This window comes from Sturnira hondurensis, unplaced genomic scaffold (genome assembly GCF_014824575.4).
Source record: "Sturnira hondurensis isolate 20B ecotype Veracruz unplaced genomic scaffold, ASM1482457v3 Scaffold0008860, whole genome shotgun sequence".
NCBI lineage: Eukaryota > Metazoa > Chordata > Mammalia > Chiroptera > Phyllostomidae > Sturnira > Sturnira hondurensis.
In genome coordinates, this window is record NW_028081491.1 from 3,996,090 (window position 1) to 4,068,178 (window position 72,089).

General features: G+C 38.8%; 1 protein-coding gene across 1 annotated transcript; it reads left to right on the forward strand.

Moving 5' to 3' along the window:
• Window positions 1-34,757: 34,757 nt before the first annotated feature.
• On the forward strand, window positions 34,758-45,795 carry ZNF658 (zinc finger protein 658). Its single transcript, XM_037056233.1, has 3 exons — window positions 34,758-34,774; window positions 36,070-36,139; window positions 40,289-45,795. Exon 3 carries the CDS (start codon window positions 40,447-40,449, stop codon window positions 43,129-43,131), a length of 2,685 nt encoding a protein of 894 aa, XP_036912128.1. The 5' UTR covers window positions 34,758-34,774; window positions 36,070-36,139; window positions 40,289-40,446; the 3' UTR covers window positions 43,132-45,795.
• The last annotated feature ends 26,294 nt before the right edge of the window (window positions 45,796-72,089 follow it).

Sequence of the window (72,089 nt, forward strand, 5' to 3'; positions counted from 1 at the left end):
AATGTAACTGGTCCAACCACTTTTGCCCTTTTCATTTGCAAATATCGCTCTTCTGTGATGTGATTAGTGACATTGGCTTCTTTGTCTTCTATAAAAGGTAACCACCTAAAGCAACCTGTGCATAGTAAATGAGGACCATCATGTAATGTTCGGAGAAATCCAATAAAGGCCGGTCATGGCAAGGGCCACAGCTTTTGATCCCCTTGAAAGAAAAGCCATGCTCGCCCTTTTCCTCCACTGGACTCGGTGTGAATATCTCGTTTCATCCATAATGACACAGACACTGCAGGCCAGTGTCCACATCAAAGTACCATTAAAGCCATGACATTGCATGAGGTCAATAAGGGGATGAGTTTTTGAGAAAGAAAATTGTTTGAAGAAAAATAGAAATCAGGGTGTAGGCAGAAATGCTTTGCTTTCTCACGTAACCAAAAAGAAGGATAACAACCAATTTGAAAAAAAGAACAACCAGAACTGCCAGAAAATCATTTGCATGAAAGTCCAACAACTAAGGAGTTAAAGAAACATTCATCCAGATTCGTAGGAGGGGCAAGATGGGCAGCCAGGGCAGAGAGGACTCGAGGCAACACAAGGTGGCAGAATGCCCAGGGCATCCTACATTCCTGCACAGATAAGCCAGGAGGAATAATGGGGGAGAAAAACATACCTCACAATCCAGGATTCCAGAGAGGGAGACTGAAGACTCAAAACCCTTGGTTATAAAAAAATCTGTGGGGATTCTGGTGGTGGCAGGAGAAATTCCTAGCCTCACAGGAGAGCTCACTGAAGAGAGCCACAGAATCCTAAAACATACACAAACACACCCATTTGTGAATTAGCACCTGAAAGGACACAATTCACTTGTGGGAAGCAGTGAAAGTGATGGAAAGTGGGATGAGAGCCAAGCAAGCACCATCATTCCCTCTCTGACCCCTCCCCCACAGACAGTGCCATAGGCAGCAAAGAGGGTTGCCCTGCCATAGTGGATAGCTAAGGCCCGCCCCCTTACAACGTAATAGGTGTGCTGAGACAAAGAAATATGGCCCAAATGAAAGAACAGATCAAAACTCCAGAAAAAGAACTAAGTAACAAAGAGATAGACAACCTAGCTGATACACAGTTCAAAACACTGGTAATCAGGATGCTCACAGAATTGATTGAACTTGGTCACAAAATGAAAGCTACACAAAGTGAAATAAAGAAAAATATACAGGGGAACACACAGTGAAGGGAAGGAAAACTGGGACTCAAATCAATGATTTGGAGCAAAAGGAAGAAATAAGCATCTAACCAGAACAGAATAAAGAAACAAGAATGAAAAAAAAAAGAAAATGAGGAGAGGCGTAGGAACCTGTGGGATGACTTTAACCCTTTCAACATCTGATTCATAGGGTTGCCAGAAAGAAAAGAGGAAGAGCAAGAAATGCAAAATGTCCCCAATCTGGTGAAGGAAATAGACTTCCAGAAAGTCCAGGAAGCTCTGAGAGTCCAAAAGAGCTTGGACCTAAGGAAGCACACACCAAGGCACATCATAATTACATTACCCGAGATTAAAGATAGGAGAGAATCTTAAAAGCAGCAAGAGAAAAGGAGACAATTACCTACAAAGGAGTTCCCACAAGCCTATCAGTTGATTTCTAAAAAGAAACCTTACAGGCAAGAAGGGGCTGGAAAGAAGTATTCAACATCAGGAAAGGCAAGGACCTACATCCAAGAATACTCTATCCAGCAAAGCTATCATTTAGAATGGAAGGGCAGATAAAGTGCTTCCCAGATAAGGTCAAGTTAAAGGAGTTCATCATCATCAAGCCCTATTGTATGAATGTTAAAGGGACTTATCTAAGAAAAAGAAGAAGATCAAAACCATGAACAGTAAAATGACAACAAACTCACAACTATCAACAACCAAACCTAAAAACAAACTAACTGACTAAGCAAACAACTAGAATAGGAACAGAATCACAGAAATGGAGATCACATGGAGAGTTATTAGCAGGAAGTGGGTGGGGTGAGAATGGGGAAAAGGTACAGGGAATCAGAAGCATAAATGCTAGGTACAAAATAGACAGGGTGAGGTTAAGAATAGCATAGGGAGTGTAGAAGCCAAGGAACTTATATGTAAGACCCATGGGCATGAACTAAGGGGATGGGGAATACTGGTGGGAGGGGGGATGCCAGGGCAAGGGGATAAAAGGGAGAAAAAATAGAACAACTGTAATGGCATAATCAATAAAATATACTTAAAAATAATCAAATTAACAGAGACAAATTAACAAGGGAAAAATCAAATGTTAATACATGCACATGGGGAATTCAGATAGGCTGAGAATTCCAAAGACAGCAATACAAAATTGGGTATATAAGACATTTTTGGGCAAAGGAGAAGAAAAGAGAGGCAACAGGGTATTAGATTTCAGAGAATGGGCGATTTACAGGTACTCGAAGAAGGAACATACATAGCAGGAAAATTCTTTCTAGACAACTCAGAAACGATGGGACACACAGCAGTATCTAGCTAGCAGGCACGTGCCTGAAGCCCTCTTATTTACCATATCTCATTCAAATTAGGTTAAGGTGAATATCCAAAAATCTTTTTCCTATAGTAGTTTTCTCTGTCTGAATCTCTTGGACAGGAAAGGGGTGAGGGTCAAAGGCTCCCTCTAAGTCTTATTTCTTAATAAACAGCTTGAAATCAGTATCCCCAAAAGGAAGCCATACAGTGGCAAAACTTTGGTTCCCTTCACTAGAAACACAGAGAAGCAGCTTTCTGTCGTGCCATGCTGTCACGACAACAGCTCTGGCTCTTAATATTGAAGTCCTCTGGGGTGATTTCAATGTGCGCTGATCTCCATTGTCAACAAAGTAGTGGGTCTCACTTTAGTACAGCAAAGGGCGCTGGGTAGGATTAACGACCTCTGGATAGACTCTCAGCATCACAGACAGGCAAGGGCTATATAAATCCTTTATTATGGCATGCCTGTTTTCAAACTCTTGACAGTAGAACAAAGAAAAAACATAGCATATCTCTCTTCTCTGCTTTTCTCTCTCTTTTTTCTGTTGTTTATTTTATTTATTTTTTTAAAATTATTTATTTATTTATCTTTTTAGAGCGGAAGGGAAGGAGAGAGGAAGAGAAACATCAATGTATGGTTGCTTTCTCGTGCATCCCCTGCTAGGAACTGGCCCCTGCCGGGAACTGGCCTGCAACCCAAGCATGTACCCTGACTGGGAATCGAACCGCGATCATCTGGTTCGCAGGCCCGTGCTCAATCCACTGAGCTACACCAGTCAGGGCTTCCTTTTTCTGTTGTTTACAATGAAATATTTATATTTACATTTAAAATTTTAAAATTGGTTTAAATTCTTTTCAGCTTTTTTTCCCAATGGTTATATATTACATAACTTTAGAACAATAATAATGATAGGAAATTGGGTTCAGTACTTGTGTGTAATTCTCTCTGGTATTTTATCACAGGTTCATGTACCTACCACTATGATTAAATACAGAACCATTCCATCACCGCAAAGATCTCCCTCATGCTACCCCTCCCTTTTCCCCACCATCCCTAACTCCTGAAAACCACTAACTTGTTTTCCATCACTGTAACTTTGCCATATCAAGAATGTTATATAAGTGGACTCATACAATATGTGGTCTCCAGAGATGCTCTTTACACTCACCAGTACACTTTCAAGATCCATCCAAGTTTTTGCATGTATCAAAAGTTTGCTTGCTTGTGGCTGGGTAGTATCCCATTGAATCCTACTGTATACCACAGTTTGTTTAACCACTCACCTACTGAAAGACATTTTGGTCCTTTCCAATTTCAGGAAAATGAAAATAAACTTACTATATATAAGTTTTGTATGAATATTGTTAGGGTAGGCAGGGATAGGAGGAAGCTCCGGCTGGACTTTGCCAAGACAGACATCCTCACAGTAACCTGAGTCTGAGGAAGAGACCACCAATGCTGTATTGCTTCTTTGTTCAGAGGGCACCAATCCCCAGCTCCCACGGGGAGCCAACAAAAATAAAACCCCACTACATTCCCTGCTTGGGTGTGACTTCCACGGCCTCATTCTGCAGACTGTGGAATCTCACCCGGGTGCACAAACCCCAATAAAGCTCTTTATTGCCTATTTTATGGCTGATTGGCATTTCTTTCTCAGAGGAGCCTAAGAAAACCTCTCAAATATAACTTCATTTCTCTAGGATAAATGCCCTTGAGTGCAAGAACTGAGTCATATGATAAATGTATGTTTCGTTTTCTGAGAAACTGTGAAAACAAGTTTTTAGAGTGGTTATACCATTTTACACTTCCACCAGCAATGTGTGAGAGACCCAGATTCTTTGCATCACTGTGGGGGTGACTTCCCTCGCAAGTCCCCCCAGTTGCCACGGATGAGAGTGAATATGGCCAAGACATGATGTGATCTGCTTAGGGAGGAGAAATGGCCATCTTCCCAGAGGGAAGAGACTGTGGGCTGGTGGCCAGTTTCTCAGGGGAGACAAAGGCCAGCAGTGGCCAGTTTCTCCAAGGAGAAAAAGGCCTCGAGCCCCCTCATCCATAGCCTTTTATTGGGTTGTAATACACAGGAATACAAGGATCAAACAGTAGATAACATTTCAAAGAAATCTGAGGGCTTACTATGAGTCAGAGTCTGTCAGAAACAGAGTTTTAGGATTTCCGCTTGAACCCTTAACATATGAATGAAAGCACTCTTAGCAGAGCAGATTTCACAGGTTTATCAGGAAGCCTTTGTAATGACAGATTTTTCCCCAGGACATACTCTTGCAAGGCAAGGAGCTGCACCTCTCCCCAACAGGTATTCAGGCTTAAGAGGATTAGAGCCAGGAAGAGCTTCTCCCAGAGAACATGGGGACTCAGGCTCTGTCAAAGCCAGGGGGCAAGGGTCCATTGCTCTTTGTTGCAGCCCCCCAAGTCCTTCCATGAAGGCCTCCCAAGTGATTGAGTCTGGCTTAGGTTGCCCCTGCTGTGAGGGGTCTTACCCATCATTGACTTCCAACCAAGCTTTTCGGGCAGGGAGAGGAAACTGAGGCAGCAATTGCTACCAGAGACAAGCTTTGTCTCCTATGGCTCCCATTCCAAAGGTCGTCCCTCGCCCTTAGCCATAAGGGGTAGAGATAGAATTCCTAAAACCAGGCAGAGCGGACTACAGGACATCACCGCCACTATTTGTGTTGTCATCATTACTGATTTTAGCCCTTCCTGTAGGTGTGTAGTGAGCTACACTATGGGATACACTATGGTCTTAATTTGCATTTTCCTAATAGCTACTGATATAAATCCTCTTTCTATGTGTTCATTTATTTGCCTCCCATATATCTTCCTCAGAGAAATGTATGTTTATGTCCATTGTCCATTTTCTTTATCTTAGACGGGAAGAGAAAGAGAAAGAGAGAGAAATATCAATGTATGGTTGCCTCTCGTGCGTCCCCTCCTGGGAACCAGGAACTGGCCTGCAACCCAGGCATGTGCCCTGACTGGGAAACAAACTGCTATCGTGTGGTTTGCAGGCCCGCACTCAATCCACTGAGCCACACCAGCCAGGGCCACTGTCCATTTTCTAATTGGATTATTTGTGTTTTTACTGTTGAGTTTTGAGTTTCCCTTTGTCAAATATGTGATTTGTAAATATATTTTCTAGTTGAGACTTTATACTTTCATTCTCTTTATTTTCCCCCTTTATTCCCCTCTGCCTTGCACCACCTCTCCCACCCACATTCTGCCCCTTAGTTCATGTCCATGGGTCTTACATATAAGTTCCTTGGCTTCTACACTCCCTATGCTATTCTTAACCTCACCCTGTCTATTTTGTACCTAGCATTTATGCTTCTGATTCCCTGTACCTTTTCCCCATTCTCACCCCACCCACTTCCTGCTAATAACCCTCCATGTGATCTCCATTTCTGTGATTCTGTTCCTATTCTAGTTGTTTGCTTAGTCAGTTAGTTTGTTTTTAGGTTTGGTTGTTGATAGTTGTGAGTTTGTTGTCATTTTACTGTTCATGGTTTTGATCTTCTTCTTTTTCTTAGATAAGTCCCTTTAACATTCATACAATAGGGCTTGATGATGATGAACTCCTTTAACTTGACCTTATCTGGGAAGCACTTTATCTGCCCTTCCATTCTAAATGATAGCTTTGCTGGATAGAGTATTCTTGGATGTAGATCCTTGCCTTTCCTGATGTTGAATACTTCTTTCCAGCCCCTTCTTGCCTGTAAGGTTTCTTTTTAGAAATCAACTGAGGGGGACTTCCGCCAAGATGGAGGCATAGGTGGAAACACTGTGCCTCTTCCCACAACCAAGTTTGAATACAACAAAGGTTTAGTAAACAAAGACACAGGCAAAGAACAGAAAATTGAACTATATGAAGTCCAACAACAACGAACTGTTGAACTGGGACCAGTAAGAGGGGCGGAGCCAGCAGTGGAGCAGGGTCAGGCAGGAAAGATCCCCCGAACCAGGTGCACAGGCAGCTGGGGTAGCAGCGCAGACCTAGTGAGGGTGCTGGGCAGGCTGACCTCGGTCACACATTCGCGCGCAGATAAACCAGCACAGGAGTGAGCAGTGAGATGGACCCCGCAGGCCCCAGTGGGCGAACGCAGTGAGCGCGCACATTCACGCGCAGTGGGACAGACCTCACTGCCCAAGAGGCAGCAGGAGGTGGCAGAGGGGACCGCCATTGCTTTCCTTTGGCCCCACCACCACATACAGCATTACAACCCAGCAACTGAGTGGCCCCACCCTGGTGAACACCTAGGGCTCCGCTCCTCATACATAACAGGCATGAACAGTCCAAAATATGGCTCAAGAACAACTCAAAGCCCCAGAGCCGATAACTCTAAGCGAAAAAGAAATAGCAAACCTCTCAGATACACAGTTCAAAATACTGGTGATCAGGATGCGCACAGAACTGATTGATTATAGTTACAAATTAGAGGCACATATGAAGGCTAAACTAATTGAAATGAAGGGAGATGCACAGGAAATCAATAGTGATGGAAAGGAAACTGGGACTCAAATCAATGGAGTGGACCAAAAGGAAGAAAGAAACATCCAACCAGAAAAGAATGAAGAAACAAGAATTCAAAAAATGAGGAGAGGCTTAGGAACCTCCAGGACATCTTTAAACATTTCAACATCTGAATTATAGGGGTACCAGAGGGGAAAAGAAACAGCCACGAGTGGAACACTTATTGGAACAAATAATAAAGGAGAACTTCCCCAGTCTGGCAAAGGAAATAGACTTCCAGGAAATCCAGGAAGCTCAGAGAGTCCCAAAGAAGTTGGACCCAAGAAGGAACACACCAAGGCACATCATAATTACATTAGCCAAGATTAAAATGAAGGAGAGAATCCTAGAAGCAGTAAGAGATAAGGAGACAGTCACCTACAAAGGAGTTTCCATCAGACTGTCAGCGGACTTCTCAAGAGACCTTACAGACAAGAAGGGGCTGGAAAGAAGTATTCCAAGTCATGAAATCCAAAGACCTACAGCCAAGATTGCTCTATCTAGCAAAGCTTTCATTTAGAATGGAAGGACAGATAAAGTGCTTCTCAGATAAAATCAAATTCAAGGAGTTCATCATCACGAAGCCCTTATTATATGAAATGTTAAAGGGACTTATCTAAGAAAAAGAAGATAAAAAATATGAACAGGACAGCAAACTCACAGTTATTAACAACCACACCTAAAACAAAAGCAAACCAAGAGGACCGCTAGATCAGAAGTGGGACCATAGAAATAAAGAACACCTGGAGGGTTAGCAACAGGGGAGTGGGAGGAGGAGAAGGGGGGAGAAGGTACAGAAAATATCATAGACAGTAGATATAAAATAGATAGGGGGAGGGCAAGAATAGTAGGGGAAATATAGAATCTAATGAACTTGAGACACGTGGTCATAAACTAAAGGGGGGCATGGTGGGGGAGGGGGTGTGCAGGGTGGAGGGGAATAAGGGGGGAATAGAACAACTGTAACGGTATAACCAATAAAATATGTTTAAAAAAAGAAATAAAAAAATCAACTGATAGACTTGTGGGAACTCCTTTGTAGTTCCTTTGTAGGTAATTGTCTCCTTTTCTCTTGCTGCTTTTAAGATTCTCTCCTATCTTTAATCTCGGGTAATGTAATTATGATGTGCCTTGGTGTGTGCTTCCTTAGGTCCAAACTCTTTTGGACTCTCAGAGCTTCCTGGACTTTCTGGAAGTCTATTTCCTTCACCAGATTGGGGACATTTTGCATTTCTTGCTCTTCCTCTTTCCTTTCTGGCAACCCTATGAATCAGATGTTGGAAGGGTTAAAGTCATCCCATAGGTTCCTACGCCTCTCCTCATTTTCTTTTTTTTTCATTCTTGTTTCTTTATTCTGTTCTGGTTAGATGCTTATTTCTTCCTTTTGCTCCAAATCATTGATTTGAATCCTGGTTTCCTTCCCTTCACTGTTGGTTCCCTGTACATTTTCCTTTATTTCATTTTGTATTGCCTTCTCTTTTTCCTGTATTTTGTGACCATAGTCAGTCATTTCTGTGAGCATCTTGATTACCAGTGTTTTGAACTCTGCATCTCATAGGTTGGCTATCTCTTCATTGCTTCATTCTAGTTTTGGAGCTTTGATCTGTTCTTTCATTTAAGCCATATTTCTTTGTCTCAGAGCACCTGTTACATTGCAAGGGGCTGAGTCTTAGGTATTTACCAGGATGAGGTGGCCCATGCTGCTGCCTTGTAGTGATATATGTTGGGGAGGAGTCTGAGAGGAAACAATGCTGCTTGCTTGGCTCTCAGCTAATTTTCAGTCATTTTCTCTGCTACGCACAAGCAAATTGGGCCCTTCTGGTACTGATTCCCAAGTAGATGAGTTTGTGTGCACTTTAGTACCCCGTTGGTCTCTCTAATGAATTCTTCTGTGCTACTGTGAGGCTGTGAGTCTCTCCTGCTGATGCAACCCCCACAGGCTTTTACATCTAGAGGTTTTGAGGCATTATTTCCCTGCACTGGAACCCTGGGTTGTGCCATCTGTCTTCATCCCCAGCTGTCCCTTCTGGTTTGTCCACATGCAAGTGTGGGACCACCAGCCGCCACTTTGCCCTCTCAGTCCTCCAGCTACTGCCTTGTCATGGGTCCTCTCTGTACTGGCTGCCCATCTCCACCCTCCTACCAATCTGGAAGAATGTTTCTTCTTTAACTCCTTGGTTGTTGAACTTTTATACTGTAGTGTATATTGAGGCAATCTGGCTTCCTTACCCAGGTGTCTGGGCGACTCAGGGAAGCAGTTTCCCATAACCTTGAGAATGGGCCTGAGAAGTAGAGTTCTCATAGCCTTGAGACTGGGTCTGATAAACTGTTCCTATAGCCTTGAGTGGGCTGGCATGAGTAGTATGAAGCTCTATTGCATAATATCTGTTGGCTTCCTTCTGACTTTGTGTTTGGTATTTAAGTGTGCAAGAGCTCCCTGCTGGGTGACATGTGGGGGGACAGATGACATGCAAAGACACACAGAAACATGCAGGGGGACATGCAGGTTGCAGCGTGCATGGATTACCCGCCCTTAAATAAAGGCATGTTAGACATCCCTATGGCTCTGTGATACTTCTGTCTGCCCAAATCTCATGAAACCATCAGGCTTTGAATGGTTGCAACACACATACAGTTTAATTTTCTGGCAGTTCTGGTTGTTTTTTGTTTTTAAATTTGTTATCATTTTTTTGTTATGCAAGGAGGCATAGTGTATCTACCTATGCCTCCATCTTGGCCAGAGGTTGTGTTAATTTGATTATTAACCCAGCTAGAAGACTTAGAAGGTGGAAAGAAAAGCATTAATTAACTCATTTATTTATTTATTTTAAATGATTTTGTTTACTTATTTTTAGAGAAACAAGAAGGGAGGGAGAAAGAGAGGGAGAGAAACATGGACTGGTTGCCTCTTGTTTGCCCCTAAGTATGGAGGGACTAGGCCGGCCACTCAGGCATGTGCCCTGGCAGGGGATTTAAGCTGTGACTTTTCAGTTCATAAGCCAGCACTCAATCTACTGGGTCATACCATCCTGGGCTAGTATTAATTCTTTTGGACCCTACACTAGAAAATTGAGAAAAGGACTTCCAAAACAAAGCAGAACATTGTAAGAAGATAATGTCTGAACATAAGGTAGTATTCCCAACCTGTTGCACAAGTATATTATTGAATAGTACACACATTTCACAAACATGAATGTTAAATGTTTCAGCTAGACTTAATAGTAGGTATCAAGAACAAAAATGTCAGAAATCTGTGAATAAGATGCTGCATTGAAGCTGCTGTTAATGGATAATTCCCAAGGAAGTTTAGACTAAGAAGTGAAAAAGTAAAAATAGATACTTGAGAGTACATAATAAATATTGTTGTATGTTATTTTGTAAATAGACCTCTCTTACAATAACCAAACCATATTCTAGAAACTATCCTGAACCAGAATATAATCATCACTCTTATAATAGTGCATTCTAATTAGGATGCTTGCACATCCGAGTTTTGATGAGGCAATCCTGGTTCATGTGTTACATCCTGTCATATTTATTAACAATGGCCCATTTCACTCTCTTAAGTGTGCTTCTCTAAATTTTTAAAAATTTATTGATGAGAGAGTGAGGGGTTTGTTGTTACACTTATTTTAGCATTCATTGGTTGATTCTTATATGTACCCTGACCAGGAATCAAACTTGCAACCTTGGTGTGTTGGGATGACACTCTAACCAATTGAACTACCCGCCAAAGGTAAAGTGTGCTGCTTTTATCACAATTATGTCTTTACTGTACTAGTTATCAATTTATTACCACTCAGCTCCAAATGTACCTGTACATTATCTATTTTGTGATAATGGACTGGATTCTTTAAGCAAGCACGATGCTGAACTTATCAGTAGAGGAACATTGCTGTAGGGAGACTACAAATAGAAGAAACTTCTCCTTCTGGTGTTGGTAGTTTCATTTTGTTTTCTTCCTGATTCTATTACATAACTTCCAGAGGTGTTCTTCCCCAGTTGTTCCAGAGTACAGAATCCCTCAGCAAGCTCCCAGATTCTGTTGCAACCCAGTGTCCACATCATTGTGACCCACTTAGACTTTACCTGATGAGTGGGCTACTGATGCAATAACTTTCTCTGTGTGCCACCTACCATTCTCAGAATGTGAAATGGGTATTTTCTGCTTGTCTGACAACTATAGATGAGCTCTGGCCTAAGACAACTTATGACATGTATCTTATAGCATTATTTAACTATTAATATAGTTGGAAAGCTTTTCCTTGTCTTTTATGCAAAACTATATCTTTACTTCTTAACATTAGCAAAGAAAACTGAATATAATTTCATCTAACAGGAATTTAATGACTAGCTCTGAGCTAGTCATGATGATACAACAGTGAACAAGAACCTTCCCTGGTTTCATGCTAGCCAGATCTTCTTCTTTCCACCTAGCAACATTTGTCTCAAGTTCACCTACACCCAAAACTTTTTTTTACTTATCTTGATTATGCAAACTTTATCCCAAGCATGTTTCTTAAAGTACAGGTATAACTTAATCTATGTAAAACATATATTTTTGCTTGTCTGGAAAAGAAGTCAGGTAGCTAGTTTGGGTGATCTGGCTTTTATTCCTAAATCTTCAGAAAAGTTATTTCTCAACACATTATGACAGATTTCATCTTTCAGGAGTGAACTCATATTGACAAAGCTCATAAGACTGACACATTTACCAGAATGACATCTTAGGTGATATATAAAATAGGAGTGAATGCTCCAAGTGTTGGAACAGCTACTCCTGAGACTGTGAATGAGACTGTGAAGACACAAGTTACATGGGCATGACCTTTTCATAAGACTCATACATTTGCTTGCCCTTGTGCTCAAGCTCTGTTTTCCCTTCTGTTAGACTATACATATTGTGTGTGTGTGAAAGACACTGTGTTGTAAAACAATAATAGCAGAATTCTTCTGTTTCTTTATTAGAGTTTTCTATCAATTCAAAATGTCACCCTGTCACTTTTCCATACAATTATTCCAAAGATTAAGGAAGGCCATCATCTGTAGATGTTAATCACATACTTTGTATCCAAGTACAAACGATTTCATTGTACAAATGAAAGCAGTGGTTATTGTCAAGTGATGGTCATTAGCGCCAATTCAACACCAACAAGAATCCCCAATTTGTGGTGAGGTGAAGACGAAAACTTTATTCAGTGCAAAACAGCTCAATTATGGTACAGCACAGCTGTGAAAACAGCACAGCTCTAGAACAGCTCTGGGGCCAGGCCCCTCTCCAGCTAGACAGTTCTGCTCTGCTCTAGTGAGACATATTTCAGCCAAGGAGTCCTAGTCTCCACTCTTCTATGGACAGAGAAAGTGTGGTCTCCAGTCAGAGGGGAGCTGGCTTGTATGAACAGAAGTCCCCACCTGTGGTCGCTGAGGCAGATAAGCGCTCTGAATCCTCTTACTTTGGCCCAAAGGCACTGCCTAATTGGTCAGAGCTGCACAACTCTGGTTGGGTGGGGAAAGCCTCACCCAATTACTGGTTGAAATAAAGTTCAGGATGCCTTTTGCAAAGGCTGGCTCAAGTGGCAGAAATACAGCAGTCAGTTTAGTGCAGAGGCAGCGGTTCAGCACAGTCTTCTCCATGAAGTGCAGTTTGCTTGAGAGGACCCTGTGCAGAAATGGCTATTAGGGTGTGTTTTTAAAAAAATTTTAGCCCAGTTAGCCACCAGAAACCCCTCTTAGTGGTATCTTTTTAATCTTTTCCCTCACAGTTCACAGTATGAATTGAAACAAATTAAAATAATGTAAGAACATACTTTTTATAAATATTTATTTTCTTGCTTTGAATTTATTTTTTATTCTTGTTTGTAGAGCGTTTAAGGGTTTAAAATTAAACTTTAAAATTTTCTTACTTAAGAATAGTTGTTGGTTTATAAAATCACTCATTCTTTTGAATGTGCGTTTTTTTAAAAAGATTTTATTTATTTATCTTTAGAGGGGAAGGGAAGGAGAGAAGGAGAGAACTATCAGTGTACGGTTGCCTCTCTTGAGTTCCCTGCTGGGAACTGGCCTGCAACCCAGGCATGTGCCCTGACTAGGAATCAAACTGTGATCATGTGTGAATGTGCTTTTATGCTAATTATTTTAAGTCAGCAAAGGGTTAATTTCTGTAAAATTTGCAAATGTTTTACAGCATAATTATTAGATAATAATATCATTTAGGGAGGTTAAATTAGTATATTTCAAATGATTAGTTTTTTAGAGCTGATACTGATAAAAGTTTCTAATTTAATTTTTTAATGTAATTTTTTAAATTTTATTTATTTTTAGAGAGAGGAGAAGGGTGGGAGAAAGAGACGGAGAGAAACATCAATGTGTGTTTGCCTCTCACATGGCCCCCACTGGGGACCTGGCCTGCAACCCAGGCATGTGCCCTGACTGGGAATTGAACTGGTGACCTCTTGATTTACAGCCTGTGCTCAATCCACTGAGCTACACCAGCCAGGGCCTAATTTAATTTTATATTTTAATTCTGAAGCTCAGATGTTTTAGTTTTAAAGAAAATTATATATTTCTGTAGCAAGTAGGATTCAGATCTCATTTCCTTGTTTTACTTCTTGAGATAATTTACTCTGTAAATTATTACTCTGTAAATTCTGTAACTTCAGAATGCTCTTGTCTCTGATATATTTACCCAAAGAAAATATAATACAAAGTACTGCAAAATTAATGTCATTGGGCAAAAGAATCACATTATTCTTGTAATGATGCCTTCACATTTAAATACTGCAACACTGCCTTTTTCCTCATACTATTAAAGTGAGCCGCATTTGATTTGACTAGGTAATTTCATTTTCCTTCAGTGATAAAAATAAAGTTTCATAAAAATGTGTTATTTTTTCTTCTAGACAATGTAATCTAATTTCATGCACATTAACAAAAATTGAGTTTTATGTTTTAAGTTATGTTCAGGAATTCTTTTAGTAGGTAATATGTATTATTACTTACTAGTAATTCACAATTTAGATATTTCACCACTAATTGAAAATATTGATGAATTTATTCTATTTTCCCCCTTTCTGATGGATGGTGTTCTTCTATAGGTCCCTATTAGCAATATTGAGAAGACCACATGCACAGAGGGAATTTTTCAGTGCTTTACTTATATCCATGTAGGTGTAAGTAACCGTGAAACCATTTTCTGTATATTACAGTATGACAGCTACATTAATAACTTTTAAAAAAGATTTTGTTTACTTATTTTTAGAGAGATAGGAAGGGAAGGAGGAAGAGAGGGAGAGAAACATTGATGTGAGAGAGAAACATCAATTGGCTGCCTCTTGTATGTTCCTGGACTGGGGACTGAATCCTCAACCCAGGCATGTGCCCAACCCATGTGCCCTGGCTGGGAATTAAACTGGCAACATTTTGCCCTGTAGGATGACACCCAACCAACTGAGCCACACTGGTCAAGGCAAGTTTTTATATATCTACTCTTTATACACATGATCATAATAAAGCAAGAGCAATTTACATAATTGAAGATGTGATTGTGATTTTAAAACTGATAATTCAAAATTATGCCATTATTAACTGTTGTATTGTATTTGTGGAGTAGCTAATAGAAGCTTTGCATAATCTTCTGAAACAAAAAGAAAACTTAATTTTCTCTGATCAGTTCAATAAATGTGACAGTCTTAGACTAACATTTAATTTTAAGTACATGAAAACATTCATTTTTGGAAATCTTTAATTATATACATTTATATGGAGAATAAAATATGTTTGATGAATATGTACCCTTCTTTGTGTAGTAAATATGCTCTTGCACAGTTGTGAATTTTTGGTAAGTCAAATCATTTTATTTTTTTTGGAAAATTGGTACTTAATATTTAAAATAATTATAGAGGGATTGAGCCAAAAGGAAAAAGGACTCATGGACATGGACAACAGTGTGGTGACTGAGGGGGAGAGAAAGGTATAGTGGGAATAAATGGTAATGAAAAAAATACAATAAAAAATTAAAAATAAAATAAAAATAGTTATGTGGGCACACATATATTTGGAAACAAAATGTAGGTACTATAGTGCTGAGAAATTACTTTAACATTCCTGCTTTTTTCTTTTTTCAAATATATAAGGCTTAATAAGATTGGTGTATCTTATTAATGTCTCTGTTAGTCTATATATCTGTATCTATTGATTTGATGAAAACTCATAATTGTATGTATATCTACATATCACTACAATACTTATGTGCATCTCTTTCATGCTGAGATATTTTAACAATCACAAAATGTAAATTTTCTTTTATGAAGCTGCTTCTATATTGTACAAGTAGAGTAAAAATCATGCATTATTTCAGTGTTTCTTTTTTTTCAAGAGTATTTATTGAGTACTTGCAATGGGTTATATATGCTATATAACTTTTGACCTTACATTAAATTTGCTTAAAAACTCTAATAGTAGTTCTTACACATCTTTTTTAAAAAAAAATTTATTTTTTTAAAAAAGAACATCTCTGTTCTTCAAGTACAGTTTTCTGTCTTTTACTCCCATCCTAGCCCACCCATCCAGCCCTCCCCAGTTCCCTCTCATTTCCATCCCCCCTAGTTTTTGTCCATGTGTTTTTTTATACTTGTTCCTGTAAACCCTTCCCCTTCTCTCCTGAAACTCCCCTGAAATTCCCTCCCTTCCCCCTCTGGTCACTGTCAGCCTGTTCTCTATTTCAGTGTCTTTGGTTATATTTTGCTTGTTTGTTTTGTTGTTTAGGTTCAGGTTAAAGGTGAGATCATATGGTATTTGTCTTTCACCATCTGGCTTATTTCACTCAGCATAATGCTTTCTAGTTCAATCCATGCTGTTGCAAAGGGTAGGAGCTCCTTTTTTCTTTCTGCTGCATAGACTTCCACTGCATAAATGTACCTCAGGGTTTCTTTTATTGTTCATGCTGTCACTTACCACAATCTTCTTACTCATAATACTCTTGTATTACTCATAATACTCATAATACTCATAATACTCTCTGTTTGTAACAGTTGTGACAAACTGTTACACAAGTGAGTGTTTTTCAAATATTCCCATGGTAATCAATTTTAGTTTCTTAGTAAATTATGTCCCTAAGCCACACATTCAATTTACATTGTTTTAGAAAACATTCTATAGAATACATGTCAGTAGACCATGGTACCATGGCTTTTTACTTCGTACTTTATATAGATTTATTTTTATTTTAAGTCTATTTTTCTAGTTTTCCTGTGCCTGCTTATTCAGGAAGTTACATTTTCATTCATTCATTCAATGCATGCAAATGTTACTTTATTCAGTTTCAGTTATCCACTTAGTCATTTTTATTCGCATAAGTATTTTATTCTTTACAAAGTGCCAAGTTATATTGATAAACAGACACTTTACTTTTACACACAGATTATGACAGAAAAAATAACACATTATTATGTGGTCACAAAAATATGAATTTTAAATTTGTTCTTTTAGACAAATAAGTAACTTGGTTAGAAATGTACGTACGATAAAGAAAAGCAAAAAGACTCCAGGTGCAGCAGAGGAAAACACTCTTATAAGCACATTACATTTAAATGGGTAGTTTGTGAGATGTATCCTTTCATTGCTCAGATAAACAGTAGTTCAAAATTAAATTATTCTCTCCTCCCTTTGAAAACATGAGATGGTCAATATATGTGGCACCTGCATATTTATGTTTTGTGGCCATTTCCATTAGGATATACTTGTTTACAGAAAAATAACATAATTTTGAAAGTCAGAATGTCTTAGGAAAGGCATATATGACCTACACCTACTACTCTTTGGTCATTGTCGGACATGATTCTCTCTTTTCAGAAAAAGTTTCTCCTCCTTATTATGGACATTGCTCTGGTTTAGGTTTTTATAGATTTTAGGAGAAAATAAGGCCTACAGCTTGTATGATTTGGGGTAGGGGATGCATAGTGAATCAAAATTCTTATTGATTTTTTCAAAAAGGAAAACATATAAATGCTTGGAGCAGGTTTATTGCACTGCTCTTTCATAGAATGTCTTAAGCTCTTCCCCAGATGATATCTTTTTTGCCACTAATCAAAGTGAATAGTTTTGCTGAAAATAAAAACAGATTTCAGTAAAAATTTAGGATAATAGCTGTTCCTGGATATTGTCTGTAAAAATCTAAAAGCCAAGATTAAACTGGCTGGAATAATAAACTGTCAGTCTTTAAGTATCACCTAGACCAGTTTCCGCACTAACCAAATATGGAAAATGTAACTCAAAAAATCTAAGTAACTTTGCTGCATTTACTGAGATGGGCTAGGACTATAACCCTTGTTTCTGAGAAAATTATTTTATTGTGCTATGTAGCAAGATGAAATGAAAGGGGAAATAAAATTTTATATGTTTATATTTGTAATATTTAGTAACAGGGACAATGCTAAGCACTTCGAATATATTATCACAAGAGAATGCAATTGATCTGCAGTAAGATTACATCTCTGTTCAATTATAAATTACCAAATTTTTGAATAAGCAGATATACAAAAATATTGTAATAAGACATGTTAAGTGAAGAGTGTGTGGCTACTTGGGATATTTTATTACAATTCTAATAGGAATAGAAATATATGGCAAAGGAAAATCATGAAATAATTGCAAAATAGGCATTGTATTTATATTCTGCTGAGAAATGGGAATATTTGATGATAGTTTAAGGCATTTTCTTGAGTTAAAAATATTAAAGCAAATACATAAACATAGACACAGACCTTACATGTCTTACACATCTTAATTCAAAATTGTCACAACAAACTTAGAAATAGAATCCAAAAGTATAAAACTTCTCAAAGATAACATAGAAGAAAACCTAGGTGACCTTGAATTTGGCACTGAGTTTCTAGATAACATCAGAAGTGTAATTCATGAATGAGCAAATTGATCAATTTGATTTTAGTAAAAATAAAAACTTTTGCTCTGTGCAAGAAAGAGGAGGGGGGGAGGGCTAATCAGGGATAACGGAGGGAGGGCGATCAAGGAACATGTAAAAAGGATGCATAGATAAAGCCAAAGGGGGTAGGTTTGAGGGTGGGAGGTGGGGATGGTTGGAGCAAGGGGGCACTATGGGGTAAAAATGAAGCCAACTCACTTGAACAACAATAAAAAATGCTAAAAAAAAAGAATGTGAAGAGAACAAAAAGACAATCACCTACTGAGAGAAACTATTTGCAGAAGACATCTCTGGTAAAGGAAATTTATCCAAAAGATGGGAAAAAAATCTTAAAACTCAACAATAAGAAATTGAAGAACCCAATAAAACTAGTGAAAGAGTTAAACAGAAAGATACCTCACAAAAGCAGGTATACAACTACTTATGGCAAAGAGGCATATGAAAAGAAGCCCAGCATAAGATGTTACTACAGAGTTGCAAACTATAGATAACACACCTTTTAGAATGGCCAAAATCCAAAACACTACTAATACTTTATCAGGTGAGGATATGGAGCAAGAGAATCCTGTTTCACTGTGGTGAGATGGTAAAACAATATATCCACTTTTGGAAGACAGAGTTTCTTATAAAGAAAAACCCTATCTCCACTGTACAACTCAGCAATTGCACTTTTTGGTCTCTACTGATTTGAAAACTTATGTTCACACAAAAAGCCTGCATGAAATATACCAATTTTATTCTTAGTTTCAAACACTTGGAAGCAACCAAGATGTCCATTAACAGGTGACTGAATAAACAAACTGTACATCTATACAATGGAATAGTATTCATTGATAAAAAATGATCTATCAAGCCAAGAAAATATATGAAGAAAATTTAAATGCATATTCAAGTGAAAGAAGCCAGTCTAAAAAAGACACTTACTATATGATTTTAACTCTATGACATTCTGGAAAAGGTAAAATTATTGAGACAGTAAGATGAGTAGCTACCAAGAGCACAGGAAAATTTTAGGGCAGTAAAACTGTTCTGTGTGATAATGTAATGCTGGATATTACTCCAGATATTACATGCTTTGTAAAACCCATAAAACTCTACAACACAAAAAGTGATTGCTAATGTAAACTATGGGATTTAGTTATCAATAATGTATTAATTGTACAAAAATATACCATACTAATGTAAGATGTTAGTGATAGGATGAACTGTTTTGGGGATAATGAGAGGGGGTATATGGAAACTCTCTGTGCTCTCTGCTGAATTACTCTGTAAACCTAAAACTGCTCTAAAAAATCTACTGGAGATAAAAATTATGTTATTGTGTCCATATGTAGGCACACATTAAGCTTCAATTTAGGTTTACTTATGGAAATGAAAAATCGATACATTAATCATTTTTAGTTGGGGTTGTATGAGATTTGTCCAGAAGGTATCCAGCCATGTAATATGAAAAATTTTGACATTTATTGAAGATATAAGATACAAGAAACACTGTACAATGTTTTGTACAATGATACCTCATAAGACAATGAACTCTTTAGTCCTCTTCAAAGTAGGCACCTTGGGACCTCACACAATTCTACCAATCACCATCAGCTGTCCTGTTGTATTTTCCTGAATCTCATTCATGGTCTGAAGTCTCTTCCCTTTCAAACGTGATTTTAGTTTTGGGAAAAGCCAGAAGTTGCAAGGCACCAAATCTGGGCTATGAGGGGTCTGAGTCACCTGGATGATTTGATGTTTTGCCAAAAAAACTGCACAAGACATGATTCATGTGCGGGCATGTTGTTGTGATGAAGGGGCCAATCACCAGTTGTCCATGGCTGTGGCCTCCTGAATCATCTTAATAATTTCTGAAGAGGAATGCTCAAGCTTAATGCAAAATGTGATGCAAATTCGTTGCTCTACTCGCTCATTTTGAATGCAATAGCCCCTCAGTACACATGCTCACTCATTGGCATCTACCACCCCCAGTGACTAGTACAGTGAAATTGTCATTGTTCAGGCATGTACATTCCAGTCCACTCACCTTGGCCGCCAGGTTCCATCGATGTTGCACAAACCTTTAACAATGGTAGGACTTTGTTGGGACAGACTTTGTACTATTTTCTTGTATTTGAACAGCTAGATTATTGCCTCCTCCTTCACCCCAATCCTACTGGTCACAGACGTTACTCTTTTATGTTAATGCTGGCTCAATTTTCTGGTTTTGATCTATTTCACAACTGTGAAAGAGATTCTTATGTGTACCTTTACTTCTCTTGGCAGCTCGATTAGTGTCTGTCTCTTGGCAGTAAACTTCTTAATCTGCCTTAATCCCATCCCATGCCAGGTCTGTTACTGTGTAAAATAAATTCAAACACTCTGAACAGCAGGAATAGTAAAATAAATATCATATACACACTATAAAGGTTTAATGATTCTGAACCTTTTGCCATATTTGCTTTCTCTAATTATTTTTCTTAATTTTTAAAAAGTAAATTATAAATACATTACTTTATAATTGTAAATATATTAGTACGTATCTTTAAAAAAATAACAATTTCTTACATCATCCAAATACAAGGGTGAGCAAAAATAGGTTTATAGTTGCGAGTATGGGAAACACAGATTTTATTCTTGTATCGTTACTTATTTATTATTTGCTATTATTAATCTGTTCTTGCCCACTCCGTATAATCACACCAACCAAGGTAACGGTAATTTTCCTCAGTACTTCTAATATCTAGTTCATATTCGTGTTTCCCAAATCGTCTCTTGCACCTATTGTCTTTCCGATCCGGAACAGATCAAAGGAACCACGCTTCTCAATGTGTCGTCAGGACGTAACGCTAACCCCAAAACTCTGTGAATTCCGGAAGTTTCCAGGGGTCAGGTCCAATTGGGTAATGAAGCGGAAACCCTTCAAAAATTATTTTCTTTGGTCTCAAGATTCCATGGGAACTGTAGTCTTGAATGTGTAGACCTACCGCTTAGCCTCTGAGAACGGGGTCACTCTGCGCATGTGTGCGTCAATCCTGCCCGACCCTCCGCCTTCTGGGCCCTGAAAGGGATTTGCTGTCCTGGTCTCAGGGTCTGTGTGGAAGCAGAGACTGTGAACCCGGGGTGAAAGCACTGGGTCCTTGTGGGTCCTTGCAGGTCAGGTAGGCGCTTGTCTGGGGAGCGGGAGTGGGCAGTCCTCTTTCCTGGACGCTGGTGCGTGCGAAGTTCCCCACGTCGGCTCCCGCGGCTCCAATTTAGAAGGTTTTCCGTGAGGCCCGGTGTGGGGCTGTGGGCGACTAGAGGGGAATGCACCTTCGTGACGTTCACGGTGAACTTGAGGCTACTAATAGTACGTGCAGTTTTTCTGAGGATTAAATAAGGTGTCATCTGCAAAAGATTTTGTCAAATGTTTGTATTAATCACTGTGTAAGCTACTATCAAAAGACACTTTGTTCCCTTTGTTTATTTCATTTAACCAACAAGCCTACTTGTCGGTATAAACAGGCTATTTTAAAAAGTGAAAGGACTTTCATGGGGGCGGACTAATACATTCCAGCTCACAAGCTGGTCTTAGATGAGAGGGGTAGGACTCAAATATAGATTTTACTCCCTATCTCTTGCTCTTTCTAATAATTATCCCGGCCCCAAACCTGGGGTTGCAACCTTTGGTGCACTTAGCAAAGGGGGCTGTCCCCAAATTCCCAGAGTTATGGTAGTGAAGTGAATTGAGGACAGAATCTCACCATTTGGCAACTATATGTGGGACTTGCAGGTTTTCTTCAGAGCTCCTGTGTCAGACTGAGGTTCTTGTGCCTTCCTGCACTATCCAGGCTGTCTCCATGCTCAAAGGCCTAGTCCGATAATCTAAGGCAGTGCTGGCTGATAGAAAGATAATGCAAATAGAATATAAAAATAAAATTTAGAAAAATTTCAGTAGTAACAGTAAAAAGAAAAGGAGGTAATGTTAATTAATTAATTAATTTTTAATTGTTGTTCAAATACAGTTTTCTGCCTTTTACCCCCATCCCAGCCCACCCCCATCCTTCCCCACCTCCCTCCTGTTTCCAACCCCCACCCCCCACCCTTGTTTTTGTCCATGTGTCCTTTATACTTGTTCCTGCAAACCCTCCCCCCTTTCCCCTGAAATTGCTTCTCCTCTCCCATCTGGCCACTGTCAGTCCATTTTCAATTTCAGTATCTTTGGTCATATTTTGCTTGCTTGTTTGTTTTGTTGATTAGGTTCCTGTTAAGGGTGAGATCATATGGTATTTGTCTTTCACCGCTTGGCTTATTTCGCTTAGCATAATGTTTTCCAGTTCCATCTATGCTGTTGTGAAGGGTAGGAGCTCCTTTCTTTCTGAGGCATAGAATTCCATTGTGTAAATGTATCATAGTTTTTTATCCATTTATTTACTGATGGGCACCCAGGTTGCTTCCAAAACTTGGTTATTGTAAATTGTTCTGCTATGAACGTTGGGGTACATAGGTTTGTTTGGATTGGTGTTTCAGCATTCTTAGGATATAAACCTAGAGGAGAAATTGCTGGGTCAAAACGCAGATCCATTTTTAGTTTCCTGAGAAAATTCCATACTGTTTTCAATAGTGGTTTGAGTGGGCCCCGGCTTGTGGGGTCCGCCACATTGTGGATGAGATGCAAGAAATTCACACAGACTACTGAGTCCTGTGGAGGAAATGGGCAAGCATGGCTTTTCTCTCAAGGGGAGAAAAAACTGCGGGCCTTGCTGTGACCAGCCTTTATTGGGTTTCTCAAGCACATTACATGATGGTCCTCATTTACTATGCATAGGTTTGCTCTAGGTGGTTACCTTTTATAGAAAGCAAAGGAGCCAATGCCACCAATCGCATCACCGAAGAGGGATATTTGCAAATGAAAAGGGAAAAGTAGTTGAACCGGTTACACACATCCTTGGAAGGTTTAGCATGGATTTTAGGAAGTTACTTTGCAGTAAATGTTTTCTGCCTCAATTCAGGGTGAGGGAGTTTTAGCAGAAGCAAGTTTCAAAGCAGCCTAGGTACATTGCAGGCCTGATTCCCCACAGGAGAACCTATCCGTGGGCGTGGGTCCTGTACATCAGACCTTGCTTTCTACTGGGAGCTGGGCCCATGCCACCCAGAATGGTCTCCTACAGTGGTTGTACCAGTCTGCAATCCCAGCAACAGTGCACTAGGGTCCCTTTTCTCCAAAACTTGTTGTTTGTTGATTTGTTTATAATGGCCATTCTGACAGGTATGAAGTGGTATCTCATTGTGGTTTTAAATTTAATCTCTCTGATAGCTATCAATACTGAACATCTTTTCACGTGTCTCTGGACCCTCTGTAAGTCCTCCTTGGGAAAGTATCTGTTGAAATCCTTTGCCCATTTTTTAGTTGTCTTTTTAGAGTGGAGTTATATGAGTTTTTTATATGTTTTGGAGATTAAACCCTGGTCTGAGGTATCATTGGCAAATATGTTTTCCCATACAGTTGGTTCTCTTTTTATTTTAATAATGTTTTCTTTAGCCATGCAGAAGCTTTTTATTTTGATGAGATCCCATTTGTTTATTCTTTCCTTGGTGTCCCTTGCTCTAGGGGAGATATCAGTGAAAATATTGCTGCATAGACTATCTGAGATTTTCCTGCCACTGTTCTCCTCTAGGACTTTAATGGTGTCCCAACTTATATTTAAATCTTTTATCCACCTTGAATTTATTTTTGTGTATGGTGTAAGTTGGTGCTTGAGTTTCATTTTTTTGCACGTAGCTGTCCAGTTCTCCCAACACCATTTGTTGAAGAGCCTATTTTTACTCCATTTTATGTTGCTGCCCCCTTTGTTGAATATTAATTGACCATAGAGACTTGGGTTTGTTTCTGGACGCACTGTTCTGTTCCACTGGTCCATGTGTCTGTTTTTATGCCAATACCAGGCTGTTTTGATTACAGTGGCCTTGTAATACAGTTTGGTATCAGGTATTGTGGTCCCTCCTACTTTGTTCTTCTTTCTCAAAATTGCAGCTGCTATTTGGGGTCATTTATGGTTCCATATACATTTTTGAAGTGTTTGTTCTATGTCTGTGAAATATGCCATTGGTACTTTAATAGGTATTGCATTAAATCTGTAAATTGCTTTGGGTAGTATGGACATTTTGATGATGTTAATTCTTCTGATCCATGAACACGGTATATGTTTCCATTTTTTTTGTGTGTCTTCCTTGATTTCTTTCTTCAGTGTTGTGTAGTTTTCTGAGTACAGCTCTTTTGGAGTAAAGTTAATTTTAACGATGCATTTAATTTAATACAGTAGCCACACTTCAGGTGCAGTAGTTGCATGCAGAAGGGTCAGGTTTCTAATGTTAGATGAAAGTTTCAAATAATGTGAACTTGTTTCTCAAGCTCAGGTCCCAGTCCCTCTGGAAGAAAGTAACTCTTCGAAGTCCGGAAAGAGGGAGCCCTAGGAACAATTGCCACTGGGAAGAACCACCTTTCTGACAGATCCCTCACCAGAGCTTCAGTGCAGAGGCAGAAGTTTCTAGAAAGGAACAGATCTTGATTTGCCTCACTAAAAGAAATTCTTGATCCCTGTGTGGCATGAGTCAGACTTGGTGATGTTGTCACATCCAGAAGCCATCACAGATTGTGTGACAGTAGAAACCTGCAGAAGGGAACTTGGGGTTGAGAGGGATGGGTCACTGTTAGGAAAAGGCACTACACAGGAAAAGGCACTTCAGTGGATGGCTAGTGAGTACAGCCATCCGGGAAAGGTGTAACGAGCCAGAGCTGAGAAAATCCTAAACAATGTGTTGGTTTTTTTATTCTGCCTTCCAGATTCTGAGCTGCTTTAACACCTTGTTCATCCCCACATATGGCATCTAGAGTTATGCCGATGTTCCCTCTTTCCTGAACATAGGGATACCAAAATGATAGTAGAAGTGTTTTCTATATTGGACATCTTTGGAAGCCTAAAAATGTTGGGCCAAAAATGAATGGTTTTTGGACACCCAGGGCAGAACCAAACAGCAGCAGTGCAGTACTGTTTACTCACACAGATAAGTTCTATAAACATCTTATAAAAAGGTCTTTTTTAGAAACTGCAACCAGTTAAGAACAAGTACTCAAACAAATATATTTCTTACATAAAGTGTTCCATCTTTATGCAGAATTTTCTGTGGAAACTAACTCAAGATGTAAATACAAGAACTTGATTCAGCCCAAGTATTTTTTTGACAGTAGTGTTTTGTTTCTTTTTTAAATATATTTTATTGATTATGCCATTACAGTTGCCCCATTATCCCCCCTTAATTCCCTTCCACCCTGCACATCCCCTCCTCTCCAATATTCCCCTCCTTTAGTTCGTGTCTATGTATCATAAGTTCTTTAGCTTCTACATTTCCCACACAATTCTTGCCCCCCCCGTCTATTTTCTCCCCACCATCTATGCTACTTATTCTCTGTGCCTTCTCCCCCTCTCTCCTCCTCCCACTCCCCTGTTGATAACCCTCCATGTGATCTCCATTTCCGTGGCTCTGCTCCTGATCTAGCTGTTGGTTTGGTTTGCTTTTGTTTTAGGTGTGGCTGTCAATAACTATGAGTTTGCTGTCCTTTCACTGTTCATATTTCTTTTAAATATATTTTATTGATTATAACACAACTGTTGTTCTATTCCCCCCTTCATTCCTCTCCACCCTGCACACCCCCTCCCCCACCATTCCCCCCCTTTAGTTTATGACCATGTGTCTCAAGTTCTTTAGATTCTATATTTCCCCTACTATTCTTGCCCTCCCCCCTATTTTCTCCTTACCATCTACCCCTTCTTTCTGGGCTCTCTACTTATTTTCTGTACCTTCTCCCCTCTTCTCCTCCTCCCACTCCCCTGCTGCTAACCCTCCATGTGTTCTTCATTTCTGTGGTTCCGCTCCTGATCTAGCTGCCCTCTTGGTTTGCTTTTGTTTTAGGTGTGGTTGTTAATAACTGTGAGTTTGCTGTCCTGTTCATATTTTTTATCTTCTTTTTCTTAGATAAGTCCCTTTAGCATTTCATATAATAAGGGCTTGGTGATGATGAACTCCTTGAATTTGATCTTACCTGAGAAGCACTTTATCTGTCCTTCCATTCTAAATGAAAGCTTTACTGGATAGAGTATTCTTGGATGTAGGTCCTTGCATTTCATGACTTGGCATATTTCTTTCCAGCCCCTTCTTGCCTGTAAGGTCTCTTCTGAGAAATCAACTGACAGTCTGATGGGAACTCCTTTGTAGGTAACTGTGTCCTTTTCTCTTGCTGCTTCTAGGATTCTCTCCTTCATTTTAATCTTGGGTAATGTAATTACGATATGCCTTGGTGTGTTCCTTCTTGGGTCCACCTTCTTTGGGACTCTCTGAGCTTCCTGAACTTCCTGGAAGTCTATTTCCTTTGCTAGATTGAGGAAGTTCTCCTTAATTATTTGTTCCAATAAGTTTTCCACTTGTTGCTCTTCCTCTTCCCCTTCTGGTACCCCTATAATTCAGACGTTGGAATGTTTAAAGATGTCCTGGAGGTTCTTAAGCCTCTCCTCATGTTTTTGAATTCTTGTTTATTCATTCTATTCTGTTTGGTTGTTTCTTTCTTCCTTCTGGTCCACTCCATTGATTAGAGTTTGTTTTCTCTCCATCACTATTGGTTCCCTGTGCATTTTCCTTCATTTCACTTAGCATAGCCTTCATTTTTCCATCTGATTTGCAACCAAAATCAACCAGTTCTGTGAGCATCCTGATCACCAGTACTTTGAGCTGTGCATCTGATAGGTTGGCTATCTCTTGGTCACTTAAAAGTACTGGCTCTGGGGCTTTGATTTGTTCTTCTGTTTGAGCCATAATTTTTTGGTCAGGTTGTGCCTGTTATGTAGTAAGGGGCGGAGCCTTAGGTGTTCACCAGGGCAGGACAACCCAGTAGCTGGGTCATGATGCTGTTTGTGGAGGTGGGGTCAGAGAGGGAACAATGGGGCTTGCTCTGCTCTCTCTTGGATTTCAGTCCCCTCTGCCACTTCCTATAAGCAAATTGGGTCCTTCTGGTGCTGGTTCCCAGGTGCTGGGCTTGTGTACATTGTAGCACCCTTTGGGTCTCTCCAACAAACTCTCCTGTGAGGCTGGCAGTCTCTCCTGGCACCTCAACCCCCGCAAGTTTTTTCAATTGGTGCTTTTAGGCTTTATTTCCTGGTGCTGGGGCCCTGGGTTGCTCGGTCTGTCTCACTGCCCATTTTTTGCCTAGTTTATCTGTGTGTGAATGTGTGACCTCGGTCAGCCAACCACCCTGCCACTGACCCCACCCCTCTTACCGGTCTGGATGAATGGTTCATTGTTGGACTTCCATACAGTTCAATTTTCTCTCTGTTCTGGTTGTGTTTTTGTTTGTAAATCTTTGTTGTCCTTAAATTTGGTTGTGCAAGGAGGCACAGTATTTCCACTTACACCTCCATCTTGGCTGGAAGTCCTTGACATTAGTTTTAACGAAGGTAGAGGGTCTCACCTCTGATGTACCTGAATTTATTTAACAAATCCTGTGTTTTATTTACTTATTAAATTTTTTTTTGTTTTGTCAGAAGGGAACGTAAATTGTTAATTCATTGACAGAAAGCAATTTACCTTAGTGAAAATGCAAGGTTAAGCCCACATGATCATATTAGAGATGCATGTCTTCAGGTTGTGCTACCTCTGTGTGGTTCTTCCTTTTCCTTCTCAAAAATGTCAAAGGGCCATTCTTCCATAAGGAAGCCTTTTCTCCACTTGGTGTTTTGAAGTTTTTAAGCAAATGAATATAGAATGTGTAAGGCAGACCAGGTTTCTTTCTCATGACCCAATTTCTCTTACCCCCTCCCCAGCTGGAGCTTCACATTTTTTTTTCCTTTTTGTAGGAACAGCAGAAAATGAACATAGCTCAGGTGAGTTTGTTTTTTAGTAAACTGTTTATTTTACAATGGATTTTATAACGGCTTAAGTGTGTTTCTGTTAACATGGAAAAATAGAAATATAAATGGATCAGATACATTCAGAGAAGATACAGAAATACAAATGAATAGCAGAGTTGACATGTGGATATATGCAGATTTTCTGGTACTACAAATTTACCAAATTTATTTCTCAGGTTTTCAGTATCTATGTCACAGTGTCAGAAAATGCTTCTTTAAAGGCTGACATTGGTGAGAAGATAAAGCAAACTAGTTCATTAGAGAATTTAAAGACAATTGAAGGTAAAAATAACCTTTGTTGTTTCCTAGTAGGTGATTTAGTTAGCAATATTTCCAGTAATAACCCTAAAGTAATATAGAGTATCGCCTCTACTCATTCTTCAATAAAAGTAGAAGACTTAATGCTATATGTAAATTCAGTCATTACTATTTTTCAGAAACTCAAACACAGAGGTTAAGCTATTTTGCTGATGAATCAACTGAATATCCTTAAAATTACTCTGCATTGATATATATTTTGATTACCTATGCATGTATGTAGCCTTCTAGATTCTCAGGAATATATTGAAGCTTTTCAGAATCTTTGACATTTCATTCCCCAGCATTTCCTTTTAAGGTTCTTTATTGACCATTGTTTGCCCCAGCTATTATCCATTACCTCAGGTAGCCACCAAGTTAAACCAGTGTTTTTAAATGTTTTGACAAATGCCTCTGAGTATAGGCTGTTTGCACTATGTAAGCTCCAAGTCAACTATAGTTCAAATAAAGACATCCTTGTAAGTCGCGTCTTTTAGAGAACCTCCAAGTGGACCAAATGATAACAGTTTTCTGGGAATGAGGTAGGGTTTTTTTAAAATCCTAATCTGAGGACATGCTTATTGATTTTAGAGAGATGGGAAGGGAGGGAGAGCAACATCAGTGTTAGAGAGAAACATTTATTGGTTGCCTCTCCTTTGTGCCCTGACCAGGGACTGAATCCACAACCCAGGCATGTGCCCTGACCAGATACTGAACCTGCGACATTTCAGTTTACAGCACAATGCACCAACCAAGTGAGCCACACTGGCCGCAGTATGGGAATGAGGTTTCGATGGAACTCCAGCCCTCTTGTAGTTGCCAGGCTGCTGGTTGCAGGCTGTTGGTTATTAAACTACTACAGAGCTGGAGAGGGAGGGATAGGAATAGGGTAAATTATGCAGAGACAATATAGCTGTTTTTCCTGTATATTTCCACAGGGGGCATTTGATAACTTGTATAATGTTTGCTAGTTTTTTCTTTGCTTTTGTCCAGCTTTTTTTTTTAAGATTTTATTTATTTATCTTTAGAGGGGAAGGGAAGGAGAGAAGGAGAGAAATATCAGCGTATGGTTGCCTCTCGTGAGTGCCCTGCTGGTAACTGGCCTGCAACCCAGGCATGTGCCCTGACTGGGAATCCAACCATGATTGTGTGGTTCCTAGGCCCACGCTCAATCCACTGAGCTACACCAGCCAGGGCCAGCTGATTTTTATTAAATCAGATATTAAAGAGATTGGCCAAAAAATGGGGGGAAAAGCCACTTTTCTCAGTAATGTTTTAGTTTTGCAAAATATAGTTAAATTTTATTTATAATTTTTAGATTAAAATAAATGTAATGAGAGGTTTTTCTGTTCTTTTATTTATTTGTTTTAATTCCCCAGTAATAGTACTGAGCTTCACACAGAGGTGGTATTCACTCAGTAATGCTGAAGACATGAATGAACATATAATTGGATACAAAATAGTGGGAGAAAACTTGTTTCTGTCCTGTTACCTCTTAATCTACTTCAGACTCTATTTTTTAATTGTGATAAGAACACAACATGAGATCCACTCTTTTAACGAGTTTTTGTGTGTACATTCAATATTGTTAACTAGAGGGACAATATTGTACAGCAGATCTCTAGAGCTTAATATTTCTCACAACACAAGTGAAACTTTATACTCCTTGAATAGCAACTCTCCACTTCTCCTTCCCAGTCCCTTTGAGGTCCTTTGTTGTGGAAACTTTCCCTTTTTTTAATGAAATATTTTCATTACCAACTTTATTTTATTTTTTTTTTAAGATTTTTATTTATTTATTTATTTATCTTTAGAGGGGAAGGAGAGGGAGAGAAACATCAATGTATGGTTGCCTTTCGTGCATCCCCTGCTGGGAGTTGGCCTGCAGGGAACCAGCCTGCAACCCAGGCATGTGCCCTGACTGGGAATCGAACCACAATCCTCTGGTTCTCAGGCCCACACTCAATCCACTGAGCTACACCAGCCAGGGCTTATTTATTTATCTTTAGAGGGGAAGGAGAGAGGGAGAGAAACATCAATGTACGGTTGCCTTTTGTGCGTCCCCTGCTGGGAGTTAGCCTGCAAGGAACTGGCCTGCAACCCAGGCATGTGCCCTGAACTGGGAATCGAACCACAATCGTCTGGTTCGTGGGCCCGCGCTCAATCCACTGAGCTATGCCAGCCAGGGCTTATTATTACTTTTTTAAAAAGTTCCCTGGCTTTGTGGCCAGTACTTTTATTGCTATCCTGTTTAGTGTTCATGATTTCTCAAATGCTGTTTTTACTACTTGCTCAATTTCTGCGTGCTCAAATTGCCGTCTGACTGCCTCTGAAACTTCCGTTAACCTCCTAAATTGTTAGTAATTCCTTAGTGTTGTCTTCATCCTAGAGCTCCTTTTGTGTTTTAATACTATGTGTGTATTAGTTAAAGTTCTACATTCCGTAGAACTTTCAGTAGTAATATGAACAGATCTGTCACACTAGAAATTCTAATATATTTTTTTCCTTTTTTGTCCCAAATATCAGTGTTTGGCACCAGCATTTGAGAAACAGCCAAATGTTGCTAGACAGGATAGCTATATAATAAAGTAGTTATTAAGCTGGTTGCTGCTTCTGCTCTGTGATTATACCCCTATCATTGTAGCCATTGTTGTCACTTTAGTGTAGGTAGCATTCTCTTATACCAGTCTCTCTGATTCCAGCTCCTTGGTAAGTTGTTCTTTGCATGAGTTCCAGATTTATCTGTCTGATACATTTATTTATATGTAAGTTTGCAGCTTACATGTATTCTTCCTTGCTACCATTATTTATGGTAATAATGTCCAGGGAGAGATTGAACATCCTAGAACTCTAGAATAATCAGAACAATTTCTTGGGTATAGAAGAAGAATTGTAGGAAGTGTCTTTACACTGAATTCTTTTGTCTTAAAAACTATAATTCATAGATATAAATGAATTATGGCACATTAAAAACCTTTTAAACTATTTATATAACTCCAAAGTTGAAGATAAATTAGGTCAAAATATGACATCCTTTATATCTGTTTTAAAGCCTTAAGAGTATATAGAAAAAGCCCTGGCTGGCATGGCTCAGTGGATTGAGCGTGGGCCTGTGAACCTAAGGATGATGGTTTGATTCCCAGTAGGGGCACATGCCTGGGTTGCGGGCCAGTTCCCAGTGGGGGACACATGAGAGGCAACCATACATCGATGTTTCTTTCCCTTTCTCCTTCCCTTCCCCTCTAAAGATAAATAAATAAAATCTTTAAAAAAGAGTATATAGAAAAAGAGTTGTTCTCCAAGATATTTTATTTGTCGCATAATTCTGAACTTTTGAACAAAATATGTTATTACAGGGACCAGTGTCATTCAAGGACGTGACTGTGGAGGTCACCCAGGAGGAGTGGCGACAGATGGACTCTGCCCAGAGGACCCTGTACAGAGAAGTGATGCTGGAGAACTACAGCCACCTCATCTCCGTGAGTGAGCAGAACTTACCCTGTGAGACCTTATCCTGTGTCTCCCTCTGGAATACATTTCCTTTTTAAAAAATTATGATAACACCTAGACCCTTTATAGAAGTTAATGTTTAGGCTTTTGATCAAGAGTCCTCAGTAATTGAAACCTTTAGAGAAATAGAAATGTTTGTATCATTACTTTCCCATTAAAAACTGCAAACGGGTACTTTTTGCTCTTGCTAGTGTATCTTTCTCTACTTTCAGAAACTAAAAAGCCCATTAATCTGGTCCATATGTACCTTCAATTGTTATGTCCACAGGGTATCGTGTTACCAAACCCCAGGTGATCTTCAAGTTGGAGCAAGGTGAAGATCCCTAGTCGTTAGACGAAGAATTCCTAAACCAGAGAAACCCAGGTGAGTGAGCTCGGACAGAAGGAAGCTCCTTAGCCCACAGAGAGAAGTACTCTGATAGTTGTTTTTCCTTTTAAACAGCTTTATTGGGATATAATTCACATAACATATATTTCACCCATTTAAAGTATACAATTCAGTGGCTCTTATTATATTTATATATATGTAAACACCACAGTCAGTTTTCTTTAACTCAGAGAGAAACCCTATACTGTTTAGGGTTAAAACATATATTACCTGTTATTACCTCCCTATCTTCTGGCCCGTCCATTCCCAACAACCACTAATTTACTTTCTGTCTCCGTAGATTGGGCTGTTCTGGACATTTCATATGAATGGAATCACACATTATATGTTTTTTTGTGATTATAATGTTAATATTGTAGCATATATTAGCATTTCATACTTTTTATGGAAAAAATAATATTTCATTGTCTGGATGGACCACATTTTGTTCATTCATCATTCAGTGGACATATGGGATTCTACCTTTTGGCTGTTACTGAGTAATGCTGATATAATCACTCATTTACAGTTTTGTGGGTTTTTTTAGGATTTTATTTTTGATTTTTAGGGAGAGGGGGAGAGAGGGAGAAACAGAGGGAGAGAAACATGGGTGTGTGAGAGAAGCATTGATCAGCTGCCTCTCATGTGCCCCCACCTGGGGACCTGGCCTGCAACCCAGGCATGTGTCCTGGGTTGAACTGATGGCCTTTGGGTTCATAGGCTGGCACTCAGTCCACCGAGCCTCACAAGCCAGGACCATTTACAAGTTTTCATAGGGATATATGTTTTTATTTCTCTTGAGTTTATAGATAGGAGTGGAGCTACTGGGTTTTATGGTAGATCTGTGAAATTGCCAGACTGTTTTTCAAAGTTGCTGTACCATATTATATTCCTAGTGGTAACACTTGAGGACTCTTGATTTCTCCACATCTTCACCAGCACTTAATATCTGACTTTTTGATTGCAGCCATTCTAGTGAATTTGAAGTGCTTAATCATTGAGGCTTTGATATGCATTTCTATATTAGCTAGGCTGGCATAACAAAATAGCATAGCCTAGGTGGCTTAAGTAATAGAAATGTATTCCTTACTGTTGTTTTTTTAATCCTTACCTGAGGGTATGTTTATTGATACTAGAGCAAGAGGAAGGGGGAATGAGAGAGAGAGAAACATTGATGTGAGAGAGAAACATCCATTGGTTACCTTCCTGTATGTGCCCCAAATGGTGATCAAACCTGCAACCTAGGTATGTGCCCAGACTGGGGATCAAACCTGCCAATTTTTGGTGCATGGGACAGTACTTCAACCAACTGAGCCACCTGGCCAGCTACTTCTCACAGTTCTGGAGGCTGAAAGTTCAAGATCAGGGTGCCAGCAAGGTTGATTTCTGGTGACACCCCTCTTCCTGACTTATATATGAAAACCTTCTCACATGGCCCTTCTTCTGTGCTCCCATGGAGAGAGAAAGAGCTATGATGTCTCTTCCTATTTTTATAAGGATACTAGTTCTGTAGAATTAGGGCCCGCCTTTATGACTTCATTTAATCTTAATTACCATTTTAAGGGGCTTATCTCTAAATACAGTTACATTGGGGATTAAGACTTCAAAATACAAATTTTTAGGCGGGGGTGCAATTTAGTCCGTAAAGAGTTTCTCTGATGACTAATAATACCAAGCATTTTTTCATGTGCTTATTGGCCTTTGTCTAAATTAATAAACAATTCCAGGAATTTCTTATTTATTTATTTATTTATTTATTTATCTTTAGAGGGGAAGGAGAGCGGGAGAGAAATATCAATGTATGGTTGCCTTTAGTGCGTCCCCTGCTGGGAGTTGGCCTGCAGGGAACCTGCCTGCAACCCAGGCATGTGCTCTGACTGGGAATCGAACCGTGATCGTGTGGTTCACAGGCCCGTGCTCAATCCACTGAGCTACACCAGCCAGGGCCAATTCCAGGAATTTCAGAAGTCATAGTTTCAGTATAATTCCTCAAGTAAAAAAGTAAAATCATCTTAAGTGTTTTCACTGAAAGTTTTTGTTGTGAATTCATTTACACAGGTAGTTTAACATAAAGGTTGACATAATTTAGATCAAGCATATTTCCCAATCACTAAATGTAAACAGTTTGATCATACTGATTGGCTAAAATACTGATTGGCTAAAACAGATATCCCTAAATAAGTATCTTAGAAAAATTATAATAATAGAATGGTAAAGTTATTAATGCAATAAAAATAAAATAATTTAGGGTTTAATCTTCTATTATTCAGGTTTGAATGTAGATAATAACTTAAAAGAAGGCCCTCTTGTGCGAGAGCACAGGTTGATGTAAACCTTTAAGCATTTGAGTGACTGATCATAAAACCCCAAATAGACATCTAAAAACATAAAATTCACTTGGGTTAGGAGATCATGTTGTACAGTAAGTCTTTATTAACATTGTTGGTAGGTTTTTGGAAACTGGTTTTAAGTGTAATGACCTGAAATGAAACCACCTTTATTATAGGCTAATTGATATAAACAAGAGTTAAATTCCTACAGCAAAAACATTACCAAACTCTAAATAAAGTTCTAAAATACTTCCTGTATTAAACATTGATATGTGAGCTGTACATACATTTAAGAAAAATTAATTATTGTTTTTCAGCCTGTTTATTCCAGTTCACTGTTGCAGGTGGCTGAAACTTAACCAGGCAGCTTAAGGTGAGATGCCATCGTAGGGTGTACTCACACACCACACTAACTGGGGGCAGTGTAGACACTTCAGTTCACCTAATATGCACATCTTAGGATGTGAAAGAAAACCAGAATACCCTGAGAAAACTGCACAGATGGAGGAGAATATACCAACTGCTCACAACAGTGGCCCTGGCCCAGAATCGATTTTTTTCTCATTAGTTTATAATGAAATGACATTTAATGAAAGGAAGTTATTTGAGGACCTTCTGTACCTCATCTGATAAAATAATAAACACTGTAGACATTAAATAACTATGCCAGTATTGGATATAAATGATATATGTATTAAAGTGAACCATCTATTTGTGTGTAAGTATGCTGAAATCAAAGGACATGCCTTTCAGGTTCCCATCAAATAATCATAAGGTAGTATAAATATAGTTTTAGTCTAAAAAGAAAGCACCAATAAATTCACCAAGTTAGAATCATCACAAATAATATTCTCTCAACATAGTTTATTTAATAAATGTAGATGTTAATGGTAAAATGAGTAAACAAAAACATTGATATGGAAATTTTAAAAAGTGTTTCTTCTAAGTAATGTATAAAAAGAAATGAAATCCAAAATTGCATGACACTTATAAAATACTAAAAGTAAATGCACATATTAGAAACCTTAGGATACAGGTAAGTTAGTGAACAGAGGTAAATATTCTATTAATTAATTACCTAAGAACAATAATAAGAATATAGTAATGAAAGTAGTAATAAACTGGAAAACTGAGAAATAAAACAATAAAGTGGATGAAACTTTAGCTAATCCTAACAAAGACAAAGGAAAAGATAGTGAAATTTTATGTAAAAGTTCAAGTGGAAATTTTTAATAAAGATTTAATATCAAACCCAAATCCCATTCATAGAGTGATGTGGGAGGACTTGCTCTACCAGATGTCAAGGATATGTGTAAAGCTCTGAGTAGTTAAGTGATACGCAGTGGGAGGGGTTGGGGTGGGCTTTGACATAGTTTAATAAATTAGTGAAAGAGAGCTCAAGGAAAAACATGCTTTATAGACAATTGGTTTTTGGCAGATGGCACTGTCCCCACAGAACAGTGGGGAAAGGATCCTGAAGTAAGCATATGGATCAAAACAAAAAGTAGGATTTAGATGGCTTAAACCTGATTTTCAAAGCAAAAGTAGAAATACTCTAAATGATGACAAGGAAAATATGTTCATGACTGTGCTTAGGGAAGGAGTTAATAAGTTATAAAAAGCATTAACCAGAGGAATGTTGTAGTAAATATGTTCCTTCCTTCTTACTCACTAAGTACAGATGGAAAGAAGAATGAAGATGAACTACGTACACTGGCACCTGATAAAGCACAGGGCGGTTAGTATTACAGAAGGCTGGTGGGAGCCTGATCTCTTTTACCCCTGGCCAGTATTAATGTGGCCAGTATAGGTTCCTAAGCCTCTCCTCATTTTTTTGAATTCTTATTTCTTCATTCTGTTCTGGTTGACTGTTTATTTCTTCCCTCTGGTCCAAATCATTGATTTGAGTTGCGGTTTCCTCCCCATCACTCTTGGTTCCCTGTACCTTTTCCTTTATTTCAATTTTCATAGCTTTCACTTTTTCCTCTGTTTTGCAACCATACTGAACTATTCTGTGAGCATCCTGATTACCAGTGTTTTGAACTGTGCATCTGACAGGTTGGCTGTCTCTGTGTCATGTAGTTGTATTTTTTATGGAACTTCGATCTGGTCTTTCATTTTTTTGTCTCCACGTGTGTATTTCAAAGTAAGGGACGGAGCCTTAGGTGGTCACCAGGACAGGGTAACCATGTCACTTTGTTGTGGCACCATATGTGGTGAAGGGGTCAGAGAGGGGACAATGCTGCTTGGTCAGCTCTCTGTTGGCTTTTGGTCACTTATGTTGCTACCTGCAAGCACATTGGGCCCTTCTAGTGCTGATTCCCAGGTGGGTGGTTTTGTGTATGTTCTAGGACCCTGTGGGTCTCTCCATCGAAATTTCCTGTGAGGCTGGGAGTTTCTCCTGCCACCTCAACCCTCATGTGTTTTTCCAGTCAGAGGTTTTGAGGCTTTATTTCCCCACACTGGAACCCTGGGTTGTGTGGTCTGTCTCCCTCCATAGTTGTTCCTCCCTGTTTATCTGCACACAAATGTGGGACCACCCACTTTCCCAGCTGCTGCCTTATCTAGTTCACCAGTTACCTTGCCCTCCCCAGTCCTCCAGCCACTGCCTTGCTGCAAGTCCCCTCTGCCCAGCTGCCTCTTTCCTCCTCTCCTCCCGGTCTGGATGAATGTTTCTTCTTCAACTCCTTGATTGTTGGACTTCCATTCAGTTTGATTTTCTGGAAGTTGTGGTTGTTTTGTGTTTAAATTTGTTGTTGTCCTGCTTTTGGATGTGAGGAGGCAGTGTGTCTACCTATGCCTCCATCTTGGCCAGAAGTCCACTTCTTGATATCTTTAAAAAAGCATGCTGGCATTTCAGCTTGGATTGCATTAAATCTCTAGATCAATTTAAAGAGAATTGACATGTATATGATACAGAGTATTCTAATCTATAAATAACATTTACATCTCTATTTAGGATTTATTTCATTAGTTTTCAGCCCACAGATACCAGTTTGTGTGTGTATGTGGGGGGGGGGGTATTAGTACAATGGTAAATTATGTTGTGTATCTGATTTCAAATTCTAGTTAAGTATTATTTGTGTATTACCAGCTTTTGTATATTGGCTTTGTATTTTGCATTTGCTGAAAACACCTATTATCTCAAGGAGATTTTTTTAAAGCTCTTTTTGTAATTTTCCTGTGTAGACTTACTCTGTATCTTTTATTTTCATTCAAGCCTCATGCATTGATTGGAACTTCCTTTACAATCTTGAGTAGAAGCCAATACCTTTTTCTACTTCCAAAGCTGTTGACTTTTGAGAGTAAATACCTTTTCCCCACCCCTAATCTTAGGATGAAAGCATTCAGTCTTTATTAAGTATGATGTTAACTATATACTTTTTAAATAGATTCCTCTTATATTAGGTTAATGAGTGGATTTTGAATTTAGTGAAATATTTTACTTTAATTGATGTGGTTGTGTGATATTGATTATTTAGACAATATGATTTTTGAATATTGCAACAGTTTGTGTTCTTGGGAGAAATTTTACTTGGTCTTGATTTATTAGCTACTATTTTTCAGTGTTTTTACATTTATGACATAAGAAATATTGGTCTGTAGGTTTCTTTTCTTGAAAGTCTTTGCTTGGTTTTGCTATGAGGATGACACAGACCTCATAAAATGATTTAGGAAATATTTCCATATCTTGTATTTTCTTGAAGAGATTATGTTAACTTGGTATTATTTCTTTAAATATTTGGTAGAATTCACTAGTTAATACCATCAGTTCCTGGAACTGTTTTTTCGAGCTACATGTTTTTTCACCATGTATTAGATTTCTTAAATAGATTTATTTAGGTTTTTTATTTCTTCATGGTGAGTTTGGTAGTTTTTGTTTTCAAGAAATTGGTCCATTTTTCCCTGGCTGGTGTGGCTCAGTGGACTGAGTGCTGGCTTATGAACAGAAAGGTCACGGTTTGATTCCTGGTTAGGGCAAATGCCTGGGTTGTAGGCTAGGTTCCTGGTTGGGGGTGTGTGAGAGGCAACAGAGCCATGTATCTCACACACTGCTGTTTCTCTCCCTTTCTTTCTCCCTCCCATTCCTTCTCTCTAAAAGTAAATAAATAAAATCTTTTTTAAAAGGAAGAAATTGATCCATTTTATGTAGATTGTCAAATTTATGGGCATACAAGTTCAGTACTTTTGTATTATCTTTAATGTCTGCTGTATCTGTAGTTATATCTTCTCTTGCACTTATTTTTGATATCAATAATGTGTCTTGTTTTCCTCAGTTGGTTTTTATCGTTAAAAATCTTTTCAAAGAATTAAGCTTTGGTTTGATTGATTTTTTTTTGTTATTTTCAATTTCATTGTATTTTCTAACTTTTATTATTTTATTCTTTTTTAGATTTACCTTCTCTTTGTATAGTTTCTTTTTTTAAAAAAAAGGTTATTTTAATTGTTATTCAAGTACAGTTTTCTGTCTTTTACTCCCATCCTAGCCCACCCACCCATCCTTCCCCCTCCCATTTCCACCCCCCTCATGTATAGTTTCTTAAAGTGGGAGTTTAGGTAACTGATTGGTGGGTTTAAAATTTTTTTGTAATATAAAAATTTTAAGCTATGAATTTATCTCTTAGTACTACTATAACTATATCCTACAAATATCCATGTTTTGAACTGTCTTCCTTTTCATTCACTTCAAAATACCTTAATTTTCTGTGAGACATCCTCTTTGACCCATGGTCTAATTATAAGCATATTAATTTATAAATATACTTTTCAAAATAATATTGTATTATTAATTTCTAGTACCGTTTTTCTTTGGCTTGAGATCATACTTTATATGACTTCTTTTATATTTATAAAGATTCGTCTTATAGCCTGTAATGTAGTCTGTCTCGACAAGTGCTTGTGTACATTTGAGAATAAGGTGAATTAAGCTGCTTTTTAGTTTTTTGTGTATGGGTTTTGAGGGTATGCTTTTTACCATCAAAAGCATACTTCATCTTATAGTATGCTTTTGAAGTAGTGCTGCTTCATCTCTCCTAGCTGTGCTATTGGGCTACAGTGTATTCCTGTCCCCTGCTCCTTTTTTCTGTGCTTCTTGTTTTCTCTTTTTTTCCTCCTGCTTGTTTTGAGTTGGCCACCAATACCTTGAGCCAACACATTTGTTGCTCTTGCCCACCTAGGTTTTATAGAATAGATAGGAATATGGTTCTAGGTGGAATTTTGGCAGTGGCTGCTGCTTCCATCTCCCAAAATATCTTATTGATGGAAATTTCTCAAAATACTGTCTGATCTTTCCTGTGAACTCTTGGTTTGGCTCATGGAGGGAAATGTCCAAATGCTTTATATCTGCATTCGGACTATAAAGAAATGGGATTTTTTTCCTCCTTTTTTCTTAGGGGGTGGGGGAGGCTTGAGTATGATGAATATTGCCTAAAGCTTTTCCTTAGCCCTTAGGTACAGGTTGGCACTCTTTTGTCTTTGCCTATTATTCACTTTTGACTGCAGGCTTCTCCAGCAATCCAACAACTCATATAAAACATATGGGAAACAGAAAGAAAATCTGGGAATTATCTGTCATAACAATTTTTAAGGGTCAAAGCCTAACTTCTTTTTATCTTGTAACATCTTTTCCCCCAGGGATTTTTAATTGCCACAGGGGGGACAGACCTGGAAGAATGGGCCTGGTACATCTTGGTTATCACTGTAAATAATACCTGTTTTGTTTTTTCTTTAGACAACTTGGATGAGCCGAGAGAGAGTGTGTGTCTGTCTTTCTGTCTGTATTCATGAGTTGTTAATCTTTGGAAATATGACCAGAAACGATACAATGCATAACATTAAACTCCTCTCAATAAGAAATGTAAGATGTTTTCAATTTTTCTCATTTTAGGATATTGCGAAGTTGATCTTCATATAGAAGAGAACCAGGAAAAACAAGAGAAACCTCTGTGGCAAGTAATATTCATTGATAACAAAATATTGAGTGAAGGACAGAAAATTTTAGGAAAACCCATTAATCTGGAAATAACTACAGATTTTTCAGGAAAAATGCCTTATAAATGTGACTCATGTAGAATAAATTTACCACTTGTTTCTGACTTAATTATTAGTGATAAGAACTATTCAAGAAAGAAGACTGATAATATAAATATATGTGAAAAGTTACAGTTTGATGTTAAACATAAGAAAACCCATACTGGAGAGAGGTCTTACAAATATAAAAATGTGAAAGCTCTCAGTCATAAGAAAGGTCATCAGAAATTTCAAACTCTGGAGCAACCTTTTGAATGTAATGAATTTGGAAAAGTTCTACATAATGACATTGCTGTCTGTGTTACTGCCAAGAGTTCTCTCATAGGACAGGAATCCTGTAAGGATGATGAATTTGGGAAAGACTGTGATAAGGCAACTCCATTTAACCACATAAGAAGTGGCACAAGGGAAAAATGCTTTGATCTTAATGAATGTGGCAAAACCATCATTGTGGAATACAATAAAGTTCACATGGCTCTGGCACACGGTGAATTTAATGAAACTGGAAATAACTTCAACAGGATTTCACCCCTCATTCAGCCTCAGGAAACTGTTAGAGGACAGGGTTCTTTTGAAAGCAGTAAATGTGAAGAAAACTTGAGCCAAAACTCAGCCCATCTAGTATATCAGAAGATACAAACTGGTGATAAACCCTGTGTTTTTGGTGCATGTACAAATTCCTCCTACCAGAACTTAGACCTTACAATACATCAGAGAACTCAGACAGAAGAGAAATTCTACCAATGTTGTAAACATGGGAAATCTTTACATCAAAACTCACTCCTCAGTGTACATCACAGAAGTGACACAGTTAAGAAGTCATTTGAAAGTGATGAATGCAGTAAATTCTTATACCAGAAAGCACATCTCATTTACCATCAGAGGACCCACTCAGAGGAGAAAACTTATGAATGTGAGGAATGCAGGAAATCCTTTTGTTCAAATTCACACATTAGTCATTATCCTGGTGCTCATATGGGGGTGAATCTCCATGAATGTAATGAATATGGGAAAACTTTCTGTCAGTTGTCATACCTCAGTGAACATCTGACAGTTCACCAAAAGGAAAAATTTTATGAGAACAATGGATTTGGGAAGTTTTATAAGAAGTCTGCACTCTTAGTACGCCAGAGAACACACACACAGATTAAACTCTATCAAAGTAATGGATATGGGAACTCATTCTCCAGGATAGCACAATACAAAGAATATCAGAGAAGTCACACAGAGGATAAACCATATGAATGCACTGAATGTGGGAAAACTTTCTCCAAGACACCACATCTCAGAGCACATCAGAAAATTCACACAGGCAAAAAAACCTACGAATGTATTACATATGGGAAAAATTTCTCTAATAAGACACACTTCAATGCACATCAGAGAATTCGTATAGGGGAGAAACAGTATGGGTGTAATGAATGTGGGAAAACTTTTGCTGATAATTCAACTCTCAGGACACATCAGAGAATCCACACAGGGGAGAAACCGTATGAGTGTAACAAATGTGGGAGGTCTTTTGCCCATATATTTGGTCTCAGATCACATCAGAGAATTCATACAGGAGAGAAACCTTATGAATGTAATGATTGTGGGAGATCCTTTGCCCATAATTCAGCCCTCAGAGCACACCAAAGGATTCACACAAGAGAGAAGCCCTATGAATGTAATGGCTGTGAAAAAACTTTCACACATAATTCAACCCTTAGAGCACATCAGAGAATTCACACTGGGGAGAAACTGTATGAATGTAATGAATGTGGGAAAACGTTTTCTCAGGAGACACACCTCAGTACACATCAGCGAATTCATCCAGATGAGAAACCCTATGGATGTAACAAATGTGGGAAAACCTTCCCCAAGAAATCATACTACAGTGGACATGAGAGAGTTCACAAAGGGGAAAAACCTTTTGAATGTAAAGAATGTGGGAAAACCTTTGTTTATAAAGCAGCCCTCATAGTCCATCAAAGAATTCACACAGGAGAGAAACCCTATGAATGTAACGAATGTGGGAAAACTTTTTCCCAGAAGACACACCTCTGTGCACATCAGAGAATTCACACAGGTGAGAAACCTTATGAATGTAATGAATGTGGGAAGACTTTTGGAGATAATTCAGCCTTCAGGGCACATCAGAGAATTCACACAGGGGAGAAGCCTTACAAATGTAATGAATGTGGGAAAACTTTCTCCAAGACCTTACACCTCAGAGCACATCAGAGGACTCGTGCAGGAGAGAAACCCTATGAATGTAATGAATGTGGAAAAACTTTTTCCCAGAAGTCATATGTTAATGCACATCAGAGAATTCATACAGGGGAGAAGCCCTATGAATGCAATATATGTGGGAAACTTTTTGCCCATAATTCGACCCTCAGAGTACATCAGAGAATTCATACAGGTGTAAAATCCTATGAGTGTAAAGAATGTAAGAAAACTTTCTTACAGAAGTCGCACCTTAGTGCACACCAGAGAATTCACACAGGGGAGAAACCTTATGGGTGTAATGAATGTGGGAAAGCTTTTGCCCAAAATTCAACTCTCAGAATACACCAAAGAATTCACACAGGGGAGAAACCATATGAATGTGATGAATGTGAGAAAACTTTTGTCCGTAGGGCAGCTCTTCAGGTACATCACAACAGAATGCACACCAGAGATAAAACTCTTTCATGTCATGAATTTGGTAAGTCCTAAAGAAGCCTATTATTAGGTAACACAGTAGATAAGTTCATGTTACATAGACTGCAAATTTTGTCTTTAAAAAAACACCACATTTCCTTTTCTAGTAGGCACAAGCTTGTCTAAATCTCTTTGTCCTTCATCTGGGTGGGGCTGGTCATGAAATGACACTATTACATTTCAGCTAAGTTTGGCTTTAAAGAGTCACCTTACATTCTTCCTATTCTGTGTTAATACTGGAGTGGAGAAATTTCCATGGTAGACTCAGGTGCTCTGTATAGAGCACAAACTGAAAGAACTTAGAATCTGAATAACTGAAACAATTCTCCACTAACAGGTCTTTCCCATTTTTTTTTTCTTTTTAAACAGGAATTAAATTTGTACTATGTTGAGTTCTTACAGATTTTGGTCTACTAGTTAAATCATACAATTTAGCAAACTGCGTTGTTGGTGTCAATTTAGTGCAGCAGCAATCCTCAATTTGGGATGTGGTGAAGAAGGAAACTGTATTCAGTGCAAGTGATAATACAATGTGGCTGTGAAGACAACACTGCTGTGGAACAGCTCAGTTATGCAGCAGCATAGATGTGAAAATAGCCTGGCTGTGAGGCTGCCATGGGGCCAGGCCCTTCTTTGGCTAGGCATCTCCAGTCTGCCCCACAGTGGTCTGCTGGTCTGTTCTGCTTTGCTCCACTCCACGCCAACCTTCTCCATTTTGCACCAGAGAGATACCTTCGATGTTTCAGTGTTAGCCAGGAAATGCAATCTTCATTCTTTGGTGGAAAGTGCCCTCTAAGCCAGAGGGAAGCTGGCTAATGTGGATATAAGTTCCTGCCCCTGGTCCCTCGTTGGTCCTCATGCAAATGAGTCCAGATACTCAGTTTCGTGCAAAGCCACCACCCTATTGGTCAGAATAGAGCTGCTCTGATTGGATAGGGAAAGCCTCGGCCCCACTGATTGAAGTAGGATTCTAGGAAACCTTTGTAAGGGTTTGCTCAGATGGCAGAAACAGTGCAGGCAGGCAGGTCTCTATGCAGTGTAGTTTGTGTGAGAGACCACTGGGCAGAAATGGCTGCTAGACTCTGCCGTTTATTTTTATTTTATTTGTTTATTTGAGTCTCGTTGTCCTTTTGCCCTTCCTGGGTTCACCAACCATATAAATATAATGAATATTAGAAAACCTATCAAAATTGAACGAGTACATCAGAGACATCATTCACATGATGAAGGCAGCTTCTGTCAATGTCCTAAAGGAGCAGATGACCATAAAAGTGAGAAATCTCAGGGAAATCCACAAAAGCCTTTACTTCCAAGTGAACTTCATCAAACATCAAAAAATATTAGACTAAAATATATTTTGATAAATGACATTTTAACACATTGAATTTGTATCATATAATTATTTTCTAAGGAAGTGTATCGGTTCCAGAATTGTAGGTAAAATCTTCAACCAGAGCTGATGTACTAAAATTTGTTTATAAGTTTGATAGAAAATATATGAGTGTATCTATGCACAAACTCACTGTAGAAATTTTAAAGATGGAAGAATAACTTGAATTCTGTAGACAACATCAATAAATGTTTGTGAATAGTTTCTGAGCTGTGTGGTACCTATGTGAGTCTATGTAACAGTAGAAGGCAGTCACCAAGCCTGCTGTGACCTGTTCACTTTTCTTTTTTGAGTGACCATCGACATGCTGCTTCTGTTGGCTTCTCTCAGCTTGATGATGTTAAAGTTTTGCCTATCTGGTATGTCTGAATATTGGTCTGGCCCTGTTTTTCTATGACCATAAGATTTCTCAAGGATTCTTTGTGTATGTGGTGAATGTTGATGCTTATATGCTCTTTTGGACTTCATTTTATGTCATTTTAGTGGTTCATTTTGCACTAATTATAAATCAAGTCAGCTCTCTTGTATGTCTGTACCCTGAGCATCCTGTATAGGATCTTTTCCCAACCCCATGATACTGCAGCATTGCAAACTAGTTAATTTCTATACTGCTTGGAAAGCAGATTTTAGAGTTGGAATGAAATCAGGGCTACTTTCCTGTCAGGAGCATCACATTGGTATTAGAAAAAGAAAAAAATTCTCTTGGGGAAGCAGTATAGTGTAAGTCTTAGCCAACAGAATATTTGGAAGATCCGCCATAATTTCAGGTTACATGATTTGGTTAGCACAGAGAAGGAAGTAAGTGAGATTCTTACTTAAAGAATTTTAAAAACTTAGAACACTAAAAATGTCAACTGTGGGCTTGTTGCTTTCTGAAAGTGCAATCTGATAGATTGAGTATGTGGACAACAAATTAGTTGATTACCTGAGTAAATCCTCTGTTCCCTATCTTATATTGATACTCTGTGAAGGAAATTAATGGTATATTTCCAGCATTGATTGGAGAACAGATATTTCTTTGATACCAGCTAATTGCTTACCTTAGCGGCATTACTGCCACAGAAAAGGGCCAGGAGTAAAAGGTCACCATTAGATAAGGCTATATCATAGTACTACTAGGACTATCACAGCAGAGACTTGATCAGTACTCCTGGTGGCAGGAGAGTTGCAAAAGCTAAAAGAATGTGCTTGCCTCTCCCCAGTCTGACATTTTGATGTAATGTGAACTTAATTGCATGGTGCCAAAAGGGAAATGAGTGAAAAGACATCTCTTTTCTACACGCTTGATTTTTTTTAAAAAAAACCTATTGATTTATAGAAAGCTAGTGGAAATTATCTAACCTGGAGAACTTTACATTTTTAAAAAGTTAACTTCAGTCTGAAATAGTTGTGGATTTAAAGAAAAGCTAAAATAATAATTCCTATATACTCCTCACACAGTTCCCCTTCTTAATATCTTTTGTTACTCTGGTACATTTGTCATACATGGATGTGGACTTCATCCAGTGGGACCTGTATGTTGTGGATACAATGAACAAATTCATATGGACTACCGAGTCCTGTGGAGAAAAAGGGATGGCAGGGCTACTTTCAGAGAGAGCGCCTTGGCCCTGGCCTGGACAGGCTTTTATTGCTTTCTAATAGCATACAGTAAAGAAGGTTTTCATCCATTATGCTCAGGTTTGCTTTAGGTGATTACTTTTTACAGATAACAAAGGAAAGGATGTTACTGATTATTTCTTACAGATTAAAAAGGAAAAAATGTTGCAAGTTTAAGGGAACAATGAGTGATTGGTCTGGTTACACTCTGTCCTTGTGAGAATTAGCACAGACTTCAGGATGTTACTTTAAAGATACGCAGTAAACATTTACTGCTTCAACTCAGGGTAAGGGAGTTTTAGCAAGAGCAAGCCTCAAAGCAGCCTAGGAATAATGCAGGCCTGGTTCCCCACGAGAGAGCCAATCTGTGGGTTTGGCTTCTGTGTGCTGACTCGCGCCTGTCAGTTTTCCGATAAGGATGGGCTACATTTGCCATTGCCAGGCAGACTGGTTCCCTATGATAAATATGTAACATTGATGATAAGTAACATTAACAAAACATTATTTTTTAGATTTCACTAATTTTTCTCTAGTGTTGTTTATTCCAAAATTTCATCCAGGATATACACTACATTTAATTTTCATTCCTCCTTAGCTTCTTCTGGTGTGTGACAATGTCCCATACCTTACATGGTTTTGATTAACTTGACAGTTTTGAGGAGTAGTTGTCAAGTGTTTTGCAGACTATCTCAGTTTTGGTATCTGATATCTTTTTATGTTTACTCTGGTGTTACAGATTTGTTTATTTTACAAGAAGATTACAGAGGTAAAAAAATACCATTCTAATCATATTAATAGCAAATGCTGTTGGCCTGAATGATCACTAACAATGCTAAGCTTGATCATCTGGTTGAGGTAGGGTCCTCCAATTTAAAAGCATGTATGTAAGTCCATGCTTGCTACTTGGTAAAAAATTCCATAATAAATTATTAGTTTACCAAATTGTACATAAAATAAGTTCAAAATCCTTTTCATATGTTTGTGATTTTCATTTTGGAAACAATATAACTAGGTTTAAAACCTAAAACATCCAGACTTTAGAAATACCCTCAAGCTGATCCAGTTTATACTCCCACATTTTGGTTTTTAGTGTTTATTGGAATATGGATGAATTATTGCCCTTTTCTTTGTTCCCCAGGATTTAACTTCAGGATTTTATTTATCCTTACAGCTCGTTATGGAAGTGGTACCAACCTCTTCTAATCCTTGGAATTTGGACTCTGAGTGATGAAAGGACTGAAAGTTTGCATTTTTTTAGCCAATCAACCCAGAGGCTATTACATTAACCCAGAAAACAACAGTAGATACAAAGAATGACCAGCCATGATAACTAAAAAATCTATGATGATAGGACAAATAAGTCAGGCTTGAGAGTAAGAGGGGTATCAAAAGCCAAATGCCTGCATAGGGTCTTTTTTCTTATTTTTACTTTTATTTTTTTTAAAGATTTTACTTATTTATCCTTAGAGGGGAAGGGAAGGAGAGAAGGAGAGAAATATCAATGTATGGTTGCCTCTCATGTGTCCCCCACTGGGAACTGGCCTGCAACCCAGGCATGTGCCCTGACTGGGAATCGAACCGCGATCGTGTGGTTCGCAGGCCCGCGCTCAATCCACTGAGCTACACCAGCCAGGGCGGGTCTTTTTTCTTAAGTATTCATAAATTGCATGGCACTAGAATGAGATTTTAAAAGGAATGGGTGCGTTATTATTATAAAGTTAAGTTTGGGCCTATAGGCCATGAGCAGAAGATAATGAGATAGAGAAAAGATTAGGAGGAGGTGGTCATTCCCAAATAATAGCTTAATAGGTAAACTAGGGAAGGATTATAGAGCAGCAAAAATTACTAATGAAGCAAAAAACACATGGGCATATGTTATTGCACACATACAATGTGTACAATCAGAAGCGTGGATGAAAATCTAATATGAACTGTAAAAGCAACGCCTCTGAGAGAGAACTATATTAATTGGAGTTCATGTGGAAAACAGTTTTACTGATAACATGCTTTCAAAGCAGGCATGCTTCTCTGATAGAAGAATGTAATTGTGTCCCTATTGTGATAAACAAAACTAAGATTTCATTGTTAGACTGCTCAGGGAACCAAAGAAGATTATTGGTGGTCAGAGTGCACTGTGAATCCAAGAGAAATAGAAACCAACAAGCATACTGAAAAAGCATAGGAAATAAGGGAAGGAACAAAAGAGACCACTGAATAAACAACACACAAAAAAAGAACTAGATTTTACATGCCTTGTGGATAAATGCTCATGAGAGAGAAAAAGGTTATACATTGAGAAGTGGCCACAAGGCCAAAACTGTAGAACTGCCAAATTCCAAGAAATGTGCTGCACTACCAGTGACAGTTAAGTGGAGTTAAGTTCCTAAAGAAGACTTGGGTCCCAAAATGGCAACACTTACAAATTTACAATTTATTAGGAAAGAAGGGTGCTTTGCATCCTAGCCAAAGGCTGCCACACAGCAAAGGATTTGGGTAAGGGCCACTCATAAGCTCCCATTTTCCTTCACTGTACAGACATGATTTTACTGTCAGCTAAGAACCAAACATGTGCATAAGACTCTCCAGAAGCCACAAATTGGTTTACTGCTGAGGTTTCTTCTATTGTGCTGGAATATAGATGGCATATAGAATATAGAAGGCATATTCTTGCTAGGTAACCAGCCACATCAGAGGACTCTGAAGGCCAACTGCACTGTTAATAAACACTGCTGATAAGGTGTTAAACCCTGTCCCAGAATTTCTTCGATCCATGGTTACAAAGAAACATGAGTGTTTCAGTCCTTGACTAGTGAATGGTGATGTACAGATACTTTAGCTCAGGCCTGTTCCAGGAATGCTGGACTTAATCCCCCTGAATTTTGGTTAAAGCCTTTTACAAAAAAACCCCATCACTCTTGTTTGACAGCAGTCATTTGCCTTTCAACAACATATAATCTAATAGACAATCAAAATACACATATACATTGAGGAGAGTTGTAGTAACCAGTGAGGGCTTGTATAATTTAAACTATCTTACGCTGGCTCAAACTGTCTCAGGTTTTATGTTTTTTACATTTTCCTTTCTGGGGGGCCTCCCTGATCTATAGCTATCTGAACTTTATGGTATACATATGAATAGTTAAGAATTCTAATCAACCTGTCATTTAAGTGTAAATCTTCTTTAAGCATATTTTGTTTCATAATTATAATGTTTTGTGAAGTGGGACTCAAAAGAAAGCCACATTGGTATTCTTCCACATAGTTATCATCTGAGCTCTGATCTGTTTATTGGTTAGGAAGGAGGACATAGATCAATCCTGAAAGTATGTTCATTAGATTGGCCATTGTATTGCTCATTTTTCATTTAATTAAAAGTGGAGGACATTTTCACAGTCTTTTGTCCTAAGAGGCATCCGAGTCTAAACTAAGAGTATATTTTTCACTTGTTCTAAGTCTCTCTTAAGACAGCAATGCTATCTTAGATTATTTGCATCTATGACATCCATTTATTGGCTCCCCTCCATTGAACAACAATCTACAATGCCCGCATTTACCATAAGTGTAAAAATCAGCCTTTCCTCTTGAAGTCACTGATCGTGATGGTAGCACAATGAAATGGTCAGGGCTTCCTCTGGGCCATCCCCAGTCATATAGGGTTGGGTTGGATAAGTACTGAGAAATATGGCTCTCCTACTCACTAAGTAACAAAACATTTGTACAGTTAGGTCCAACTTGGTGAAATACAGGAGATTGTTTATCTGATCAGTCCCTTTGGAATTCTTGCCATTAATCAAAGTAATAGACATAGTCTCTGGTTTTGGAATGTTTTGAGCTCTTGGGCTTTAATTTTAGCCCCATTATAGGGATTTCCAGATCTGCTATTGAAAAAGAAAATTGTTGAAAGTAGGAATGATTTGCATGTGAATTCATTTTTCATCCCCTGTCCTATAGACTGAATGTTTGTATTTCCCCAATATCCATATTTTGAAGCCCTAGTCCCCAGTGTAATGGTATTTGAAATGTGGGACCTTTGAATATTTAAAATAATGAGCACTTACTAAGCACATACATAACAGACACTGTACCAGGTATTGGAAGTACGTCTTATTGAGTTTATAATCTACTTGGAACAACAGTATCAATGTATGTGCTGGTTGTCACAGTGGAAGGGATACTTCTCTCAAATTTAATCAGATTGGTTATATTTCAGTGCAACAACAATGGAGTTAAGGAGTTAAATTAAAAGCTAGTAAGAGAAAGATCTCCAAAATTTCTTCACAAACTTGAAAACCAAGTAAAACACTTATAAATAACTCATGAGTTGAAATAGAGTCAAACAATTAAGAAGTATTTTGAGCCAAATGAAAACAAAATATATGCATTTCAAGATTAGTGGGATCTCAGTAGTGGAATTGCTGGGACAAATACCTTATGATCTCACCTTTAACTGGAACATAACAAAAGAAAAACAAGCAAGATATAACCAGAGACATTGAAATTAAGAACAATCTGACAGTATAGAGGGAAGGTTTGCAGGGATAATGGGGGGGGGAGGGTTTTCAGGAACTATAGAATTGCTCAGGCAATTCCATTTTTAGTTTTCTGAGAAAATTCCATACTGTTTTCCACGGTAGCTGCACCAGTCTGCATTTCCACCAACAGTGCACTAGGGTTCCTTTTCTCCACATCCTCTCCAACAAAGAACCCTGAAACACCAATCCATAAGAACCTATGCATCCAATGTTCATAGCAGCACAATTTATAATAGCCAAGTACTGGATGCAACCTAAGTGCCCATCAGTAAATGAGTGGGTCAAAAACTATGGTACATTTTCACAATGGAATACTACACAGCAGAGAGAAAGAAGGAGCTCCTAACCTTTGTAACAGCATGGATGGAACTGGAGAGCATTAGGCCAAGTGAAATAAGCCAGGTGGTGAGGGACAAATACCTTATGATCTCACCTTTAACTGGAACATAACAAAAGAAAAACAAGCAAAATATAATCAGAGACATTGAAATTAAGAACAATCTGACAGTAACCAGAGGGGAGGTTTGCGGGGATAATGGGGGGGTGTGTGTTCAGGAACTACTATAAAGGACACGTGGACGAAGCTGGGGCAGAGGGAGTGGAAGCAAGGAAGGGAGGTGGGTTTGTCTGGGGTTGGGGGAGGAATGGGGGGGTAAATACAGATGACTGTAATTGAACAATAAGGTAATTAAGAAAAAGATTAGTGGGATCTCCTTCATTGAGTACTTAGAGGGAAATACAGTGCAGTAGAAGATTTTGAGTCAACAAACTTAGCTTCTGTCTTAAAAAACAAAAAAGAAGAGCCAATATAACCAAAAGGATGCATAATGAAGGAAGTGAAAAATAACTGTGTCTCACATATGAGTGAAATCATATGGTTCTTGACGTCTGACTTATTTTGCTTAGCATAATATTGTCAACATGTATCTATGTTGTCACAAATTGCTAAAAGCAAATGAGCAAATAAAATAAAGAAAAACTTATAAAAACAGACAACAGTATGGTGGTTACCAGAGGGAAGGAGTGTGGGGGGAATACTAAAGGGTAAAGGAAGTCAAATATATGGTGATGGAAGATTTGACTTTGGGTGGTGGGCACATAGTGCAGTATACTGATGATATATAATTGTACACTTGAAACATAATTTTGTTAACCAATATCATCTCAATACATTTAATGAAAAAAGTAAGGTAGGGTCATATTGACGAAGAAAATATCAGTGTGGAAATCAACAAAACAGAAAAGCAAAAACAAAGTAATGTAACTAAATATTTTTTTGAAAAATTCCATATTGTTTATAAACATCTCAGGCTGATCAGAAAAGATGATGTAAAAAGTAGCATATCTGTAATAAGAAGTAACATAATAGGTACTACAAGTATTAAAAATAATGTAATTATAAACACATTATGCCTACAGATTTGATAACTGGGATGGGCAAATTCCTCAAAAAACAATACTGCCTCATTTCATTCAATAAGAAATAGCCAGACCAGCCCTGTATCTATTAAAGAAATTAAATATGTAGTTTAAAACCTTCCCACAAAGAAAATTCTAGGTCTGAATGGCCTCACTGGGAAATTCTACCAAATATTTAGGAAGAAATAATGCTACTTACATGTAACGAAAGAGAAGGTTGGAAGAAATGTGATTATTCTCAATTTATGGGGCCAGCATTGCCCAGACTCTATAACCAAAAAACATTAAAAGAAAAGAAAACTGCAGACTGATACCCCTCATGAATACAGGGGTGTACAAAAATAGGCTTACAGTTTATTCTTGTATTATTTATTTATTATTTTATCATTCTCATATTTGCATTATTTGTCTTTCCATACAAACAACTGTAAACCTCTATTTGCCCAACCTTGTATAAATGAAAAAAATCTTTACACAATCTTAGCAAATCAAATCCAACAATATGTAACTAAAAAGGCTAGTACATATACAAGTGGTTTTTATCCTAGAAATACCAGGTTGGTTTGATCTTCAAAAATCACTGAAATTAGACTTACAAGTAGATTGAGAAAAAAAACCAATCTGAATACACAAAAATTATTTGACAAAACTTCATATCTATTTCCAGTAAAACCCTTTACCAAATTATAAAATAGTGTGAACAATGTCTATATTACCAGGGCTGATATTTAGTTGGCACACAAAAGTGAGGTTGTACCAGCTAAAAAGTTGTACAAAATTACACCTTCATACTGGTTGGTAAACAGCTTCTTCCCTGAGTCTTAAGTGCTTCCCGCCACTCTGTTACACTCCTTTCTCACCTGACTCTATCACCTTCTACTCTGTAGGTAGCTAAATTTCTCTAGCATTCTACTCCAGCCCCACATCACTGTCTTTTTCATTGGTTGTTGCTTATTCCATATTGAGGGTTAAATATTTTGAATATAGTCTCTATTTATGTCTATATCCACCATGACATTACATTTTGAAATAGTTTAGAACTAATCAATAGTTTATCAGAGAGGAGGGAAAGATGGCGGCTAGCTAAGAGGGAGTGGATTCCATTTTCCCATACACAAGGGAGAAAAACGTAGCCAATCTAAGAACAGAGCAAACAGCCAACAGTACCCCAACATATATAAAAATAGGAGACCAGAAATTTCAGCAGACATTGAAAAACCAGGCAGTAGGAGAGTGCTTCAGGATAATAAAGGCCCAGGGATCAGCATGGGGACCAGGGAGGCTGCAGCCCCAGGCCCGGTGCACTCTGAAGACTGCCACACAAATTCTTGGGAGAGAGCTGGGTATATTGCTCCCTCCCCACCAAACAAGGTTTGAGTAGCACCCGGAGACACCTAGTTGCTTGAAATTGCAGAGAGGGGAATAAGAACTAAGTGGCAAACACACAGGGGCTGTAGGCACCCATGCATAGCCCTGTGAAGAGTGCACGAACCCATGAAACCAGAGGAGGCCTAGCCTAGCACGCTCCCGAAACTGGTGGAGAGATTGCGCTCAGTGGAAGGCCCAGAGACCACACCCATAAACCAGAGAGAGGGTGCTACACAGGAGGCCCAGAGCCCAAAACCATAAACCCAGGGAGACTGCACTCTGAGGAAGGCCGGGATGCCACACCTAAGGCCCTGCAGAAAGGCACCAGGCTAGCTCTGGGGAGAGCTAGGCTGAATGACGACTGAGTGCTGAACAGGAAGAGAGAACAGTGATCCCAATTGCCCCTCAACCTGTTGCAGACAGCAAGACCAGAAAAACTGGTCTGGCCAGTTTGAAACCAGCAAGAGGTTGTTTTTTGTTTTTTTTTCTTTTCATTTTTTAGTATTTTTTATTATTATTTTTTAATTTTTATTATTGCTTAACTCCAAATTCCTTTTGCTTTTCTTTCCTTTCTTGTTTTATTTATTCTTCCTTTCTTTCCAGTTTTGTCTCTTCTTCCTTTCTTCTTCTGCTTTTGTCTTTTTAAATACCCACAAGTAATTTACTGTCCTTCGTGTCACTTGTGTTCTTTTAGCACACTACTCAAGGTCCTATATCCCTATTCTTGTTATCTAGATCTCATAGATTCTGTCATATGATTGTTGCTCTAATATTATTGTAAATAATAGCTGTTCCATACAACTGTAAATACTATACAACACCCTTCCCAGATCTTAGCCCACTTCACAGTTTCCTGAAATCTATTACTGTAGTGGTTAACTCTATCCTCTCATACACTACACCTATTTACTATCCTTTACTCTCATGTTACCCCAGAATCTGACTTCCCACAACCTCACTGCTCTCTAGATCTAACTCAAAGTCCTTCCTTCCCCAACAAGAGTCTTACTTTCTTTCCATTCTTTCTAAAAAGTGGCTAGTGGGGTGCAAGATCACAGTTAACACTATACATAGCCAAGGGATATCCTCTCTCTTCTCTACTGGCTGCTACTGTAAATATCATAGAATACTCTCCTACTGTCTTAAACCATTTTGCCTTCCCCTTCCAACTCATCACAAAAAAATAGTAAGTGGAAGCTGTGAACACCAGGATACCCGAAGAAGACTACACCACTGAATTTCACAGGTATTCCACCACAGAAGTTCACACCATAAACTCAGGGAGTCAGAACATATCAATTTAAGAAGCTGAGGCTAACAACAAGAGTCTCTGAAACAAGGGGAAGACAAAGAAACAATCCCCAAATGAAAGGAAAGGAGGAAGCCTCAGAAAGAATGCTACATGAAATAGAAGCAACTCAACTATCAGATACTGAGTTCAAAGCAATGGTTATCAGGAAGCTCAATGAGCTCAAAATGAGCTACCAGAAACTATGGGGAAAGTACAATGAAATAATTGCAAACTATATTAACATGAAAAAGAAACAGAAACTATCATCAAGGGTGAAGGGGAAACAAAGAATACAATATCTGAAATGAATAAAACAGTTGAAGGAATCAAAAGCAGGACTGATGAAGCAGAAGCTCAGATCAGTGAGCTGGAAGACATACAAGGAAAAGATACCCAGAAAGAGCAAGAAAAGGAAAAGAGGCTCAGAAAGAATGAAGAGGGATTAAGAGAAAAATACAAGACAATATGAAATGTAATAATATCTGTATAATAGGGATACCAGGAGAAGAAGAAGAGCAAGTGATAGAAAATCTATTTGAAAAAGTAATGATGGAAACCTTCTCTAACTTGATGACAGAAAAAGTCACACAAATCCAGGAATTACAGAATCCCAAACAAAAGAAACCCAAAGAGGCCCTCTTCAAGACACATCATCATTAAAATGGCAAAATTCCAAGACAAAGAGAGAATCTTAAAGGCAGCAAGGGAGAAACAGGAAGTAAAACATAAGGGAGCCCTGATAAGGCTAGCAGTTGATGTTGGTGGGATTTCAGACTGGTACAACCACTATGGAAAACAGTATGGAATTTTCTAAGAACACTAAAAATGAACGTGGCTTTTGACCCAGCAATTCCACTATTAGGAGTATATCCTAAGAACCCTGAAACACCAGTCCAAAAGAACCTATGCACCCCGATGGTCATAGCAGCACAATTTACGATAGCCAAGAGTTGGAAGCAACCTAGATGCCCATCGGTCAGTGACTGGATCAAAAAACTATGGTACATTTATACAATGGAATTCTATGCTGCAGAAAAGAAGAAGGAGCTCCTACAATTTGCAACATCATGGATGGAAATGGAAAGCATTATGCTGAGTGAAATAAGCCAGGCGGTGAAAGACAAATACCATATGATCTCACCTTTAACAGGAATCTAAACAACAAAACAAACAAGCAAGCAAAATATGACCAATGACACTCAAATACGGAACAGGCTGACAGGGTCCAGAGCGGAGAGTGGAGAGAATCATAGGGGAAAAGGGGATGGACTCACATGAACAAGTATAAAGGACACATGGACAATAACTAATGGTGGGGGGCGGAAATGGGCTGGGAATATAAGAGAAAACTATATTTGAACAAGAATTACATTAAAAAAATTAGCAGTTGACTTCTTTTTTTTATTTAACTCTTGTTGAAGTACAGTTTTCTTTCATGTATTCCCAGACCCACCCCGCCCACCGCTCCCCACCAACCTCCCATCTCTGCCCCCACCTCAGTTATTGTTCATGTGTCCTTTATACTTGTTCATGTGAATCCTTCCCCTTTTCCCCTGTGATTCTCTCCCCTCTGGACACTGTCAGCATGTTCTGAATTTCAGTGTCTTTGGTTACATTTTGCTTGCTTGTATGTTTTGTTGTTTAGATTCCTGTTAAAGGTGAGATCATACGGTATTTGTCTTTCACAGCCTGGCTTATTTCGTTCAGCATAATGCTTTCCAGTTCCATCCATGATGTTGCAAAGGGTAGGAGCTCCTTCTTCCTTTCTGCAGCATAGAATTCCATTGTATAAATGTACCATAGTTTTTTGATCCAGTCATTGACCCATGGGCATCTAGGTTGCTTCCAACTCTTGGCTATCATAAATTGTGCTGCTATGACCATCGGGGTGCATAGGTTCTTTTGGATTGGTGTTTCAGGGTTCTTAGGATATACTCCTAATAGTGGAATTGCTGGGTCAAAAGCCACGTTCATTTTTAGTGTTCGTAGAAAATTCCATACTGTTTTCCATTGTGGTTGTACCAGTCTGAAATCCCATCAACAGTGAACTAGAGTCCCCTTTTCCCCACCACCTCTCCAACACTTGTTGTTTGTTTCTTTGTTTATGGTACCATTCTGACTGGTGTCAAGTGGTATCTCATTGTGGTTTTGATTTGCATCTCTCTGATAGCTAGTGATATCGAGCATCTTTTCATGTGTCTCTGGATCCTCTGTATGTCCTCCTTGCAGAAGTGTCTGTTCAAGTCCTTTGCCCATTTTTTAATTGAGTTGCTCGTTTTGTTTGAGTGGAGTCGTGTGAGTTCTTTGTATATTTTGGAGATTAAACCTTTGTCTGAGGTGTCATTGGCAAAAATGTTTTCCCAAACTATTGCTTCTCTTTTTATCTTGATACTGTTTTCCTTGGCCATGCAAAAGCTTTTAAGTTTGATGAGATCCCATTTGTTTATTCTTTCCTTTATGTCCCTTGCTCTAGGGGATGTATCAGTAAAAATATTGCTGCATGGAATATCTGAGATTTTCCTGACAATGCTTTCCTCTAGGGCTTTAATGGTTTCCCGGCTTATATTTAAGTATTTTATCCACCTTGAATTTATTTTGGTGTATGGTATAAGTTGGTGCTCAAGTTTCATTTTTTTGCATATAGCTGTCCATTTGTTGAAGAGGCTATCTTTACCCCATTTAATGTTACTGCCCCCTTTGTCGACTATTAATTGAGTGTAGAGAGTTGGGTTTATTGCTGGGTTCTCTGTTCTGTTCCATTGGTCTATGTGCCTGCTTTTATGCCAGTACCAGGCTGTTTTGATTACAGTGGCCTTGTAATACAGTTTGATATCAGGTATTGTGATCCCTCCTACTGTGTTCTTCTCTCTCAAAATTGCAGCTGCTATTCGGGGTCTTTTGTGGTTCCATATAAATTTTTGAAGTGTTTGTTCTATGTCTGTGAAATGTGCCATTGGAACTTTAATAGGTATTACATTAAATCTGTAAATTGCTTTGGGTGGTATAGACATTTTGATGATGTTAATTCTTCCAATCCATGTACATGGTATATGTTTTCATTTGTTTATGTCTTCCTTGATTTCTTTCTTCAGTGTTGTGTAGTTTTCTGCATACAGGTCTTTTACCTCCTTGGTTAGGTTTATTCCCAGATATTTTATTTTTCTTTTTGCTATATCGAATGGGATTTTTTCTTGACTTCTGCCTCTGCTGTTTCATTGTTGGTATACAAAAATGCCTTTAATTTCTGGATATTGAATTTGTATCCCGCATTTTTGCCAAACTCATTTATTAGTTCGAGCAGTTTTTTGGTAGAGTCTATAGGATTTTCCATGTACACTATCATCTCATCTGCAAACAATGACAGTTTTGTTTCCTCCTTTCCGATTTGGATACCTTTTATTTCCTTATCTTGTCTGATTGCTGTGGCTAGACCTTCCAATACTATATTGAATAGAAGTGGACAACCTTGTCTTGTTCTTGATCTTAGTGGAAAAGCTTTTAGTTTTTGCCCATTGAGTATGATGTTGGATGTCTTTCATATATGGCCTTTGTTATATTGAGTTATGCTCCCTCTATTCCCACTTTGCTGAGTACCTTTATCATAAATGGGTGTTGTACCTTATCAAAAGCTTTTTCCGCATCTATTGATGTGATTATGTGGTTTTGTCTTTGCTTTTGTTTATGTGGTGTATTACATTTACTGATTTACGAATATTGAACCATACTTGCATCCCTGGGATGAATCCCACTTGGTCGTGGTGTATGAGCTTTTTGATGTATTGTTGGATGCAATTTGCCAATATTTTATTGAGGATTTTAGCATCTATGTTCATCAGTGATATTGGCTTGTAGTTTTCTTTCTTTGTTGTGTCTCTATTGGGTTTTGGAATTAGGGTGATGCTGGCTTCATAAAAAGAGTTGGGAGTTTTCACTCCTTTTGGATTTTTTGGAATAGTCTGTGAAGAATAGGGGTTAGCTCTTCCTTAAAAGCTTTGTAGAATTCTCCTGTGAAACCATCTGGCCCAGGGCTTTTGTGTGATGGGAGTTTTTTGATTACTTCTTCAATTTCATTTGCTGTTATTGGCCTGTTCAGGTTTTCTGCTTCTTTTTCATTGAGTTTTGGAAGATTATATTTTTCTAGAAATTTGTCTGTTTCACCTAGGTTTTCAAATTTCTTGGCATACAGTTCCTCATAGGAATTTCTTATAATCCCTTCTATTTCTGTGCTATCAGTTGTAATCTCTCTTCTTTCATTTCTGATTGTGTTTATTTGGGTCCTGTCTCTTTTTTTCTTGATGAGCCTACTTAAATGTTTGTCTATTTTGTTTATCTTTTCAAAAAACCAACTGGTGGATTCATTGATCCTTAGAATTGTGCTTTTAGTCTCAGTGTTGTTTAATTCTGCTCTAATCTTGCTTATTTCCTTCCTTCTACTTTCTCTGGGCTGTCTTTGTTGTTGTTCCTCGAGTTCTTGTAGGGGTCGGGTTAAGTTGTTTGTTTGACATGTTTCTATCTTCTTTAGGTAAGCCTATATAACTATGAACTTCCCTCTCAGGACTTCCTTCACTGTGTCCCATAAGTTTTGGGTTGTTGTGAGTTCATTTTCATTTGTTTCCAGAAGCTTTCTGATTTCTTCCCTAATTTCAATCTTGACCCATTCGATGTTTAATAGCATACCATTCAATCTCTCTGCTTTTGGTTGTTTTGGGTTTTTTCCTGTGGGGTTGGTTTCCAATTTCAGTCCCTTGTGGTCAGAGAAAATGCTTGGTATGACTTCTATTTTCCTGAATTTTGTGAGACTCGTTTTGTGTCCTATCATGTGGTCTATCTTAGAAAATATTCCATGTGCATTTGAAAAGAATGGGTATTTAGCTTCTTTGGGATGGAGGGCTCTATATATATCAGTTAGGTCCATTTCATCAAGGGTGTCATTTAATGCTGTAATATCTTTGTTGATATTTTGTTTGGAAGACTTGTCCATTTGAGACAGTGGGGTGTTAAAATCCCCTACTATAATTATGTTGCTGTCAATATGTTTTTTGCGGTCCTCTAGGATTTTCTTTTTATATTTGGGTGCTCCTATGATGGGTGCACATATATTTATGATGGTAATGTCTTCTTGGTGGATTCTTCCCTTGAGTATTATGAAGTGACCCTCTGGGTTTCTCTCTATGGCCCTTTTTTGAAGTCTATTTTGTCTGATATGAGAATTGCTACCACGGCTTTTTTTTCTTGTCCATTTGCTTGGAAAATTTGTTTCCAGCCTTTCACTTTTAGTCTGTGGTGGTCTTTTGACCTGAGGTGGGTCTCTTGTAGGCAGCATATGTGTGGGTCATGCTTTCTTATCCATTCAGCTATTCTATGTCTTTTAATTGGTGTATTTAATCCATTTATGTTTAAGGTTATTATTGAAAGGTATTTATTCATTGCCATTTATGTACCTGTGTTCCTCTCTGTCTCTCTCTTTTCCTTCCTTTCCTAAAAGCAGCCCTTTTAGTAATTCTTGTAGAGCTGGTTTGGTGGAGGTGTATTCTTTAAACTTCTTTTGTTTTGGAAGCTCTTCATTTGTCCTTCTATCTTGATTGAGTGCCTTGCTGGATAAAGTAGCTTTGGTTGTAGGCCTCTGTTTCTTATTCCTTGTAATATTTCTTGCCATTCTCTTCTTGCTTGGAATGTTTCCACTGAGAAGTCAGTAGCCAGCCTTATTGGGTCCCCCTTGTATATTACTTCCTTTTTCTCCCTTGGAGCCTATAGGGTTCTCTCTTTGTCTTGGAGTTTTGCCATTTTAATGATGATGTGTCTTGCAGTAGGCCTTTTTTTTTTGTTCCACCTGCTTGGAACTCTCTGCGATTCCTGGATCCCTGTGACTTAATGTCTCCTCAACTTGGGAAAATTTTCCATTATTACTTTTTCAAGTAGGTTTTCTATCCCTTGTTCTTCTTGTCCTTCTGGTATTCCTATTATTTGGATATTATTACGTTTCATGTTGTCTTGCATTTCTCTTAAATTCTTCTCATTTTTTCTGATCTTCTTTTCCCTTACTTGGTCCATCTCGGAGATTCTTTCTATCCTGTCTTGGATCCCACTTATGCGATCTTCTGCCGTATCGATTCTATTCTTCATACCTTCTACTGTGTTCTTTAGTTCAGAAATTGTATTCTTCCTTTCCTCTTGGCTTTTGCTGATGGTTTCTATTTCCTTTTTCATGTTGGTATAGTTTGCAGAGAGTTCATTGTAGCTCCACTGTAGTTTGTGGTAGCTCGTTGTAAGCTCTTTGAATTTCCTGATAACCAGTGCTTTGAATTCCACATCAGATAGTCGATTTGCCTCTATTTCATCTAACATTCTTTCTGAGGCTTCCTCCTTTTCTTTCATTTGGGGATTGTTTCTTTGTCTTCCTATTGTTTGTGATACTCTTCTTGTTGTCCTCCGCTTCTTAAAGTGATCTGTTTTGGTTCCCTGGGTTTATGGTGTGAATTTCTGTGGTAGGATACCTATGAAAATCAGTGGTGCAGTCTCCTGCAGGTATGCTGGTTTTCTCCGCTTCCACCTACTCCTTTCTTTATTTTGCGTGTGTGATCAGTTGGAGGGGGAGGCAAAATATTTTATGATAGCAGAAGATTATTTTATGTTATTTACAGACACAGTGGGCAGAGAAGAAATAGACAATCTGTAGGCTATGTATAGAGTTAACCGTGCTCTTCGACCCATCTTGCCACTTTTAGAAAAAGGTGGATATAAGTTAAGTGTCTTGTTGAGAAGAGGGGGCTAGTGAATTGTATCTAGAAAGCAATGTGGTTGTGGGTAGTCAGATTTTGAGGTAAGGTGACAGTACAGGTTAGTAACTGGGTGTAGCGTGTGAGTAAATAGAGTAATAGAATTCAGGCACCTGTAAGGTGTAATAGAATTCAGGCACCTGTAAGGTGGTCTAAGGTCCAAGAGATATGTTATGAAGTATTAGTGTTGTATAGAACAGCTCTTATTTACAATAATATTAGAGCAACACTCACGTGATATATTCTATGTGATCTGTCTAAATGGGGGTTATAGAGCTTGGGTCATATGGCAAAGGAAAGGAAGTGAAGTATAGAAAATTAGCAATACACTGTGGAGGAAAGAGCAGTGGGAACCTGTCAGTTAGTACAATATACCCAGCCAGGACTAAGAAACCTGTACAGAAAGAGGAGAGATACAAAGATAATCTTAAAATAAAAAAAGGAGTAAGAATAGTGCAAAAAATAATAATACATCTAAGAGAAAACTAAGCAACACACAAACAAACAATCACATAAAAGTCAGGAGAAAAGGGGAATAAGCAGAAAATTTGGGAAGAACAGAAGGACTAAAACTGGACAAAAAGAAAAGGAAATGAAGCACAGAGTACTGAAAGTTATAGCAACAATACAGTTTACAAGATATAAGATTACTTACAAAAGAAGTTGAGAGAGAAAAAAAGGGGGAAGGGAAAAACACACACACACACACACACATACTAAAGAAGAAAAAAAAGCACCCTTCCTTTGTTGGTTTCAAACTGTCCAAACCGGTTTTTCTGGTTGCAGCCTCTCTGAGGGTAGGTATGCAGGTGCATGCCTGGGTACAGGCTGCCAGATTGGGCTGTGGGCAAGCACACCCCCGGGAGGCTGCCTGTGTCCTATGGTATCTGGCACCGACCTTCTCAGTCCCGTGGCGGGACCCAGGTGTTCCCACCCCTCCCCTGGATGGCTGCTGGGTGTTTGGGCCGTGAGGCAAGCAGCGGTCGCAGAGCCCCTCAGTTCAATTTCCAATAGAGATTTCTCCACAAAGCCTGCCTCTCAGCCTAGCCCAATCCCCAAAGAACGCCAACAACAGTGTCCTTCTTAAATCCCCCGGGGCCGGTGGGCTGGTGGGCTGGCAGGCTGGTGACCACAGAGTTCGGAGTTGCCACCCTTTACGTTAACTTAAGCCCACAGGTCTCTGCCTGGTATTAACCTGTCTGCCTAGATGGGGAGGGTGGAGTCAGTTCTATCCTATGGAGTCTATTGCCAGAGGCTGTTGCTGGCTCACTGGGTGCCGGGCCTCTGGAGTTCCCTTCACCACAGGTGACCTGGCCCTGGGTTCAGATGGGGATACTGTTTCCCACTGATGGTGCCCAGATTGGCCGCTGCTTCTGGACCATGCTCACACTCCGACGGAGGTCGCCCGCCTTGGGCATGCCCAGGCACAGCCCGCAGCCTAGGAGGCCGCGGGCGCGCAGCCGCTTTTCTCCTCACTCGCCTTCTGGAGTCCTCGCCGACCTGCAGGTGTCTGGTTCCTCTGTCACACTCTGTGGTCTCTTATTTTCATAAATGTTGGGGAATTGTTGGTTGATTATGCTGTTCTTCGGTAGATCCACCCGAATTTTCTACCAGATGCATGGGAGCTGGGTTCCCTCCATGCTACTCTGTTGCCATCTTAACCCACTATCAGCAGTTGACTTCTTAATAGAAACCCTCCAATCAAGAAGAGAATGGCAAGAAATATTCCAAGTACTGAGAACCAGAGGCCTGAACCAAGGCTACTTTACCTAGCAAGGCTCTCAATAAAGGTAGAAGGCCAAATAAAGAGCTTCCAAGACAGAAGAAGTCTAAAAGAACACATGTCCACCAAACCAGCTCTGCAACAGATGCTAAGGAGAGTGCTTTAAAGAAAGGAAGAAAAAGAGAGAGAGAGAGTGAGGAACATGGGTATGAAAATTGCAATGAATAAGTACCTACCAATAATAACCTTAAATATAAATATTTAAATGCTCCAATAAAAAGAGAATAGCTGAATGGATAAGAAAGCATGACCCACACATATGCTGCCTACAACAGACCCACCTCAGAAAAAAAGACCTACACAGACTAAAAGTGAAAGGCACAAAAAAATTTTCCAAGCAAACAGACAAGAAAAAAAACAAAAAGCCGGGGCAGCAATACTCATATCATACAAAATAGACTTCTAAAAAAAGGGCCATAAAAAGAGACCCAGAAGGTCATTTCATGATATTCAAGGGAAGAATCCACCAAGAAGACATAAACATTGCAAATATATATGCACCCAACATAGGACCACCCAAATGCATAAAGAAAATCTTAGAGGACTTCAAGGAAGATATTGACAGAAACACAATTATAATAGGAGATTTTAATACCCCACTGTCAAAAATGGACAGATCTTCCAAACAAAATATCAACAAAGCTATTGTGGCATTGAACAATGCCCTAGATGAAATGGACTTGCCTGATACATGTAGAGCCCTTCATCCCAAAGAAACTAAATACACTTTCTTTTCAAATGCACATGGAATATTTTCAAAGACTGACTACATAATAGGATACAAAACAAGCCTCAAGAAACTCCAGAAAATTGAAATCATACCAAGCATTTTCTCCAACAATAAGGGACTGAAACTAGAAAACAACCTCAAGGGGGAAAACCCCAAACACTCAAAATCATGGAGATTGAATGGCATGCTATTAAACAATGAATGGGTCAAGAATGAAATTAGGGAAGAAGTCAAAAAGTTTCTGGAAACAAATGAAAATGAACTCACAAAAACCCAAAACTATGTTCCAAAACGTAGGGAACATAGGGAAGGCAGTCCTGAGAGGGAAGTTCATAGTGATACAGGCTTACCTAAAAAAGATAGAAACATTTCAAACAAACAACCTAACCCCATGCCTACAAAAACTCAAGCAAAAACAACAAAGACAGCCCAGAGCAAGTAGAAGGAAGGAAATAACCAAGATCAGAGCAGAATTAAACAACATCGAGACTAAAAGCACAATTCTAAGGGTCAATGAATCTAGGAGCTGGTTTTTTGAAATGATAAACAAAATAGACAAGCTGTTAAGAAGGCTCATCAAGAAAAAAAGAGAGAAGAGCCAAATAAACACAATCAGAAAGGAAAGAGGGGAGATTATAACTGACACCACAGAAATACAAAGGATTGTAAGAAATTACTATGAAGAAATGTATGCCAAAAAATTTGAAAACCTAGCTGAAATGGACAAATTTCTAGAAAAATATGATCATGATGAAGAAGAAGAAAGCCTGAACAAAAACTCAATGAAGAAGAAGAAGAAAGCCTGAACAAAACAATGACAGCAGAATAAATTGAGACAGTAATCAAAAAAACTCCTGACACACAATAGCCCTGGGCTGGATGGTTTTACAGGAGAATTCTACAAAGAATTTAAGAAAGAACTAACACCTATCATTCACAGATTATTTCAAAAAATTCAAAGTGATGGAAGGCTCTGTCACCTTTTCTATGAAGCCAGCATTATCCTAATCCCAAAACCAGACAAAGACAAAACAAAGAAAGAAAATTTCAGCCCAATATCACTGATGAACATACATGCTAAAATCCTCAACAAAATATTGGCAAACCACATCCAACAGAATATTAAAAAAATCATACACCATGATCAAGTGGGATTCATCCCAGGGATGCAAGAATAGCTCAACATTCACAAATCAGTAAATGTAATACAGCACATTGAAAAAAGTAAAGACAAAAATCAGATGATCATATCAATAGATACAGAAAATGCATTTGATAATGTACAGCAAAAGTGGTTTAAAAACACTCCACAAAGTGGGAATAGAGGGAGCATTCCTCAACATAATAAAGGTCATATATGAGAGACCTACAGCTAACATCATACTCAATGGGCAAAAACTAAAAGCTTTTCCATTAAGAAGAGGAACAAGACAAGGTTGTCCACTTTCACAACTTCTATTCAATATAGTATTGGAAGCTTTCGCCACAGCGATGAGACAAGAAAAGTAATTAAAAGGCATCCAAGTTGGAAAGGAGGAAACAAAACTGTCACTGTTTGCAGATGACATGACAGTGTACATAAAATATCCTATAGACCCCACCCAAAAACTGCTTGACCTAATAAATGAGTTTGGCAAAACAGCAGGATACAGAGTCAATATCCAGAATTCAAAGGCATATTTGTAGAACAACAATGAAACAGCAGAAGCAGAAATCAAGAAAAAATTCCATTTTATATAGTAAAAAGAAAAATAAAATACCTAGGAATAAACCTAACCAAGGAAAAAAGAAGACCTGTATGCAGAAAACTACACAACAGTGAAGAAAGAAATCAAGGAAGACACACAAAAAAATGGAACCATATACCATGTTCATGGATCAGTAGAATTAACATCATCAAAATGTCCATACCACCCAAAGCAATTCAGATTCTATGCAGTACTTATATAAAATACCAATGGCATATTTCACAGACATAGAACAAACACTTCAAAAATTTATATGGAACCATAAACCACCCTGAATAGCTGCTGCAATTTTGAGAAAGAAGAACAAAGTAGGAGGGATCACAATAGCTGATACCAAACTGTATTACAAGGCCACTTTATTCAAAACAGCCTGGTACTGGCATAAAAACAGGCACATAAACCAATGGAACAGAACAGAGAGCCCCGAAATAAACCCAAGTTTCTACTGTCAAATAATATTTGACAAAAGGGGCAGCAACATAAAATGGAGTAAAAATAGCCTCTTCAACAAATGGTGTTGGGAGAACTAGACAGCTATGTGCAAAAAAGTGAAACTTAGGCACCAACTTACACCATACACCAAAATAAATTGAAGGTGGACAAAAGACTTAAATATAAGCCGGGAAAACATTAAAGCCCTAGAGGAGAGCATTGGCAGGAAAATATCAGATATTTCACGCAGCAACATTTTTACTGATACGTCCCCTAGAGCAAGGGACATAAAGGAAAGAATAAACAAATGGGGTCTCATCAAAATAAAAAGCTTCTGCATGGCAAAAAAAAGTATTAAAATAAAAAGAGGAGGTGTGGAGCACTGGGGCAGGGCAGGGCTGGTAATATAAGACAGAAAACTGTACTTGAACAAGAATTAAATAAAAAAATCATTAGCAGCAAAAAATAAAAAATAAAAAGAGAACCAACTGTATGGGAAAACATATTTGCCAATACCTCAGACAAAGGTTTAATCTCCAAAATACACAAAGAACTCACACAACTTCACTCTAGGAAGACAACTAACCCAATTAAAAAATGGGGAAAGGACTTGAACAGACACTTCTGCAAGGAGGACATACAGAGGATCCAGAGACACATGAAGAGATGCTCAATATCGCTTGCTATCAGCGAGATGCAAATGAAAACCACAATGAGATACCACTTCACACAGGTCAGAATGGCTATCATAAACAAAGCAATAAACAACAATTGTTGGAGAGGGTGTGGGGAAAAGGGGACTCTGGTCCACTGTTGGTGGGATGGCAGACTGGTACAACCACTATGGAAAGCAGTATGGAATTTTCTCAGAAAACTAAAAATGGATCTGCCTTTTGACCCAGCAATTCCACTGCTTGGATTATACCCTCAGAGCCCTGAAACACCAATTCAAAAGAACCTATGCACCCCAATGTTCATAGAAGCACAATTTACAATAGCCAAGTGCTGGAAGCAACCTAAATGCCCATCAGCCAATTAGTGGGTCAAAAAACTGTGGTACATTTACACAATGGAATTCTACACAGTAGAGAGAATGAAGTAGCTCCTACCCTTTACAACAGCATGGATAGAACTGGAAAGCATTATGCTGAGTGAAATAAGCCAGATGGTGAAAGACAAATGCCATATGATCTCATTAACGGATGATCTCTTTAACAGGAACCTAAACAACAAATGAAACAAACAAGCAAAATATAACCAAACACACTGAAATAGAGAACAGGCTGACAGTGTCGAGAGGGGAGAAGGGAGGGAATTTCAGGGTAAAAGGGGAAGGGTTTACAGGAACAAGTATAAAACACCCATGGACATACACTAGAGGAGGGGTGCAAATGGGAGGGAGGTGGGGAGGGTGGGGAGGGTGGAGTGGGTGGGCTGGGTTGGCAGTGAAAGCCAGAAAACTGTACTTGAACAATAATTAAAATAAAATAATAATAATAATTTGGAACTGAGGAAAAATAGTTTATCAGAGAAAGCTTTAGAATAATGAAACCATGCCTAATGCTATTGGGACCACAGAGTTAAATTATAACCCCATACTCTCAGGGCTTCTAACTCAAAAAGGCATAGGAGGAAGACAGTATCCATCCTCTCCCAGCTTATACCTGGGCTCTAATAAAGGGATAAGAATGGCTTTGACTGGTGTGGCTTGGTTGAGTATGTTTCCACAAACCAAAATGTCACCAGCTTGATTTCTAGTCATGGCACGTACCTGGGTTGTGGATTTGGTACCCTGATGGGGTAGTATAGGAGGCAACTGATTGATACTTCTCTCTCATATTGATGTTTCTCTCCCTCTCTTTCTCCCTTCCTCCTATTCCCACTAAAGATAAATAAATAAAAGATATTTAAAAAGGATGGGGATGGAGGTGTTGATTATGTATCTAGGGAAAGTCATGGATCTAAATGACTCATATTTTTTAGAAAAAGGGATGATATATGGAGAAGAACTAGGTAGCCTGAAACATGGAAATGCTGTGGGGTTGGGCAACTCCAAGGGTAAACTACTGTCTTTGACCCTAAATGGTTGGGTGTCTAATGAATGTAATTGGTTTTGTGTACAAAATTGGAAGCTTATATATATGTAGAACATAAACCATGCATGAGTTCTGGCTGATGTGGCTCAGTGGATTGAGTGCCAGCCTGAGAACCGAAGGGTTGCCAGTTCATTCTCAGTTAGGGCACATGACTAGGCTGTGGCCCAGGTTCCCAGAAGGGGCCATGCAAGGGGCAACCACACACTGATATTTCTCTCCCTCTCTTTCTCCCTCCCTTCCCCTCTGTCTAAGATAAATAGATTAGATCTTTTAAAAATGCATAATATTAAAATTTATAACCAAGAAAAATTGTTCTCTTGTAACAATTCCAAAATAACTGAAAATGCAATATTAATTTTACTTATCTACATGAACCAGTTTCATGTTTATAGCCCTATGTAAATTGTCCAGTAACAGTAATATTCTTAAAAGATTGGATATGAAATATTTAAATAAACATTCCTACCCTTCTCTCTAAATTAGCCACTATCAGTACATCACAACCACAATAATTATCATCTAAAAAGGACTTCATGCCTTGACTTGTTGACAGACCTACACTGTTTAATAAAATGTGCCATCCTTTTTTTGTTTTATCATTTGGTGAAATGTGAGAAAAATTATAAATACTAATTCTACTAACATTTATTTCTCAAGACATTGCAAAAAAAGTTTATAATAAGAAAAATGCAAATAATTTTACTTTAAAAAGAGAATAAAGAAGATTAAGAAATACCTTGGGATGTTGTACATCTTTAGATTTGAGAATGGTCATTTGATCAGTCTCACACTGTCTTAGGTGAATAAGAAGAAATATATGGTGATCATGTGCTATGTCATACTATCTACGAACTGTCTTGGGTGATGAAAGTATGGAAAATTTTTCCTTTAGCCTGGAGAAATATGTAAGATTCTTAAAAAAGATGTTGTATACTCTTGTATCTTACCTGTAAAGATAACTTTTATATTCCCCAAGTCAATTATGTTTGTCATAATATTGACAAATATGAATCTAGACAAATTTATTGATTAAAAAATAAAATGCTTCAAGGGATTCTTTGTTTGAAACATTGGTGCAATTTACTCTATTAGAAAATGTAATCAATATATTTTGAAACATCGTCCAAGAGTTGCATCAATTGAGTACTTGGTGACCTTTATTAGAGATAAATTGTAAATAAAGTTAACATTGACAACTACTGAAGATAGTAGCTGAGTAGGTGGAAGCTGAGCCCACTTGCTCCTACCTTCAACCCAGACTTTCAGCTGATCTTTCGATAATCAACCTGAACAATCAATGGAATTTTAGCTGATACGAAGTTTTGAAGCCAAGGAGTATAGAAGATGCTTCATACCATCTAGTAAGTGGATTTTATTTTATTTTTAAATTTTATTTATTGATCTGAAAGAGAGAGAAAGAGAGAGAAACATTGATGTATTGTTCCATTAATTAATGCATTCATTAGTTGATTCTTGTTTGTGCTCTGCTCGGGGATCAAACCCACAATCTTGTCATATTGGGATGATGCTCTAACCAACTGAGCTATCTGGCCTGGGCCTCAGTAAGTGGATTTTGTGAGTTGAAGGGGAAATATCCTGTGATTGGCTCTGGTAGTAAATGAGAGACCAGATGGAAATTGCAGCTTTGGGTCTCTTTCTATTCCCAGAATAGGGTTCCTCAGTCCTAGCAGCGATCCCCAACCCTAACCAGGGATGAATCAGAGGATTTTTCTGAGTCTGTGAGGCCCAAAGAACACAGTGTGCAGCACTTCCATAGCTGAAGCACCAACCTGGAGAGCTCCAGATAGGGATGTCGACTGCTAAGGTGATCAGGTGCCACACCTGCAGGCAGGTGCAGACAATGGCAGGTGTCTGTGAGACAGGCTGTAGACAGCTGTGACTTCGCTAGACATTTTCCTTTTGGGGGGAGGATGCACATGCAGAGATCCAGACAATGACTCAATACTGCTGGAGAGGTACCACATAGAGACTTTTTAAAATAAATTGAATTGTGGCTGGGCAAGAACCCCTTCTTAGTGGCTCTGCCAGCAAAGAGACCAGATTGAAATTGCAGCTATAGAGTGCCCCCCCACCCTGCCACTTTGTACAGTGGGACCATAAAAATACAGCAACAGTGAGGGAAGGAGAGACTAGGGGTCTCTGGTGGCTGGATGAAGTGAGACTCCTCCACATCTGTGAAAATCAGAGATCTTAATTCAGTATGAAGTGCTTCTATAATTGGGGCACCCGGCTGAAGAGTTCACTGTTTAAGTTCAGACTAAGAAAGAACCTTCACTGATGCAACAGGGCTTCTGAGAGGGTCAGAGAGCAGCTGCATAAAGGGAGTCACTGACAGCAAGGGAGGCACAGGGGCAAAAGAAAAAAAAGCAGAGAACTTGCTGAGTGGATTGGGGGAAAATCCACATTTTTTCCACTGACAAGTCTGCATATGGTGCCCTACCCCCTATCATGATAAACACCTGCTGCTGCTTTGGTTTCAGGGAAGGAACCTAACAGAATGGGAGCATTGTTTGTTGACTCATTCTGAATTTGTCTCATCTACGCCAAGGCATACATGGGAAAGGATGAGACAAGCCATGCAACGGGTCCTTTCCCACTGAGACCAGAAGAGCAGAGTTTGGAAATCTGTGCAATGCAGGGACAAGACCAAAACAGAAAACTAGTTGAGTGTACAGGGAAAGAAAAACCAGCTTCTCCACGCTCAAGTCTGTGAACAGAGCCTAATGAACCTCCCAGCATGAGCTTCTCCTGCTGTTGGACTGGGGCTGCAGAGAGGAGCCTAGTAGAATGGGAACATTGTGTTTCGGCCCTTTCTGAACTTTTCTCAGCCATGCCAAGCCATGCTGGATCTGAGGGTCCTTTCCTACTGATAACATCTGTGCAGAGAGATCAGAAATTTGTGCAGTGAGGGGTTTTATGGGCCCTGCCCAGCTCAGCTTAAAGGCAAACTAGGATCTATGTGGAACAGGGAGTTCTCATCTGCGTTGCTTGCAAAGGTTGTAGGCTGGCAGCTAGGCAGATGAGAGTTGAGCAGTTGGGAAACTTTGCAGGGAGGCAAACTCCCTCACAGTAAAAAATCCCTGGGAAAGAAATGGAGTGACCACCCAACTCCTGCAGGGTTGCAGGCACCACTTCCAATGGGAAACTGCAGAATAATCCTGCCAGGTCCAATATTTCCATTCTGGGTGCATTTCTGCAGAAGGATGAAAGAAAAACTCTGAACAGAGACTTTCGAAGTGTGAAAATGTTGGAGGATAGAGCCAGGGTGTGGGACAGAGAAGTTAGCCTCCTACTGAGGCCTGGGAAAGAGAGAGTTTAGCCCCCACCTGCAGTCTGGACTTGCCCCAACATCAGTGGGAGGCTCCCTCGATCTACTCCCTGAAGTCCAGAGCTGCTGAGCTCATTCATGCAGATGAGTAAGTTGAATATACCCATTCTGAACCAGCAGTGAGTCCCCCTGAGGAAGCAAGTGCCCAAATCTCTGGCAAAGACTGAAGAGGTTGGCTCCAAGTAGGGGCTACTGTCTTGTCACTGAGTGCAGTACAGACTGCAGAACCGACAAAGTGGAAACCCGCTAGCATTATCTCAGCAGACCTTGTCTCAACTTACAGACCCTCATTAAAAAGCTCTAGAGGGAAACCTGGCAGCCTCAGGAAAGGGCAGAGAAGCTGAAAGGAGTAGGCTAATCCCAGGATCCTTAGCTGTCATCAGCTCCATGCAGGAAAGAGCTGACTATTTTATACAGATTGGCCTCTCACATGAAATGGACAGCTAACTCTTTAGAAAAT

Bases quoted from the DNA above. Each gene is read 5' to 3' on its own strand.
- ZNF658 (XM_037056233.1), top strand. From the start codon at position 40,447: ATGCCTTATAAATGTGACTCATGTAGAATAAATTTACCACTTGTTTCT.